The sequence below is a fragment of the Haemorhous mexicanus genome, chromosome 16 (genome assembly GCF_027477595.1).
Source record: "Haemorhous mexicanus isolate bHaeMex1 chromosome 16, bHaeMex1.pri, whole genome shotgun sequence".
NCBI lineage: Eukaryota > Metazoa > Chordata > Aves > Passeriformes > Fringillidae > Haemorhous > Haemorhous mexicanus.
The window spans coordinates 13,670,869-13,734,770 of record NC_082356.1 but is presented as its reverse complement, the minus strand read 5'-3'; the positions used below and the strand labels follow the sequence as shown (position 1 = coordinate 13,734,770).

General features: G+C 49.9%; 1 protein-coding gene across 1 annotated transcript; it reads right to left on the bottom strand.

Moving 5' to 3' along the window:
* Nucleotides 1-3,641: 3,641 nt before the first annotated feature.
* On the bottom strand, nt 3,642-34,150 carry LOC132334973 (TOG array regulator of axonemal microtubules protein 2-like). The gene is made up of 19 exons (XM_059861094.1): nt 34,076-34,150; nt 28,576-28,622; nt 25,158-25,299; nt 24,078-24,238; nt 23,380-23,423; nt 19,827-19,915; nt 18,729-18,879; nt 17,493-17,654; nt 16,659-16,791; nt 14,914-15,019; nt 13,955-14,190; nt 13,393-13,545; nt 12,118-12,235; nt 11,054-11,157; nt 9,093-9,297; nt 7,702-7,918; nt 6,544-6,630; nt 4,321-4,772; nt 3,642-3,831 (listed from the first exon to the last, which is right to left on the bottom strand). The coding sequence occupies exons 1-18, from the start codon at nt 34,148-34,150 to the stop codon at nt 4,501-4,503; spliced, it is 2,502 nt and encodes an 833-aa protein (XP_059717077.1). The 3' UTR covers nt 3,642-3,831; nt 4,321-4,500.
* Between the last annotated feature and the right edge of the window lie 29,752 nt (nt 34,151-63,902).

Genomic DNA, 63,902 nt, shown 5'->3' with positions numbered 1-63,902 from the left:
CCAGAACACCAAGTCAGAATCCAACTCCAAAGTTTCTTGGATTTTTAATGGGTTCAACTGAGGGACACAACAGAGAAAGTGTCCCCAGGCCCCAGGCAGAGCAGAGAACTGCAAGCAGTGATGACAGGTGGGGACAAAGAGAAGCCAAGTCTTGGTGCCCTGGGGCACAGCAGGGTCTGTGCCACCAAGGGCTGGGAGGAGACACCTTGTCCTGAGGCACTGGGGCCTCCTGGCACAGCCCCAGCCAGGCTGGGCACTGTCAGCCCCTTGTCCTGCCCTCAGCATCCCCCCCTAGCCCACATCCCAGTGGCCTCAAGGATCTGCTGGAAGGAGTCCCTGGGGAGCCTTGCTCAGCAACGGCCCTGGGGGCTCCTGAATGCTCCCAGGGACTGCAGGTTTTTCAAAGGACTTTGGGTTTGGCTTTTGCCTTGGAGTTACTGAGAGGTTTGTGCAATCATGGCCTAAAATTACCTGCTGTAATTAGTCCCTGGAGAGGCTTTGTCAGTAACAACACTCATTGGGGCTCATTAATGCTTCAAGGTACTTCAGTTATTTTAAGGTACTTGGTGTTTCCCTTTGGATACAGACTCTGTGAGAAGTTTGTGAGATCATGGCCCCAATTATCTGCTTTAATGAGTCCCTTGAGAGCTTTGTACTGACACTCAGTGGGGCTCATTAATGCTTTGAGACACTCAAGGTGTTTAAGGTACTTTGGATTTTCCTTCCCACACTGAGTCTCTGAGAGGTTTTTGTGCCATCCTGGCCTCCAGTCTCTCCTCCAAGGAGCCCATGAGGAGCCTGTGTTGGGTATGGACTTTAGTGGGACCAATTCATGCCTTGAGACACTTTGGGTGTTTCCTCTGACTTGGACTCCTGGAAAGGTTTGTGCAATCTCCTCCCAGGCTCTGAGGTTCAAGGACTCAGCTCCAAATGCACAGTGAGGCTCATTAGGATCAAGCAAGTCCTGACACACCATGGCTCTGCCTTGATTTCCCTCTGCTCTAGTGGAGTTCATTAGGAGGGTTTCCTTTGACAGTTATGGAGAAAGAGACAAAGAGCTTCTTGGAAATATAGATTCCTTTTTTAAAGAGTGTCTTTTATGGCTGTTCTTGTTACACAAGAGGTGATTGTATTAATCAGGGACAGATATTGATGCAGGGACTCTCCTAAGGAGGTCTGGCCTGCTCAGAGAAGCTGTGCCTTGAGGTCTGAGCCAGCGTGGACAACCTTGCTCCACATTCCCCAAGCCCATTGTGTCTCTCCTCACTCACCTGGGTCCTGCTTTGATGGAGAACTGGCTGCACACAGCCAAAGAGGAATTTTCCTTCTTTTATTTTTGAAACAATCTAAAACTCCTGAGTTTCCCCATCGCAAACAGACATCCTCCTCAAGTGTGTGCCAAGCCCAAGGTGCCACCAAGAGCTCTCCAGACCTGCCCTGGGCCAGCTGTGAGGGTGGATCATCATCCCAACAGGCAGTGGGCCATTGCAAGGGACTGTTGCCATGGTCACTGCAGTGACCCCACTGCTGGCTTTGGGTGCCATGGACACCCCATCAGTTCAGGTTTCCTTGGAAACCAGCCCAAGGAGCCATTTCTACAGCCAGGTTCCATGGCCACTTGCCTGCAGAGCTGTTGCTGCCCTCAGCTGCCATGGCAGCCCTCAGGACAAAGCGGTGCCAGGGCTGTTCCAGGTACAATTGCAGTGACACTCCTTGGTGCCACCAGGTGCCATGGCAACGGCCACGGGGACCCGTTCCTTAGTTTGGTGCCATGGCAACCAATGCCCGGACCTGTTGTGGTGATTGGTGGCCATGGAAACCTGCCATGGGCCCCTTGCTCGGGGCTGCTGTCACTGCCCAGAGCCAGAGGGGATCCCTGGCTGGGGGCTTGTGCCATGGCCACCTGCCCTGTGCCGCGCTGGCCGCTCAGGCACCAGGAACCAGCAGCCAACGCCACTGCCAGGGCCAAAGGCCAGGTCAGCCAGACAGAAAGGGGCAGTGCTGGGCACTGTTTCCATGGCAACCGTCCCTGGGGGTGACACCTGGCTCACCTGTGCTGGCAGTTGCCATGGAAAGCCCTGGCAGGGACTGAGGGCACAGACACTGGCACTGAGGCACTGCTGGGCTGGGTGCTGAGCACAGGGCTGAGCACGCAGAGATGGTTTTGTTCTTGCTGAGCTGCAGCAGAGCCAAGGCCTGTCCTGCCCCTGGTCCAGCCACGCTGGGGAGGGGCTGGGGCTGCGGGGCAGCTGGGCAGGGGACACAGCCAGGACAGGGGACCCCAACTGAGCCCGGGGATACCCCAGACCATAGGACATCATGCTCCGTGTATGAAGGGGGGGAACAAGGAGGAGGGGGGGAATTTTGGAGGGAGGGATTTTGCCTTGCCAGGGAACACTTAGGCAAGAGGGGGCCCTGTTTCACCAGTGGGCAGGGTCACTACCAAAGACACAGACACCAACTTAAGCAATTGTGTCATTTATATCATGCACAGCTGCAAAGAATTACAAAAGGATAAGCTCAGCAAAGCACATCATCGTTAGCAAAGATATACAAAAGAAGCTCAGCAATCCATCCAGTCATCACTACCAAAGATTGCCTGCAGTGATTAAAGAAAGATCCACCAGCAGTTCCCCTCAGGCTCTACCATCACCCAGATCCACACATCAGCTGGGGAAGCCAAGGACTGCAGAGCCACTCCCAGACACTGGGAATTCCTGCAGGTGCCTCCACCTCTGCAGGCAAGGAGGCTCCAAGCCCGCGGGGAGAGGACACAGCTTTTACACTGTTAAACAAACAAGCTGACATCACTGCTACTCTGGGAACATCTGGTTTCATTCTCCTCATTGCTTTCTCCCAAAGCCTGGCCAGGGCTCAAGGAGGAACCAGGGGAGTTGGCTTTGATCCTTCAGCCCCAAACAAGGCCAGATGGGGCCTGCTCTGGTTTCTAAATACAGAAAGATAAATCCATGTTTTATCAAGGAACACATACACTGATCATGTTGGTAATAATGCTTCCTTAAGGAGTGGATACAAATCTAACATTTGGTTGGAAGGTTCATCTAGAGGTGAACTTTGCCTCAGGGCCTCTTCAGGCCTTGGTACTTTGATCGGCCCTCAGACCTACAATGAACTACAACGCTCATAACAATTCTTTCAATAACACAGTTTGCATTTACATATTAGGCATAAAGACATCTCCTCTTCTGCTTCAATTAGGTGCTATTGCACATTTCAACAGGATTAGTTGCTACTTCTGTGTTGCAGTTCCCTGCAAGGCGACCTGGTTCTGGGGGATCGGCACGGTGACCCAAATACAGGGTCACTCGGTCCACTCACTGCAGACACCAATATGGTGGATAGCAAATGGCGTTTATTCAGAGGCTTCAGGGGTATTTATGGCTTTAGGCAGTTTGTGTCACTTCCTTTAGCCCTGTCCTGGGTGTGGCCAAGTAGCTAAAGTCAACTGAAAGTGAAGTCTTCCTGTCTACCCGTAACAGCCCGAGATCTTCCAGCCGCAATTCCTAACTCTCCCACATTTCATCATCAAAATAAAATAGATACGATTAAAAATATGTCATCAAAATTTAAAGATAGAATCAAAACACATTTATTAAAAACTACATGTAAAGATCAGAACATATGTACATCTGTAACTATGAAGTCTAACACATAAATCCTATTCTTCAAACACTCTTCTGATAGGTGGCAGCTGCTTCCTGAGCTTGGAGGAAAGAGAGCTCTTCTGGACGGGAGGCAAAGACTTTGTGGGTAAGGGAACATCGGAAGTATCCAGAGAAAACTTCTCGGTAAGTCTGTAACCAGTCAGATCTGCAAAATGGAGACACAAAGTTTAACACAGGCCACCATGCAAACCTAAAGTAGCTAAAGGTCCAATTTAATGGGACACATTTCCTGCAAACTTCTAAACAGCTGCACAGGGAAATTGCTCCTGCTGGCAGACACTTGAGGCAGGCCAGGGGAAAGCCCAGAGCCACGTCCACAGAGCTACCACAGGAACAGCCTGGCCTCTGGGCTGCCCTGGGACAGCAGGGAGCCCAGAGCCCTGTGCTCTCCAGGAATGGCTCAGCTGCACATGCACCCTCCTGCTCCTCTCCCTGCCCTACAGCTGAGCAGCCCTACAGCTCCACGGGGCACTGGCAGCAGCACAGCTCAGTGCAGGGGCCACATGCAGGGCACAGCTGTTCCCTGGCAATGAGCACAGCCTCTCTGGGCTGGCACAAGACCCTTCCTCCCACCAGAGATTGGCCCAGCTCCCACCTCACCTCTGTGTGAGGCTGAGCCATGATCCGCCCTCACCTTGTCCTCCATCTGGAGTTGCTTCAGGCCCCCCACGCCATGACTAGGACAGGTGATGGAGAGAGCGGGGGCAGATGCACACCCTTCCTTAGTGTTTTGTCATTTTTGGCACAGCTGAAAAGTCACATCCAGAGGTGTCCAACTCAGCAAATGGTCAGCTTTCTGGAGAACATCTCGCCTTCACCAGCCCAAAATCTTGGAGAGGTTTTCCCGCACATGTGGAGGCTTGCTGGCAGCGCATTTCTTCAGCTGGGTGCCCATCACCTTGTAGAGGGCACAGGCAAGCTTGGTGGCCACGGTGCGGACGTTGGCGCTTCGGACAGGCAGCGCCTTGTTCTCCAGGAAGGACCAGAGCACGGGCAGGGCGTCGTGCTGGACCACTTCAGGGCTGCTGGCATAAACCCACTCCACAAGCACTGCCGGGAGAGAGACACAGCTTCTTAGCCACCAACCTCAATGCAAACAAGGATCTACCTCTGCTTTTGCTTCTTGCAAGCCTCTCTGGCCAAGATCAGAGAAATAGCACACAGAGCCCCATGATCCAGAAACGGGCAAAGCAGCTGATCATCCTGGAAACAGAACCACCAACTCCTCAGCACTAATTTCTCCAACCAGAGCCTTGTGCCTGTGGCAGACTTCGTACCTTTACTAAATTATCTCACAATCTCTTTCTGCATGAACAATGAATGAAATGTCCAATTGCAATTTATGTCCATTAACAAGTTGTCAAAACCCACACTGAAGATTTGGAAATGCACCTTAGAGAGGCAAATGAGAGATTTCTAATAAAAGGTTGATTCCATTTTTGTACCTTTGATGTCAAGTGCCAAATGTCTCATCTGGCTCTTCCCTTTGCTCAGTGGCACACAGCAAAGGGCAGTATTAGAACACACCTCAAAACTCCAGCTCACCAGAGATGGCTGCTGCCTGACAGCTGGATTAGAAACATCAGTGCCTAGCAGGTGTCTTTGGCAGAATGCTTTTGGGGCTTCCAGCAAACAGCTCTTTCAAACCTGAGGGTGCCTTAGATAATTACCCAGGCTGCATTGCTGTGGCATTTGAATGCTCCACATTTTATTGCCATTTCCCCTCCCAGTGTTAATGACATTTTTTCTTATAATGTCCACAGAAATAGGGGCATAGAGAGGGGAAAATGCTACACAGGGCACTGAAATGTAACCAAAATATGAGTGTTTTCTCATATTGTCTCTGAAATCTGCTCTCTGCCCATTTTCTGACCTGAACTGTATCAAACACAGACAAAAATTTACTATCAACTGGCTCCTTGCAACAGGCCGATTTGGCTGAGAGATCAAAGCCTGAAATGCTCTGGAGACCATTCTTATTTTCTGATCAGGCAAAATGTTATCTAGTAGCCCTTGATTGTTCTGTGATGGAAGAGACTTCATTTTCTCTGTGCTGTTAATCCACCAACAGTCATCAACATTGGAACCGCTCCTGAATGTACCCAAAACCAATTCTGCTAAGCAGGAAAGGGTTATGGTACCCATTTTAAAACAGGAATTCATTTGAGTTAAAATATCGTTAAAGACAATTGGTGACTATTGAATGTGAGGAACAGCTGTCTGTTCCTCCTAAATCTCAGAGAGAACATCTGCTTTCTCTAAAGTAGTCCTAATTTATAGGTAATTCCTTTATTTGAAAAAGAGATCAAAAGAACTGCTAAACTAAATTCCCTGTTGCTGGAGATCTACTTTATTCAAATGCTCTTTAAAGGGCCTTTGACATTCCCAATCACTGAACATGCCCTTTTGAGATTCCTAATGAAGAAACAAAGTGGATTAAACCTTGCATTCAAAGATGTTGCCTTTCCAAGAGTAAAACAAGAATTCTGTGAGGACAAAACAAACTGATGCCCTGAAACAGCATTTGCCACCATTTTCCTTAAAAGATCACAGATGTCCCTCAGCTGCCCAGAGAGGAGCCAACTGGGGTATTTTTAGCCCTTCCCTTTCCTGGAGGTGGGTTCTGAGATGCCCCAGTGAGAGCTCAGCCCCCAGGCCAAGCTCTGCCCCCATCTCAGATGCTGCACAGCTCTGCAGCAGCCAGGGGAAACCTGCCAAATACACCTGCCATGGGTATTGGGCAGGAGGGACAAGCTCAGCACTCCTGATTTGGAGGAGCTACTCTGCTGTCTGTTCACAGGCATTCCCTGTAAATACTCCCTGGGAAGAGCTCTTGGCTTAGAAGGGGAGGCCATACCTGTGATACGCTCCGCGACATCCAGCAGAGCTTGGCCACTCAGCTGATTCCATTGGTAGCTGAACTCTTTCAGCAGTGATACTTTATCTACAAGTGAAACACACGTTTCAGCTCACTTGTCTGAGGGCATAGCAGAAAGGACAGTGGGGACAGAAAGGGCAGGGGCAACCCCATTTTATAAAATCAAGTCAATTTCTGCTGATTTTTGAATCCTTTTCTTCTTTCCTCCCAGCCTACTTGGCAGGGTTTTAAATTCCAAAAGAAAAGCTCTCCTTTCACATTTGTAAATTCTAACTTGTCTGCTATACCAGGAGCTATGTTCAAACATTTCACATCAGGGACCTCAAGAGTTCAGTCACATGGAAGCAGTGAAAATGTTTTGCATCCCAGAGCAAAAAGGAAGAAGCTACTTGGGACACAGAAAGGCACTGAGTCAGGTAGTTTGTGAGTTCAAAGAGCAGCTAGGGAGGAGAAAGTGGAAACTCCCCTTGAAGACCTGCCTCTTCAACACTCCATTTTTTAGACATATTTCCCCAGTGCAGAGCTGACATAAATCTGTGTGGCAAAGGAATTTAGAGCAGCCCTTGCCAATGTAGTTATTTGCTATTGCCATCTTGCCCCATGGAAAACAGCACGTGGAACAAGTCATCATTGACAGCTGCATTTATACCTGTTTGTTCTAAAGAAATGAACTTGGTAAATCATCAGTTCCCCTTTGAAAAAACAAGACAAAGGAGAAAGGTGGAAAATAGGCAGCTAATGCCTATTATGTAGAGCCATCCAGGTAGCTGCTCTGCAGAAGCTCTGATGAGCCAGTGTCTCTTAATGCCAACAGCAAAGTTATTCATTTGGGAAGTCAAACGGGGCCCAAGGAAACTCCAAAACCCCTTTGCCTCTGAACTGTTGCAAAGCTGCAGTCTGGGATCTGCTCTTCAGACAAGCAGCACAGAGCCAAGGGTGCCTGGGACTGTTGGGAAATGCTGCTGCACATTCCAGCCTCTTGGGGACTGGTGCATAAGGACTGCACCTGCACAGCTTCTGGTGGGTGTCAGCTGGAGCATTCACAGACAACAACAGCTCTCAAGGCACTCAAGGATCTCTTGTGCAGGAGAGACAGAGACGCAGTTGAGGAAAGTCCCTGCCAGGGCTCAGCCTTACCCAAATGAGCAATGGATTCATCCAGTGCTTTCACAGCTGCAGCACGAACCCTGGGATCCTTTGAGTTCAGGTTCCTTGTTATTCCCTCCACCAAACCAATGATCACCGGGTTCAGGGCATCTTTCAGGACGCCTGTGATTTCAGCCAGCACGTCCAGCGCCTTCTGCTTCACCTTCTTGTGGCTGTCAGATATTCTCCAGACAAAATAATCAAAAATCTGTAAAGAGAACAAGCAACGTGAAAGCTGGAATCCTATGCCCTTGTTTGAAGAGTGGATGTAGCAGTCACCAATGTCAAAGATGAAAGTCATCCTTTCTGTCAGGTCAGCACTTGCTTGCACAATTTCACTGTTTTCCTGTGGGCCACTCACTGGAATGGTGGTGCAACCTCATGCCGGTTGAAAGATTTTCTTCTGTTTTTAAGAGGTTTGGCTGGGGACAGAATAGTTCCTATGGTATTTCTCTCCATCTATAAATCATTATATCAATTCCATTTATTAATGCTAAAAACTACCTTTGCTTTGGATGGAAGCAAGTGTTTACAATGCCTGGTTTTCTATACAGTTGCCTCAAGTACTGAGGGCAATTATGATTTTGCCAAAACGATGGCTGGAGGAGATCTAAATTTTCTTTTGTTTGTCTCAGAACCAGTGTCTGGAGAAGTGCAGGGCTCTGATCAACTCTTCCAGGATCCAGACCATTTCTCTAACTAACAGGTGGACTTCTGAAATGTAATGTGCTGTACAGCTCTCATTAGAGCAGGTTCAGTCCCTTGAAAGCCACATTATCAGGCACCTTTTCCTGGAAAAAGGGAAAAAGCATCCACTGGGAGGAGAAGGCAGAGATTAGTCCTTAGCTGTTTTCCTCCTTTTCCAAAGAGAAAAAAAGGCCCCCCAAGAAGGGTGAGCACCATCTTTACCCATGAGGAATAGGAACAGAAATGAATGTGAGTAGCCAGAGTTGTGCCTGTGCCAGAAGAGATGGAGTATATAGAAGTATTCTTTAAAAAAATAATTGGGTTTAAACCAACCCAGCTTGATACTTCTCTTCCCCATGCAAACCCATTTTTGGTCCAGAGAAAAATTGTCATGCTTTCAGGGGCTGGATTCCCTTCACTTCACCCAACTGGGAGTAGGAGAGAACAGCAGTTACACCAGCAGAAAATTCTGCCGTCATCTGATGAACAGCATCAATAGGCACCTGCCAGACAAATACAGCTGGACTGCAATAACTTGTCCTGAAGCCTGGGCCTGAATTACATTTGTCTGGGTAAGAGGGACCAGCCTGTCCCAAACAACCAGGATGTAGTGCCAAGACACACTGATTTACCTTTACTGCTACAGGCTTAGGAAAGGAGCTAAAGGAAAGGAGCAGTGAAGATATCTTACATACTTGGACAATGTTAGTGCAGATGAGCTGGGGGCTGGTTTTGCACAGGTCTAGGAGGAGTGCCACTCCTTCCATCCGTGTCTGAAACCCCTTGGCTTCCAGGAGATGGTAAAGCTTCTGGAGCAGCTCAGTTTCTTCCACAGCTGGAGGTAACGTGACCTGGGCTTTTGCACGGTGTAGGAGGTGTTCATCAGAGGTAGATTTCACCCTGGAAAATGAAACCAAATGAGGACCTGTTGGTGATAATTATCGTAGCATGGCATCCCCATTGTGGAAATAATTAGCATTGACTCCATGATTTCAGAAGGCTGATCAATCACTTTATTATACCATACTACACTACATTATACTATACTATACAGAAACTCATCGCTGTTACAGATAGTCCAATACAGCCAGACCAGATTGGTCACTTGAATCCAAAACACCATCACCAGTGGCCAATTAAGAAATTACCCTTTGGTAAACAAATCTCCATAACACATTCCACATGTTCACAACAATAGGTGCAGCAAGTGAAGATAAGAATTGTTTCTCATTCTTTTCTCTCCTCTTCTCACAGCCCTCCCCAGGACCATGCCTCAGAAAGTTTGCCTGCTGCTCTCTGTGGAGAGAGCTGCAGCCACAGATTATATCTTCAGTTAATTGTGAGCAAAACCTCTTGAGCAGCTTTCCTAATTATGTGATTTCAAGCTGGAAAATCATGAGGCTCTGAAGAACAAGGTGGACCTCATGACAATCATTACGGGAGACAATCTGCAAGTGACATCCTCACCAGTGCTCACTCAGGAAAACCAAGGATGAGATGCATCTGATCAAGCTTCAGATGGCTGCCAAGGAACACAGGTCACATTGCTTTGTGGAGAAAGAGAGACACTACTTCCAAGTTTAAATGCGCCCTCATTTGGCACATGTGTGACTTATAATAAGGAAACTCATCACTCTGGAGAAGTGTCTCTACAACCAGGCATGACAATCTGGAAAAGTAGCTCAGCTGCATCTGAACAGATAAACAGGGCCATATGTGAAGGATTTAGAAAATCAGTAAGAGAGATATAAACAGAAGCCAGACATCCCAGAACTACACTCACATTTCATTTGCTTCCCTAGAGACTAGATCCAGAGCATAACGACCCCAGTGGGAACAATTTTCCTGAATCAACCTGTCTCTTCCATGAGCACAGGAAGATGCTAGCTGTGCTTCTGAGGCATATGGTCACTTTCCAGCCACTGCTGAGCACGACAGAGCTAAATAAATCCCCTCTGTTATCAGAGGAGAACAGGTACAAGTAGCTCTGCCACTGGCATGAAGAGACAGTGAGGATGAAATTCCTGTCTTAAATGCTGACTGTAGCACAAGACGAAATAAACCAAACATGCTGTCCATCAAGAAAATTATATTAATAACAGAAATATCAAGACAAAAAGTCCACATTGAGACACCAGTTGACTGAAGTTGTTCAGGAATTGCCTTGCTACTTAGTACTCAAACTTGATACTGTTTGAGGGTAAGAAAACCATGATTAAGCCAGGCCAAACCACATGGATGAGAACTGCATCTTTGTGGAATGGCATCTTGCTTCTAGACTGAGATTTCTCATCAAAACACCCATCTAAAAAGACTCCACTCAGATGACAAAAACACCCTAGCTGAATTTACTTGTCCCAAGTCAGGCAGCAGAAACTTGGCCCTCTCCTAGCCTCCAGAACACTGCCCTTGCACTGCACTGGTTCGTCTGAGCTGCAACCAATGGGTGTCTCTTTTTGTCTCTCCATTTTTTGGAAACCCCTCCAGAGAAGTTGTGCTCAACACAATGCAGAAGTAGACATTTTTTATCTTAGAGCATTTGTAGGGAAAGGAAACAATCTGTGGCATTGGTCATCGCTGCCAGAAAGATTTTCCTGAGAAGAGACATGTAAAGCTTGCCATGTGCTTTGTCACATCTGACAAAAGTGCTCAGTACCGTTTGCTAGAAGGCACTGTGGCCTGGGGCTTCTTTGAGCCATTGTTCCTCTCCTTCACCGGCTCCTTGACAGATGGGCGTTCAGCTTTCTGGTTTTCCATCCCCTACAAGGACACAGAGAAACCCCATCAATCTTTAGACCATTGAATAGGAAATTCCCTGTTTAAAACCCAAGTTAGAACCATGATCACTGCTACCAAGGCTTAGGGAAACATTTCCTAACTTACAGAAGGAAACAGACCAGAGATTCAGTGATGCCAACTCTTTGTTTTCAATAGCCCAAGGCAGGGTATGGGTGCTACCAGACTGAGCAGCAGTCTAAAGTCCCAAATTCATTAGTCCTGACCATAAATGGGAATAATGCAAGCTGGTAGGCAGCGAGTGTTTGTGAAGGAAGCAACAGAAAACCTGGACTCTTTGGGGGTTGGCCCATCATGTTGGAAGTCGATTTGGTTCAACGCTTACTCTCCCTGTGCCTGCACAAAGGCACACTCCCTTGTGTAATGTAAATAAAAAGAATAAAATCCCCCCTCCAACAAACAAAGTATTTTCCACTGGATGCTGCTGAATTCACCAAGCTTCTTCCAGCTCCACAGGGCTTGACAGCAGGGCAGTATTCCCAAAAGACAGACAGTAATTGTAGTAACTAGGATGCACTTCAACATCTTTTGTAAATTTGGAAATTTTCTTGGCACTACTACTTCCAGTGCCTTGTGCAAAGACTCTGTTATCTTCAGAAGCACTAGTCTCACTTAGTTGCTTTAGTGGGGGCAGAGTAGGGAGAGCATGGTGGAGTCTTACGCTTAAATGTAATTCCATTTTCTCCTCTTTCCCTTTCCTCTTTGTGACCGATATGGAAAATATTCAAAACCCCACTTTTCCCCTAATAATATCAGTTCCTTTGTGGCCTGCAGATGAACAGGCTGAGGATTAACAGCTCATTCCCAGGAGCAAAATGATTCAGCAGAAGAGAAATGAGCTAAAGACACATTGGATATGTTTGATCTCATATTAGCAGTGGCAATACTTGCACAAAGGAGACATTTCTCCTGCCAAGCACTTACTTTCTTCTTCATTCTTGTCAGGATTTCTTCCAGGTCACGGGTGGAAAGAGATCGTTCCAAAAGCAGTTTAAGTTGTTGATCTGTGAGCAACATCTTCACCATCTCCTGTCCATAATGCCTAAGGAAGGCAGGAAGGAAGGAAACAGAAGAAAAGTGAACAAACAAAGGAAGAGTGTTAACAGAAGAGGCTGATGTCTAAAACTCATCAGCTGCAATCCTTGCATGAGAAGGCATTACCTACTCAGCAAAAAGGGAGATTTACCTCCACTTGACACCACACAGTGCTGTCAGCTGAATACAAGAGGCAAGAGGAGAATGTGGGGTAACAGAAAAATACCATATCACTCTGAAACTGGGGTTGTGCTTCTGAGGCATCAAAGGATCCCAGGAAACAAGCAAAACACATCTGCTTTGTTGTCAGAGCCTGTTAGCAGTGTCCTGCTGCCACTGCACAATAATTTGCCTTTCTTTAACTGGCAGGGAAGCCAGGACAAAACACCTCATGCATCCTCTTGATTATTCTATACTATGTGTATGCACATGGGTAGCTAGTTGCTCTGGTGTTCTTGGCAGCTATTAATGGGAATTTAATCACCAAAGGAAGGGGATTTTCATGGTTTGGGGTGATTTTGCCACTAGGATACCACAGTTTTCTTCAAGAAGAAATGTGGAGCTCACTGAGCCACAGATAACAGCATTCTAGAAATCTGCAGAACAGGTTTAGAAAGACGGAATACAATGGCTAAAGACCTCTGGAATATTTCTAGGAAAGTCTGAAGTTAATGAGAAATGGATGTTTGGGATCCTTCAGTGATGAACATTAGCCAACACTTTGGCTTTGTGTTGTGCATCTAAGGCCAATCAAAACTGTTGGACTGGCTCATCTGAGCTCTTTTGATCTCAGGAAAGAATCCTTCAAGCCACAGGAAGTTGGCAAGGCTCCTTCTCGCTGGCCAACCTCAGGTAACCCAGTACAGCCATTTGCCCAGGCAACCCAGAGCAGCGCTCACAGCACCAAGGCTGACAGAGCCCAAGAAGCATTTGGACACTGCTCTCAGGCACATGGAGTGACCCTTGGGCTGTCCTGCACAGGAGCTGGACTCGATGACCCTGATGGGTCCCTTCCAACTCAGCATATTCCATGATTTTATGACCCTTATTCACACCATGAGGTCACTTCATATTTCCTTTAGTTTCCACTCTTTTGTGGTTTCACCTTTACAGCCAGACACAAAACGGTTTTCCTGTTTGAGGAGGTGAAATGAAGATCATTACCTTGTGTCCTTGTGACAGTCCTGAGCAAGCTTCCCTGCCACGTGTGCCAGCCTCTCAGCCCTGGGTGTGCCTGCGAGCTTCGTGACTCCAATTCTCTCCATCAGGGACAGGAGGAGTTCGGCCGCACACTTCCGCACCTGGGCGTGGCAGCTCCTGGGAAGGAGAGAGCAAACCCTGGGGCACAGGGAGAAGGAGCAGCAGCAGCACAGGCCTTGGCCAGAGCCTGCTCCCTTTTCTTGCTGGGGGAAGAAGCATTTGGACAATCTCAGGCACTTGGTGTGACCCTTGGGCTGTTCTGTGCAAGGCCAGGAGCTGGACTCAGTGGTCCTGATGGGCCCCTTCCAACTCCCCATATTTTACAGGTCTGTGATTCTGAGCACTAATGGGCTGCAGGAGGGCAGAAATAGGTGGCAAGAGGAAAGAAATGAGGTTGGTCGGAGAATCACAGAGTTCACAGAAGATGCAAGATACAGGACCCTTCCCTCCCACCATTCCCATTCTCTGTCTCATCCCTTCTCCCTCCCACACACTAGAAGGTGAAGAATATCACTTAAAGACCTACTTGACTCCCATGTCCATGAGGGCAGTCATTGCTCGTGCAGGAGTCACATTCTCCACCATGATCCCCAGGGTCTGACTGGCTGCTTTCTGAACAAAGTCTGGGGAGTTGGACACCATCTGGAGAAGGACCCGAGCAACCTCATCCACCTCAGAGTCCATGTCCTTCTTCAAGGTCACAAAGAGCTCTCCCAGAGTGACAATTGCAGAGTAGGACACCTTGGAACGGAGGTTGGTCACCTGGGGAAGTCGTGAGGGGAAACATAAGAATCACCTTGAAAAGAAAACCAGTTGCCTTCAACAGAAGTCCCAGGAAATGACAACATGTCCCACTGTGTACAGAGGATCATAAAAGTACAAGAGGAGCAGGAGAGCACAAGCACAGAAAGGCACTTACTCTGGCACCAATTTCTGGCCTCAGACCTGTTTACTGCAGGACTAAAAAAAATATTTCTCTAAAGTGTTCTAATTAACCCTTCTAAAATGTCCAGAGCTTTGATTTTAGGCCCTTTCACTAGAAAACTAAAGCAAGGGCTGCTTTCAAATCATAAATGCACAAGTCCGAAAGATAAAAGTGTCAGGTGCTCCTGTTCCAGAAAGCAACACCAGCAGTTGAAACACTCAGCCAGGAAACAGACAACACAGACTCATTTGCAGTGTTGAGTTACAGCTTGGGCAGAGATTGGGACTCTGGCAAATAATGTCATTAGTGTCTCAGATTCTGCACTTGCACTTTACTTTATAAAGGCACCACACTCACAGACGAGTGCCAGATACCCGACCTACCAGTAAATACAGCTACATGTACCCACAGATCCCACAGGTAGCTGACAGACATTAGAAATATCAGGTCTAAAACAGAAATGAAGGCAGTCCCTGAGCACACATGGAGATGAACAAGCACATACCTACTCTACACACTGTGTATGAAGTATGGGGGACAATTCAGAACAGTGTTCTCACCTCGCTGGTAACTGCCAAGCAAACCTCATGAAGTCTACAAAGCAGGACCTCTGAATGGGACCCAGCCAGGTGTTTGATGCTGAAGAGTCCCTTCTCCTTCAGCTCCCTGAAAGGCAGAAGATTGATATTTCTCTCCACTGAGGCAGCACCCTCTGAAATGACCAGGCTGGCAGCTCAGTCAAGCAATGGGAGGTGCTTTTCAAGGAGTACTTAATGAAACCAAGGAAGGCGTTGCCCCAGGATGCTGTGGCTGTCAAAAGCATTCACAAATGCAAGAGGCAAAGAGAAGGGTTTCGGAGTGGCCATTTAGGAAGACAGCTTTCTGAAATCTGTGGCACAGGAGGCCCCTCTGTCACTGCTTCCTAGAAGCTGTGAGGCCAGGCCATGCTGCTGTTTCTTGTCACCTCTCTGTACCTGTCCCTGAGACACAGTGCCACTGGGCTGTTACTGGGACATTTTCCTTCTCTGTCAGCCCCAGCAGGCAGTTCAGCAGGGAGAGTCTGCACTGGCACTCTGGAGCTGAGTTTCCACTCTATGATCGAGGCCTCTCTGTCAGCCACTCCACTCCACCTCACACATTCCCCAAAAAAGCAGCAGGATGTCCCAGGAGATTGCATCCCTGGGCAAGAACTGTTGAAACTCTGGCTTTTCCCAAAACCCCCTACCTAAAATAACCCCCACAACAGCAACATGTTATTTAAAAGGTGCAAACAACTCTGTCTCTGAGCTCTTGCTTGGAGCAGGCCCTCAGCTACAGGAAGGTGTGTGAGGCATCAGGGCTGCAGCACAGGGCTGGTGACTGATCCCAGGGGCACCCCTGAGTGTCATCCAGACCCCCCACACCTGCAGAAGCTCTCTGCACCTCACAGGGCACCAAAGAGAAATGGGGAAGAGAAAGCAGAAGAGGAAGGGCAAAGCAAAGGAGATGCATCGTGGCCGATTTTTCATGCTTATCCCTGTGAGAATGAAGCATCCACCAGTGAGTGGATGCTAACCCAGACATCAAAAAGAAAACCAATGTCACCTAACATTTGTAGGGTTATCTGCTCGTGGCCTCCTTCTGCCTGTGTAGAATTTTGGGACACATGGTGAATGTTGACAAAACATCTCAGGCCCATATGAAGCAGTGAGGAGGAAAAAGTTGAATTCCAAAAGTGCAAGATTTTTAGAGGATTTTCTTTCTTTTTCCTTCTCTTCTGCCGTGAGCCCTTCAGGAGTAATGACAGGCTGAGGGACTTGAAAGCACAACTCAGTCCATTTCTCAAAAACAGGAGCTCCCTGGAGCTGCCTCTGGGACTCCCATGCAGGAGGTCACAGGGAGACCCTGTCACCTGCCATTGCTGTCAGCAGTGGGAGCAGAGAGGAATCTTACTCAGTCCCAACTGGGCCAGGGCCCAAGGCACCCAAATCTCTACACTCAAAACTGCTGCCATCCTGCTTCTGCCTTCACCCAGCAAATCATCTCCTTCCAGACCTTTGTCTCTTCCCTCAACATTTCCTGTGCAGCTCCATGGAGCAGCAGGCAAAGCCAGGAAACAGCACGGACCTGCTGCAGCTGGAGCACTGCTGCAGAGCAAGGCCAAGAAAAGGCTGCTCTCCAGTCTCCATCCTCTCCCTGCTCTGCAGTGGTTTCTCCAGTGCCCTTTGGCCCTCTGGGCTCTCAGGGCTAAGAGGCACAAGCAAGACACGCCTCTGACCTACCTTAATGCCAAAGAGGGACACAGAGTGAACAGGGCCTTTCTTACCAGTCATCGCTGCCCAGCAAGGAGAGTGCCTCCTGCAAGGACTGCTGTGGGTCTGAGGAGGCTCTGTCCTTCTGCCCGTGCCCACGGAGCGGCTCCTCTCGGCGCTTGGCAGCAGTGGCCATCAGCGAGGTCACTGTAAGGAGAGGGTCAGCCATGGGCGCTGCAGCCCCGGGCAAGGCACCCGCCATGGCGCGGCCTGCAGCCCCATCTCCCAGCCAGGGCTCCGTCTGGGACAAACTGGCACTGGCTCAGAGGCTTCCCTGCTGTCTGGCTCCTGGGGCTCCTTGCTTGCTCCCAGCCTGCCCCAGCTGGGCCCAGCTCCAGGCTAAACCTGACAATTGCGAGGAGCCATCGGGCACTTCTGGGAGCAGCAGCACGACTGCACCAAGCCACTGACTGCCCTGCAGAGACAACTCTTGCTGGATAGCAGAACAGCTGGCTGCAGAACTGGACAGCAGCACAGGCAGAGGGCCCAGATGGTGAGTGAACAACTGATCGTGGTGGTTCCTGTAAGGTGCACAGTGAGCACACCCTGGCAGACTGCCCTGCAGCTCATCCCTGCAGTCCCAGCTGCCTCCTGGCACCAGTGCTGTAGTTTGGACTCTCAGGATGGGCAAAAGCCAGAGCTTAGGCCTTTCCCACTACTTTATTCAGTTCAACTTTCCAATGGATCTCCAAGAACCAACTGCTCCAGTACTACCAAGCTGGAGTAACTCAAAAGTAGATGTGCTGTTCATTCTCAGGACAGACTACAGAGCCAAGATCCCACTGTGCTGGCTGAGGCAGGAGGCAGTTTGTGCTCGTTGTGCAAGGAAAAACCCAGAGCAGGCTTACCTGAGGAGCTGCATGGGAAGCTGCCATCCCCATGCATGATGGGTGTACTGGGCAGTAAGGGCACCTTGTCCTGCTTCCTCACAACCTTCTTCTTCAAGGCATTACCAGGGTGTTTTCTCTGCACTCTAGAAGCTGTGCCATCAACAGGTGGTAGGCTAAAGGCTGCAGGGACCAAAGCGGAGCTTGTAAGTGGAGAGTGCTGGACAGGGTGATGATGGAAAGGGCTAGAAAACTTGCCAGAGCCGGGTAACATCTCTTTGTTATCCCAAAGAACTTCAAGTACAATAATGGCACACTAACATGAGACAGTGATCACAGAATCACAGAATCCTAGAAGAGTTTGGGTTGGAAGGCACCTTTAAGCACCATCTAGTCCAACCCCTGTGAGCAGGGACATCTTCATCCTGATCAGATTCCTCAGAGCCCCATGTAAACTGGCCTTGAACACCTTTGAGGATAAACCAACAACAGTTTCTCTGGGCAAATCCTACCAACTTTTCATCCCCTTCATTATAAAAAAAAACCCCATGTATATCTAATCTAAATTTACCCTATTCTAGATTCAAACCAAACTGCAGTGATGCTTCTCTGAAGAAACAAGGAAAGCCAGTATTGCTTTGCTTCTGTTTTCCTGTTCCGGAGACTGGCAGGGGCATTTCCCAAAGGAAAGTGCAGATAACCTTGTGTGATGCCCTCGGGCTGAGGGCTCCCTCCTAAGGGCCCTGCTGCTGTCCTTGGGCAGCGCTCACAGCCCTGCAGGCAGAGCCCCTCAGCCAGGATTCAGCTGGGAACGCTGCTTGCTGCTGGGGCTACAACAGAAGCCCTGGCTGGGGCTTCAGCACAGCTCTACAGTGCCAGCTCCTCAGCAGGGAGTGGCAGGAGAAGGAGCTGAATTTTGTTTTTTCCAGGTTGCACCCTGGTTGAAAAGCATTCTTTTGGACTCCCCTTCCCTGGAGGCTGCTCTCCAGGAGAGAGTCTGTGTACTTTGCAAGACAGAATTTTCTACTCTGAAAAACTTTAGAGCTGAAGGGGGGAAGCTGATATTCTGTTGCTGACTCAGGGAGGCCATGGGCAAGACACTTCATGCCTCTGTATTTTTCTTTGGGAAACAGAATTAAATCCCAAGCAAGCTTCCACTCAGATGCAAGTGGAACAGCTCCCCAGTCTGATTGCAACACTGTGCAAAAAGCAAGCAAGTGGCCAAACAGGACCACCACAAGTGTAGCCACCACTTACTTGCTTCAGCTGCATCCCCAGGCTCGACTGCCTCAGGAATAAGCTGCAAGGATGTTTTCCTTTCTCTCCTTTTCTTCATCTCTCTCTCCAAAAACTCTGCATCCTTCTGCCCTAAGTTCTTTTGAGCCAACATACACAATGCAGCATGGATCTAGGTGCAATGGAAACACATCACAGACTGTAAGCAGAGACACACAAACCAGACACAACATATCATCAGGAGCACAGAGCCCACAGAGTGCCATAGGCTTCAAAGCAGCTCCATCCACATTCCAATAGTTTCAGAGGAATGTCTCCCATCCTCACCTTGGCAATTACACACAGGGAGGTGGAACACTTCAGTGCCACAACCTTCCACTGCTGCAACTGCAAGCTATGTCAGGAAGCCCTGCTTGAAGCATGAAAGTCATAGGAGTGCTCCAAGACAGAGGAAGAGCTGACATGCCAGTGAGCAGGCAGTTCAGTTCCTACAGGCCATGGCAGGAGTATAAAAACCATGTGCAATACCCAGCAAGGAGGGCTAATGAGCAGTTGCCTAACACTCATGGCCAGGAATTGCAGCTGTTTCTCACTTCCTGGATTCTGATGGACTCTGAAGGACTTGGTCTCTGAGACCAGGAGACCAAAAGGAGGAGACTTGTGAAAACAAGTTGCAGAAACAGTGATGTTAATGAGCAGAAAACTTGAGAATGAGAGGGCTGTGAAATACAGCCACAAAGGTCACCAGGAAAAGTCCAACTCTCCCATTTTCTTTTGCAGCCTTGCTTACACCCAACATTAGAATCTTTGCTTCTCTGCCTCTGAGGGTGCACTTCGCCCACGTGCACAGATGTGTAGCTTGCTCTGTCATTCAGAACTTCTCTAAAACAGCCTTTGCACATAAAGAATGCTTCTGGAATGACCTTAGCACCATCTCCAAACCACAGACCTTGCCACCACTGGAAATAGCCAAGCAATTGCTCTGTAGCTGTCCAATATATTCCCAAGGGAATCCCCATCCCCCAAGAGTGGAAGATGATGATTTTCAGTGACATTTTGGGCCAAGCACTAAACAGCCACTGGAAAGGAAGTCTGCTCATCCCTATCCTTATCCCTTACCTTTCCAAAGCCATCCCTCAGGTCTTTGTCCCTTGTAAGACCAGGACTGGTGGGATGATCCATCTCCTTGGCCTGGCACAGTGGGAGGCCTGGGAATGGAAGCAAAGGTTTGTGTAAATCTCTGGCAGACTTCAAGCCCCCAAAAACACAATGCTGACAAGGCAAGACAGATTTCAGATTGCAGAGCTCTCCTAAGACACAGAGATTGTGATTGAGAGCAGCAAGGTACAATGCCTAGACCCTCTCCCAAGGGATGGGCTACTGGCAGCAGACAGGACATGACTCTGTTGGCCAGCAGAATGAAACCTTCTGCATGATGAAGGCCTCAGCCCCTGCATGCTGGAGAGCCTCTGTGTCTGATAGAGAAGGGCAGAGATGGAGATTGCTCTCGACAGAGATTCTTATCTGCCCTTATTCATGCTGATTGTAGTAAACATCTTCTTTTGGTTCCTAGAAGTCCCAGGTTCTAATACCTGTATGCATTGAGATCAACATTTTCTTCTCTTTGTTGGAATATTTTAGAGGACATTCAAAGAAAAGCTTAGCATTGCAGGACTGCAAGAGTGTTACCAAATGTGAAGTGTGTTCTTGACATTAGATATTTCATTTTCCCCAAGGATTTTCATTCCAAACTTTATGAGATTGGGCCACATTTGGGGCAGCCTGACTAAAGGCTGATTTTCTAGTTGCAATTTTATAGAATGGCTTCACAGAGGATAAATTAAGTGGCAATGCAGTAGAAAAAAAGCAATGTCTTAAATCAGGATTTTTTTGCCCCTGCAGAATGGTCAGCATAATAATAAAAAAGGAAACTTAGATAGTGGCTCTGTGAAAAGACGGCCTTGGAAGGTAAAAGCATTTGGGATGTTGGCAGGGAAACTACAGATCCCAAGGTAACCTCCTTGGGACCATTGCTGTCAGTCAGGCCTGCAAAATGGACACACAAAATGTAACAGTGACGGTGATGCAATCTAAAGCATCTGAAGCTCCATATTTCTTGGGACACATTTCCTGGAAATGTCTAAATACCTGCACAGGGAAACATGCTCCTGCTGCCAGCCCCTTGAAGCAGGCCAGGAGAAAACCCTGACCCGCTTCCAAAGAGCTACCACAGGAACAGCCTGGCCTCTGGGCTGCCCTGGGACAGCAGGGAGCCCAGAGCCCTGTGCTCTCCAGGAATGGCTCAGCTGCACATGCACCCTCCTGCTCCTCTCCCTGCCCCACAGCCATGCAGCCCTACAGCTCCACGGGGCACTGGCAGCAGCACAGCTCAGTGCAGGGGGCACATGCAGGGCACAGCTGTTCCCTGGCAATGAGCACAGCCTCTCTGGGCTGGCACAAGACCCTTCCTCCCACCAGAGATTGGCCCAGCTCCCACCTCACCTCTGTGTGAGGCTGATCCATGCTCCTGAGGCTCCTGGGCCAAGGCCCCCTGAGCTGGCCAGGAGCCCAGACCTCCATTCCCAAGGCCGGAGTCCGGCACATGAGTCTCCAAACCAAACAGGTCAGCCAGTTTCCTTGGGAACAGAGGCATCCCAGGTCCTATCTTGCACCAAGGGCTCTTTCCCTTCTTCCTCTGGGTTTTTGCTGTAGGCTCAGAAGAAGCTGACATTCAGGCACAAGAGAAGAAGTGAGTTAATGGAACTCACGCCTTTACTATCAACCCATCTAATGGGTGAGGAATTCAAAGTGTATTTTAGTTACTGAAAAGATTGCTTGGTTTTTTATTTTTCATGAAATGAGCATTCGTTTAATTTCTCTGAATAATATGGAGCTGGCAAGCCAAGAGAGAAGGGTTCTTCTACTTCTTGTGGTGCCCGTTGCCTTCCCACTACTACAGGATCCCTTTCCTTCCAAACAGTTGGGAATTCACAGTACTCTCTAGAATCTGACACTGTCAAGGAAATAATTGTTTTCAAAAGTAGTTTTCAAGGCCTTTGTTCCTGTAGTTCCCACTCAAATCTAGGTCGGGTTTTGCATTTTTGGGATTTTTATATTACTCTTTACAACAAAAGAAGTGCTGGGACACAAACAATGGCACCACGTTTTAGATGCAAAAGAAGCTTTGCTTTCTCCACTAGATGTGCCCAGTATACTGCGAGCCTGTATTTGTAGGGAAAAAAGTGCTCATCCCAAAGTTCCACTTTTGCTCTACTTACCTCTTCCAGGGGTTTATTCCCTGCTTTCTTTTCAGCAGAGACACCCAAACCCAAAAAAATACAACCTATCTCAAAACATTTCTGATCTTTGCTAATACTGACAATTCAAAATATCCCTAATGGAAATAGCAGAGGGTAAGTAATTTTGAAATACTCTCCAACATGGTAGTTAGAATTAACAGAACTAGCTCTTTACATGGCTGCACAGAGAAAAAAATCATATGGTGGCCAAGCAGGATGAGTGTCTTAAACCTGGATTCCTTCACCCTGTAGAATGCTGGAGTCAGTAATAAAGGTGAGACAGGGAAGGTTTAATGAGATAGGTAATTTCTAGTCCAGAACTGATCCAGCAAAAATGTCACCACACTTACTGAGCAGTACTACTTCCTAGCTGCATGAAGCCTTCCAGATGCATATCAGCAAGTAAGGAGTCATTCCAAAGGGGCCATATCCAGGATTTGGCAGAACTAACCCTGATCCCCAAAGGGACTAGGGGATCTGATCCCTTGTTCTGTATCAGCAGAATTATTTCTTCAAGTCTCATCTCTCCTATCATTACACACCCAGAGATGCCAGAGGACAACATCAGTGGCATTGAGGCTTTCAACTGGAAAGCATTGGCTGACCCAGATGCACCAGACACAGCGCTTTGTCTGGCACAATTCCACTTGTCAGGGATCAGGCAAGGCAGGGACAGGGACAAGGCAGAAGGCATCTCCTCCCCCAGCCTCAGCCTGCAACACGGACACAGGCAGAGAGAGCCAGGGAAGAGATTTGTCATGGTGAACCTGCCATGGGTGGCTTTGGGCTTGGGCTGTCACAGGATGACAAATTCACACCCTGCCTAGGCTGCATCCATTTGGAAGTCTCCTTCTCCTTCACTGGAAAATTCAAAAGTACTTTCTATCATAGGAGGTTTCCATATTTCTGCCTGTGCAAAACCAGGCATGGTCCATGAATTTCCTTCAGATCTCAAAGGGTTCAGCTCACAAACAGCCCAAAGGAAAGGTTTTCTCCTTCAAAAGCAGGAGGAAGGAGTGGGAACATCTCTCATTTATTGCTAAATGCCTGCTTTTTCTATTCTCATTTTGTCACTTAAAAAGCTGCAGGGAGATAAAAAGAATGAGAAGGATGGAGAGAAAGGTATCCTCTTCCAGCTCTGCATTTTAAGGGCCCCAGGTACCACTCAACACTTCACACTGGAGGAATTTTCAGTGCACCACCGGAGAACACTCCCAGTGACTGGGCTCTGGGAAAGTCCACAGAGCCAATCAAGAAATAGAAATGAATTTAAAGAAATCCTAAAAATAATGGGTTTTAACCAAGCTTTCCAAATGTCACCTCTGAGTCAAGAACGCAATGGTCATTCTAGGACAGACGTGCCCTCTACCTACCTGCATCTTCATAATTCTCTTTGCTTCTGCTGCTGGATCTTGGCCTTGAGAAAATGGAGGACAAAAGAACATGTGAAGAGGTAGAAAGAGAAGGGAGGGAATGGGTGTACCATGAAAGGAGGCAAAACTTTTAAACATGGTTACTCTGATGAAAGAGGAAATGCAACACACAGACCCAACAGGCGGCAAAGCTGATTGATTGTCCCTAAGCTTTCAGTTGCTGGAGTCACACAGAGCTGGCCAAACTCTGGCTTAAACACAGCAGTCATTCTTCAACTTGCATCAGAACTCCCCAGTTCTGCTGCCTCTCCTTTTGGAGCCAAGTGGCTCCTACAGCCTCTCTGTAGCAGCAAGAGCTGCTGAGCTGAGGAATGAGTCTGTATGGAGGGCAGCTACTTTTGTACTGCTGACAAACCTTGACTTTGCCTGCTTGTGCCTTACACTGGTGACAGCCTCATGCTACATGTGGTCAGAGCACTGCTGTCTCCTTAGAATATTACACCTCCTTGTTTTTACAAGAAGACAGATTTAATAAAAAGCCCTTGGGTATGACATAGTCCTGCATCATTAGATGGGTAAAATGGTGAATACACAGGGGTTTTCCTAAATACAGTGGACAGCTGACTGTGCAAAATAACCACACGAGATTGGAGGAGTGAGGTGAACAGTACACTGGAGTAACAGACACTTTGGCTTACCTCATCTCCCGAGACTCCTGGAAATCCACCTGGGGAGAGCTTGTCAGGGACCCTGCAGCACTGCCCACAGGGGGACTGCCTGTGTTGCGTATGGGCGGGATCACAGGCAGTCCCAATGACCCCTTCTTCTTATCCCCACCAGTAGAATGCAGTAAGGAAGCCTGGAAAGAGTAAAACACAGTAATCAGATCAAGCATGCAGCCTTGCCTCCAATCACGCCTAAAGACATTTAGATATGCCCTCAAATGGGACTTGGCAGGAAGAGCCAAACTGATGGTGCAGCTTGGCCCAGGATGGTGAATGAAAGTGTGGGAGGTGAGGGAGAGACCTTGTCCCACATTTGACACCTCTCCCCTCATGCTCACTTTTCTCTAAGTGTGGCTGCATTCCCTGCTTGCATCCACCTGTTGGACATCAAGATGCTCTGGTGTGCCACTGCCTCCACTGGCCTTTTGGATGGCATGGGAATGGCTTTAGATCACTGTTCTCTCCCTGCCCATAAGGTACCTAACAGCCAGTGCTGATCTTCAGCCATGTCCCCACACAGCCATTCTGCAGGATGACAAAACCTGCTTTTCTCAGGCCCCTCATTTCTTCTGCTGCTGCCCTTCCCTCCTACACTTCCCCAGCAGCCTTTGAGCCCAGAGGCTGCTGAGCTCTCAGGATGCTGGCTACTCTCCAGCTCCAACACTTCCATCATCTCAGGCTCTCTGGCATTTAGGAAGTTCAGCAGAGCTCCTTGCCCTGCTGCTCTCTGCAAGCTCTCTGCCTGCCCAAGTTCCTCCAGGGCCCCCATGCCATGGCCAGGAATGGGGCTGGAGGCAGCAGGGGCAGATGCATGCCCTTTCTTCATATCCCATCATTTCTGGCCCAGCTAAAGAGCTAAATCAGGATCTGTGCAAACTTCAGTGAGAGGGTCAGTTCCTGTCTGGGAAAAGGTCTCAGAGCTCTGCCAACAGCACAGAAACTGAACATTTTTCACACTGAACTTAGCTTGGTCTCCTTACCTTGCATCCTTTTCCCTCTGAACTCAGCTCCTGTTGTTTTCTACTCTCCTCATCCCAGCCAGTGCCATTTTACCCATTTTCCTTCTCTCCGCTGCATGTCAGGCTTGGCTTGGTAGAAGGAGAGCTCTTTGGGATGGGAGGCAATGGCTTGGAGGGAAGGAGCATAGAGGGACTTGCCAGGGAATACCTCTTGGCAAGAGGGTAGCCAGTCAGGTCTGCAAAGTGGAGACACAAAGTGTAACATAGGCCACATTGCAAACCTAAAGCATCTGAAGCTCCATATTTCTTGGGACACGTTCCCTGCGACCTTCTAAACAGCTGCACAGGGAAACATGCTCCTGCTGGCAGACACTTGAAGCAGGCCAGGAGAAAACCCTCATCCACTTCCACAGAGCTACCACAGGAACAGCCTGGCCTCTGGGCTGCCCTGGGACAGCAGGGAGCCCAGAGCCCTGAGCTCTCCAGGAATGGCTCAGCTGCACATGCACCCTCCTGCTCCTCTCCCTGCCCCACAGCTGAGCAGCCCTACAGCTCCACGGGGCACTGGCAGCAGCACAGCTCATTGCAGGGGCCACATGCAGGGCACAGCTGTTCCCTGGCAATGAGCACAGCCTCTCTGGGCTGCCACAAGACCCTTCCTCCCACCAGAGAGTGGCCCAGCTCCCACCTCACCTCTGTGTGAGGCTGAGCCGTGCTCACAAGGGAAGAATTGAGTTATGTAAACTCCCACATTTATCATCAACACATCTAATAGGTGCGGCACTTGAGAAGAATAGTTATTAATTATTTGGAAAATTTCTTTTTTTTCTTTTTCATGAAACTAGCCTGCACTTAATTCCTCAGAACAATATTGAGTTAGCATGTCTGAATGGATAGGTGGAAGGCTCCAATGATAAGAGGGAGAAAAGAGATTCCTTCTTGAGGCTGGCCTTCTGCAAATCCACAGGAAAGACCCACACAGCTGTGACTGTTAGTTCTGAAAACAACAAAGACCTCTCAGCCACCAGCTAGGCCCTATTGGTGCTTCTATAGCACCGTAATACCATCCTCAATGTTGGACCCAGTCCGCAATCAGAGGAAGAATGGGAAATTTATCTGTAGTGAGACCAGACATTGATGGCAAAGGAAGCAAGAGGACTTGCATCTCATGCCCATGTCCAATTTGGGGTCATCTGTTGCCACAGTCCCTGTCCTGGCTGACAGATTGAGTGATTTGGCCACTGTCAAAAAGGAGAAAGCAGGATAAACTAATGGGACAATGTTTTGATGCCATGGATGTCCTTGCAGGATCATCTGTAGCTGTCAGCCACCTACTCTGACACAGAGCCAGCACTGACCACCACGGACCAGTTTTCCCTGAAATCTGGAGTGATTTTTTTCCATTTGTCATTGGGCTTTTAGCTCTTTTCTATCCTCACCTTTTCCTTCAGTCATCTTTTCTTTTCTGGTAAAATCCATGTTTGAACCCGTGCTTCTGCCTGGCAGAAGTGTCTGGGTTGAGTTTGGGAATGCTCTCAGTGTAGACAGCGACAGGAGCTCGGTCCCAGCCTTTGAACAAGGTCGGGTGACTCCAATCGCCAGCGGTCGGCGCAGACAGGCAGAGCCAGACGCGTCTGCTGCCGCTGTGGCCGTGTCAACCTCAACCTTCACCACCCCAGTGTGGGGCTGCCCCTTTGTGACACGCTCGCCCATGGTTCTCTCGTTTCCATGGCTGCAAAACCCCACCCCAACTCCATCCCTTTCCATGCCCTTCCCAAGGGTAGCTAGCCCTAAACCCAGCCAGGCCAGGCCTGAGCGTTTCACACTGTCTAGGAAGGAGACCCTTTCCAAAGCTACTTTTCAAGGCCTTTATTTCTGTGATTCCCACTCAGTTCTGGGTTGCAGCTTGTTGGTGTGGGATTTTGTTTATTTCTCTTCACATCAAACCAAGTACTGGGATACAAACAATGGCACCAGGTGGTGGAAGTAAAAGCAGCTTTGCACTCCCCAGCAGATGAGCCCAGAATTCAGTTGGCCAATAGCTGTAGGGAACAAATTAGCCATCCAAACGTTCCTCTTTTGCTCTACTTCATTGTTGCATGGGGTTCTTTCCTGCTTTCTCTATTGTACAGACACCCTAACCCAACATAAACATGATCTGCCTCAAAACATTTCTGATCTTGGTTAATACTTTCGATTCAAATTTTTCTTAATGGAAAGAGTGGAGGGCAGGTCATTCTGAAATAATCTCTAAGAGTGTTGTTAGAAGTAAGAGAAGTGATTTTTTACATGGTTTAACAGAAGATAAAACCATGGGGCATCCAAGCAGAAAGAGTGGAACACCTGTCTTAAAAATGGATTTCTTTCCCTCTGTAAAATGTCCCAATCAGTAATAAAAGAGAGGCAGGTGAAGATTGATGAGATAGATCATTCCTAGTCCAGAATTAATCCGGAAAAAGGTTTTACTTCTTCAATGAGCAATACTTCTCCTAAACTGCATGAAGCATTGCAGCTGCAGTTTAGCAATGAAGGAGTCATTCCAAAGGGGACCTACCCAGGATTTGGCAGAACTAACCCTAAGCCAAGGGACCAGGGGATCTGATCCCTTTTTCTCTGCATCAGCAGAATTATTTCTACAAGTCTCATCTCTCCTATCATTACACACCCAGAGATGCCAGAGGACAACATCAGTGGCATTGAGGCTTTCAACTGGAAAGCATTGGCTGACCCAGATGCACCAGACACAGCGCTTTGTCTGGCACAATTCCACTTGTCAGGGATCAGGCAAGGCAGGGACAGGGACAAGGCAGAAGGCATCTCCTCCCCCAGCCTCAGCCTGCAACACGGACACAGGCAGAGAGAGCCAGGGAAGAGATTTGTCATGGTGAACCTGCCATGGGTGGCTTTGGGCTTGGGCTGTCACAGGATGACAAATTCACACCCTGCCTAGGCTGCATCCATTTGGAAGTCTCCTTCTCCTTCACTGGAAAATTCAAAAGTACTTTCTATCATAGGAGGTTTCCATATTTCTGCCTGTGCAAAACCAGGCATGGTCCATGAATTTCCTTCAGATCTCAAAGGGTTCAGCTCACAAACAGCCCAAAGGAAAGGTTTTCTCCTTCAAAAGCAGGAGGAAGGAGTGGGAACATCTCTCATTTCCTGCTAAATGCCTTCATTTTCTATTCTCATTTTGACACTTAAAGACTACAGGGAGATAAAAGTCATGTTCACAATTGAGAGGAATGTTTCCTTGCCCTGCACAGCATTTCCAGGACCCCTAAGTACCAGTCCAGCTCCTGCCACCCAACACTTTACACTGGAGGAATTTTCACTGCACCACCAGAGCACATTCCCAAGGACTGGGCCCTTGGAGAGTCTACTGAGCCCGTTAAGGAAGTGAAATCAATTCAAAGAAATTTTTAAAGAAATGTGTTTTAACCAAGCTTTCCAAATATCACCTCTGAGTCAACATTCCAATGGTCATTTTTAGGAATGATATGCCCTGTACCTACCTGTGTGTTCCGAAGTCTTCTCTTGCCTTCTGCTGCAGGATCCTGACCTGGAGAAAATGGAGGACAAAAGAACATGTGAAGAGGTAGAAAGAGAAAGGAGGGTATGGGTGCACCATGAAAGGAGGCAAACCTTCTTAGCATGGTCACTCTGACGAAGGAGGAAATGCAACACACAAACCCAACGGGATGCAAAGCTGATTGATTGTCCCTAAGCTTTCAGTTGCTGGAGTCACACAGAGCTGGCCAAGCTCTGGCTTAAACACAGCAGTCATTCTTCAACTTGCATCAGAACTCCCCAGTTCTGCTGCCTCTCTTTTTGGAGCCAAGTGGCTCCTACAGCCTCTCTATAGCAGCAAGAGCTGCTGAGCTGAGGAATGAGTCTGTATGGAGGGCAGCTACTTTTGTACTGCTGACAAACCTTGACTTTGCCTGCTTGTGCCTTACACTGGTGACAGCCTCATGCTACATGTGGTCAGAGCACTGCTGTCTCCTGAGAATGATATTACACCTCCTGGCTCTTTTCAGAAAACAAAGGCTTTTTCCAACTCAGCTGCTAGGGAAGGATACTCAGATTGCACTTTCAAAGCCCTACAAGTTTTTCAATTGGAATGATATTTCTGTGACTCCCTCTTTATGGTTATCACTCGGATAAGCTCCACAGCTACATTTTCTCTTGCATGTCCAAGCCAATATTTTTCCATCAGATACAGTCCAATGCCTCTTCTCTACCACCTTGTCCTCTTTGATCTTAAGCCCAGATCTAAACAACATACATCGACTCGATTTTACATTGATATCCCAAAACTTATCAGGGATCTCATTTCACAGTGGAGGCCCAGGCACAGCAAAATTACACCTGATGTTTACAGAAGCAGGACCTGAATTTTCAGACACCTCTTCAGTAGCCAATATTTGCCCATGCATATTCTCCTGGCTGCAGAATTTAACAGGCAAAGACCACAGCTTTCAAAGTTCTGCAGGATCCAGACCCATGCAGCACAGTTCCCAAATGACCCTACAACAATTACAGAGGGATTCAATGGCCAAGTCCAGCAGAGGACCCTTCTGGGGGTGCTTTGAAGCCCTGCCTCCTCTTCCCCACCACCACTGCTGCTCTTGGGGCATTGCTGTTGGGTTTGACATTGGATGGGCCAAATGGTGAATACACAGAGGTGTGCCTGAATATATGGGAGAACTGTGGAAAACCAACACACAGAATGGGAAAAGTGAGGTGAACAGCACACTGCAGCAGCAGACAACTTAGCTTACCTCATCTCCCAGGACTCCTGGAAATCCACCTGGGGAGAGCTTTGGACAGGCCCCGCAGCACTGCCAACAGGGAGACTTCCCACCTTGGGTATTGGGGGGATCAAAGGCAGTCCAAATGACCCCTTCTTCATTTCCCCACCAGTGGTATATGGCAAGGATGCCTGGAAAGAGAAGAAAAAGCATCCAGCTTTGCCCCCATTCCTACCTCGAGACTTTTAGCTACGCCCTCAAATGGGACCGGGCAGGAAAAGACAAGGCAAGCTGATGGTGCTGCTTGGCCCAGGATGAGGAATGCAAAGGGAACTGGTGAGGGAGAGACCATGTCCCACATTTGACACCTCTCCCCTCATGCTCACGCCTCTGCAAGTGTGCCTGTATTCCAAGCGGGCATCCCCATGTTGGACATCAAGATGTTTTTGGGTGCCACTGCCTCCACTGGCCTTTTGGATGGCATGGGAGTGGCTTTAGATCACTGTTCTCTCCCTGCCCATAAGGTACCTAACAGCCAGTGCTGATCTCCAGCCATGTCCCCACACAGCCATTCTGCAGGATGACAAAACCTGCTTTTCTCAGGCCCCTCATTTCTTCTGCTGCTGCCCTTCCCTCCTACACTTCCCCAGCAGCCTTTGAGCCCAGAGGCTGCTGAGCTCTCAGGATGCTGGCTGCTCTCCAGCTCCCACACTTCCATCATCTCAGGCTCCCTGGCATTTAGGAAGTTCAGCAGAGCTCCCTGCCCTGCTGCTCTCTGCAAGCTCTCTGCCTGCCCAAGTTCCTCCAGGACCCCCATGCCATGGCCAGGAATGGGGCTGGAGGCAGCAGGGGCAGATGCATGCCCTTTCTTCATATCCCATCATTTCTGGCCCAGCTAAAGAGCTAAATCAGGATCTGTGCAAACTTCAGTGAGAGGGTCAGTTCCTGTCTGGGAAAAGGTCTCAGAGCTCTGCCAACAGCACATAAACTGAACATTTTTCACACTGGACTTAGCTTGGTCTCCTTACCTTGCATCCTTTTCCCTCTGAACTCAGCTCCTGTTGTTTTCTTCTCTCCTCATCCCAGCCAGTGCCATTTTTCCCAGTCTCCAGCTCTCCACTGCACAACTTACTAGGCTTTGAAGAAGGAGAGCTCTTTGGGATGGGAGGCAACGGCTTGGAGGGAAGGAGCATAGAGGGAATTGCCAGGGAAAACCTCTTGGCAAGAGGGTAGCCAGTCAGGCCTGCAAAGTGGAGACACAAAGTGTAACATAGGCCACATTGCAAACCTAAAGCATCTGAAGCTCCATATTTCTTGGGACACGTTTCCTGCGACCTTGTAAACAGCTGCACAGGGAAACATGCTCCTGCTGGCAGACACTTGAAGCAGGCCAGGAGAAAACCCTCATCCACTTCCACAGAGCTACCACAGGAACAGCCTGGCCTCTGGGCTGCCCTGGGACGGCAGGGAGCCCAGAGCCCTGTGCTCTCCAGGAATGGCTCAGCTGCACATGCACCCTCCTGCTCCTCTCCCTGCCCCACAGCCATGCAGCCCTACAGCTCCACGGGGCACTGGCAGCAGCACAGCTCATTGCAGGGGCCACATGCAGGGCACAGCTGTTCCCTGGCAATGAGCACAGCCTCTCTGGGCTGCCACAAGACCCTTCCTCCCACCAGAGAGCGGCCCAGCTCCCACCTCACCTCTGTGTGATGCTGAGCCGTGCTCACAAGGGAAGAATTGAGTTATGTAAACTCCCACATTTATCATCAACACATCTAATAGGTGCGGCACTTGAGAAGAATAGTTATTAATTATTTGGAAAATTTCTTTTTTTTCTTTTTCATGAAACTAGCCTGCATTTAATTCCTCAGAACAATATTGAGTTAGCAAGTCTGAATGGATAGGTGGAAGGCTCCAATGATAAGAGGGAGAAAAGAGATTCCTTCTTGAGGCTGGCCTTCTGTGAATCCACAGGAAAGACCCACACAGCTGTGACTGTTAGTTCTGAAAACAACAAAGACCTCTCAGCCACCAGCTAGGCCCTATTGGTGCTTCTATAGCACCGTAATACCATCCTCAATGTTGGACCCAGTCCGCAATCAGAGGAAGAATGGGAAATTTATCTGTAGTGAGACCAGACATTGATGGCAAAGGAAGCAAGAGGACTTGCATCTCATGCCCATGTCCAATTTGGGGTCATCTGTGGCCACAGTCCCTGTCCTGGCTGACAGATTGAGTGATTTGGCCACTGTCAAAAAGGAGAAAGCAGGATAAACTAATGGGACAATGTTTTGATGCCATGGATGTCCTTGCAGGATCATCTGTAGCTGTCAGCCACCTACTCTGACACAGAGCCAGCACTGACCACCACGGACCAGTTTTCCCTGAAATCTGGAGTGATTTTTTCCCATTTTGCTCTGGCCTCCTTTCTATCCTCACCTTTTCCTTCAGTCATCTTTTCTTTTCTGGTAAAATCCGTGTTTGAACCCGTGCTTCTGCCTGGCAGAAGTGTCTGGGTTGAGTTTGGGAATGCTCTCAGTGTAGACAGCGACAGGAGCTCGGTCCCAGCCTTTGAACAAGGTCGGGTGACTCCAATCGCCAGCGGTCGGCGCAGACAGGCAGAGCCAGACGCGTCTGCTGCCGCTGTGGCCGTGTCAACCTCAACCTTCACCACCCCAGTGTGGGGCTGCCCCTTTGTGACACGCTCACCCATGGTTCTCTCGTTTCCATGGCTGCAAAACCCCACCCCAACTCCATCCCTTTCCATGCCCTTCCCAAGGGTAGCTAGCCCTAAACCCTGCCAGGCCAGGCCTGAGCGTTTCACACTGTCTAGGAAGGAGACCCTTTCCAAAGCTACTTTTCAAGGCCTTTATTTCTGTGATTCCCACTCAGTTCTGGGTTGTAGCTTGTTGGTGTGGGATTTTGTTTATCTCTCTTCACATCAAATAAAGTGGTGGGATACCAACAATGAAACCAGGTGGTGGAAGTAAAAGCAGCTTTGCATTCCCCAGTAGATGACCCCAGAATTCAGCTGGCCAATAGCTGTAGAAAACAAATTGATCATCCAAACATTCCACTTTTGCTGTGCTTCGTTTTTCCAGGGCTTTATTCCCTGCTTTCTTTATTGCACAGACACCTAAACCCATAAACTTGATCTGCCTCAAAACATTTCTGATCTTGGCAGTTCCTGACAATTTATCAATTTATTAATGGAAATCGCACAATAGGCAAGTTATTCTAAAATACTCTCCAACAGAGACTTAAAACTAATCATGCTTTATTTGGCAGAACTAAGCCTGACCCATGGGTCCCGTGGGTCTGATCCTTTTTTCTGCATCTGCAAATTCATTTCTTCAAGTCTCATCTCTTCTATCTATTCAAAGAGGCTTTGTACTCTGCATTAGATGCCCCCAGTATTCAGTGGGCCAATATGATCAGTATATCTGTAGGGTGTAAATTTGCCATGCAGAGTTCTCCTTTGCTGTTCAAGGGGTTTATTCCCACTTTCTTTCCTGCAGAGACATCCAAACCCAAGATTGCATCACATGCCTCAAAACAATTCCCATTTGGACTGTCCCCGAGAATTCAAAACTATCCTCAGAGCATTTCCCTGTCCCCAGGGAAAGGCTCCAAGGCTGGACTCTTACCTGCACAGAATGAAGAAGAGCTGCTGCCCGTGCCAGCGGCTTCGGGGTGTCGTGATCAGCACTTTGAATGCAGCTTTTGTACACACTCTGCCTCTCTGAGTCCAGCAGCATTCCTGGGCATTGGCAGTGCTGCAGGCCAACATCCTCCAGGCACAGCTGCAGGAAGGAGATTGCAACAAGTCCTGGCTGAAGGAGTCTCCAGGCTGCAGCAGTCCTTCACCTGCTGCAGAATCATCTTGCGCTGCCTTGGGGGGAGCAAAGGGGGTGACGGGCTCTTTGCAGATGAGAGTCTCCTCCATGTGCTGCTGCTCACTGGGCTGATACAGCTGCTGGTGCCGTCCCCACAGCTGTACCAGGAGCCTGGCTGGAAAAATAACACTGCCAGTGCCAGCCACCCATCCCTGCCATGGCCCTGCCCACAGGGCGTCCTGCCCACCAAACGGCTCCAGTCAGGTGATGTCAGAAACCATCAAAATACATTCAAACAATGCATTTTCCACATTCTGTCAAAATCATAGCCCTACAGTCTACATTCTGTTGGCAGAATGGGGGAAGCCCCAGCAGCTGCTCTCCCCATGGCTGGATGGCCATGGCAGCAGAGGCAAGTCTCTCACCGTGCCCACTGCTGTGGGACCCAGTGCTTTGGACATGTTCCCCGTGAACTCAGGCTGCTGCTGCAGCAGCATCATGCCTTCACACATTTGACAACAAAGAGTTGGACTAGCACACAGGACTGCCCCAAGAGCTACAAAAATAAAAAAGGGGGTGTGGGGGGGGGCAAGTGAGTTAAAATAGTTGGCTCCTTGTTAATACAAGCCTACCTGGATTTAAGCAGGGACACTGGGCTAATCCTACTGCAGACTAGTTTGTAAGCCTTGTCTCTAGCAATTCCCACCAATCTGCAAGCATTTTTCAGTAGAAAGGGGTGTAGATAAGATTTTACAGCACATTCATGAGCAAGTCTGAGCCAGAACTCAAAGTACAAGACAAATACTCCCAAATTGGCCGCCCATAAGGAAAGGAAGAAGAAAAGCAGATGAAAAAAGTGCCATTGTGGCTGAATTGCCTGCATTTATCCCATGGTCAAAGCTTTCTGTACAAAAGCACCTCAATTCAAACACATAGCTTAACAGCAAGGAATTCAAGTGCTCTGAGAGCATTTAAAGTCTGATTCAAGGAAAGGTAGATGCTAAATTCCTTAAAAACACAAATGTGGGTCTATTTGGGACTGCATCCTTCAAAAGCAGGAATGGAGGTTTAGAATTGCAGAACTGTTTCCATTGGAAAAAACCTTTAAGATCATAGAGTCCTCCCAATAACCTGAGACCACTGACACTGCCAAGGCCACCACCAAAGCATATCCTGGGAAATGTCATGGGATGGGACAACCTTCATGTCTCCTTTGTCTCCCCAGGAGCCCCTTGGAAAGAGAAATGCCCACATGGGCTTTATCTGACACCTTCCCAGCCAGCCTTTCCCTCACTCCTGGGTCTCATTTGCTCCACAGCCTTCACTAGCTCGCTCAACTCAGAGGAGCTCTCAGAGTGGAAACTGCTGCCACTGTCAGGGCCGTGGCTCCTCCCCGCCGCTGACCCTGCACCTGCAGTGCTGCGTCCGCCTCTGCCGGGCTCCCCGGCACAGATGGCAAGGACATGGACACGCTGCAGCAGGGCCCAGGAGGGACACCACGGTGATGTGAGGGCTGCAGCTCCTCTCCTGCAAGGAATGGCTGACACAGCTCAGCTTCTTCAGCCTGGGAAAGAGACTTAGACTTGGCCAAGCTGTGGCCTTCCAGTACCTAAGGGCAACCTACAAGAAAGCTGGACAGGGACTTTGTACGAGGGCAGGCAGGGACAGGACACGGGAGAATGGATCCAAATGGAAAGAGAGTAGGTTTAGGTAGGGATTCAGAAAAAAGACCCTCCTGGAACAGTTTGCCCAGAGAAGGTGTGGATTTCGAGAAGAGGAAATCAGGGGAAGAGTGAGAGGGAGAGAGAGATCCGCAGTCAGCCTTGGATCCAGCTCCATGTCAGCTGCTCTGAGCTCTGGAGCCCTGGGATGTGTCATCGTTTTCATATCCAAAAGCTCATTCAGTAACAGGCTCCCCCTCCCTTCATCATCCCCAGACTTCAGCTGTCTCATTCCAGACACCACTCCACCTCCCCAGTCCAAACCCCAACCCATCCCACCCCTACTGGACATCAAGATCCCTTCCCAAGACCTATTTCCCCCATTTCACACCACCCAAACCCCATCCCACCCATCCAGCCCCACCCCATGCCTATCTCACCCCTCCTGATTTGCAGACACTGTACCCAATCCCCTTCCAACCCCATTCCACCCTGAGGGGCTGTGGAATCAAGGAATTTTGGGGTGGGATTGAGTAGTTTCCAGTGGCATTCAGCAGTTTTGAGGTGAAAGATTGAACCCTCTCATCTCTTTGAGTGCCAAGAAATGGAGACAACTACATCAAATACCCCCAAATCCCCCCAAGTATCTCCCTGAATCCCAGATTCCCCTGAAACATTAATAAAAGTAGGGGCTTAGATGCCTTCAATGAATTTGTTTTTTCCCCCAACTTTGCCTGTTGTAAGGGATGAAGATCAATCAAAAGAAAATTAGGGCTGAAACAAAAGGATAACTAGCCAAGTGTCTTCCCAACTCAGATCACTGGGAACGTGGGTCTGAAGGGCTCTGACCAACGTGGGTCCTCCAATGGGGGATGGAGTTGGAGCAGTGCACGAAGCTCTTTCTGCACCTGGGGCATTCGCAGGGCTTCCCTTACCTGTGCCTCCGTTGGTGATTACTGAAGTTAGAGCTGTCTGAGAAGCTTTTCCCACACTGGGCACACTCACAGGGCCTCTCCCCAGTGTGGATGCATTGGTGGATGACAAGGGTGGAGTTGTGCTTGAAGCCATTCCTGCAGCTGGGGCAGAAATGGCTTCACTCCTCTCCCTGTGAATCCTCTGGTGCAGGAGAAGAGTGGAGCTGTCTCTTCTGACACTCATGACACTGGTAGGGCCTTTCCCCAGTGTGGATCATCTGGTGGCAGATCAGGGTGTTGCTCTGCCTGAAGCTCTTCCCATACTCCAAGCACTTGCAGTGCTTCTCCCCATCTTGAAGCTGCTCCAGAGATCAACAGCTCTGAGCTCTGGCTGAAGCTCTGTCCACCCTCCTGGCACAGGGCGGCTCTTTCCTCCTCAGGGCACCCTAAGCTGGGTTTGCAGAACCTCCTCGTGTGGGATCTCTGGGGATTTTCCTCCCTTTTTAATTCCTCTGCTGTGGAGTTGCTCAAAATAGCCTCTTCCAGGAGATTATACCGTGGGGATTTGTCCTCCCTGGTCTCCATCCTCAGCTCCTTTTCTGGGGGAGAAAGGACAAGGAGAGGATGGCATTTGCCTCCATGCCACAGGGAAGGAGATCCTCCCACTGTGTCCCTGGCAGGACAGCATCGGCAGCAGGATTGTCCTGCAGCCAGGGGCCATGCTGGGCTGGGAGATGGAGCAGAAGAGAGGAGGAAAGGGGCAGTGACTTCCTCCTCACCTTCCTGGGTGTCCCAGGACATCTTCCTCTTTCTCACAGCCTCCTTCTCCATCCAGCCAAGGTTTGGGAAAGAGAAATCTTGGTTTGGGGAAAAATACACTGTATGAGCACATTGGGTTCAGGGGTGAAATAAACAGGGCAGGAGATATTTCTCCATTTTAATGCCTTCATTAAAAGTGATCAGCTCAGGATGAGGGTGTTGACAGGTCCATGGTTGCCTGCAGCTGCTCGCAGGAGTGACTCAGAGGAGCAGGAATGTGCAGCGCTATCCCCTGGGGGGCAGAGCTGGGAGTCCCATCCTCGCAAGGGCAATGGGGGTACACCCTGCGTTCAGATTGGTTTGCTGGTCCAGGAGTCCCGGCCCCAACTGACGTCTTTGTAACCGGGGCGAGGGACAACCAAGGTTTTCAGCGTCTCTGCCGGCTTCAGACCTCACCCCCGATGTCTAAACACTACTTTGATCTCTTAACTCTGTCTTGGCTCGTTGCTTTTAGGGTATTTTCTGGGATTTGGTGGGGGTCCCGTCCCGTTGCATTCTGGGTTTTTGAGACTATATTTGCATGTCTCCTGAGCTCTCCTCCCTTCCCACCATCTGGGGTGGGGAGGGGGGGAAGTCATCCTCTTGGCAGCAGGTGAGGGTGGTACTGAAAGAAGAATTCTCCATAATAGAGGCTTAAGGACGTGATCCTTAACAGGTTCTTACAACATTCAGCTAACAAAAGAATTCTCCTGGCCAGCGATCAGTTCCCAGCTTAACTTTAAACTTTGCAACCCTTTTTTTAAAAAAATGGGTAACTCTTTTTTACTCATAATAGGGGTTCCTACTGGCAAAGTCCATCCCTAGAAGTCACCAGGAATCTGGTGCCTGTATAAACCTCCAAAACACCAAGATTCAGTCCCTAAAATACACAAATGTCCAAGATGCAGCAAAACCACCACCCAACCCTGAGTTTCCCCTCTCTGGTCTCTCCACTCTGGGCTCATGGAGGCCCCCCTGTCTGGGTTGGTACGGATCAAGTTTGTATTGGTGTTCCTCCTCTCTGGGCTGCTGGGGCTCCTGACAATCCCACAGGTTCCCCTTCTCTGGGCCCACCACTTTGGCATCCCAGGCATCCCAGGGCTCAGCACTGTTCGTGGTCCCTGTTTCAGGGCCCTGGGGTATCCAAGGGTCCCCCTGTCCATGCTTCCAACATGTCCAGGGCTCTGGAGCACCTCCAGCTATCATATTGCCCGTTTCTGCTCCCCCATTGCCGGTTTCCCTGCCAGCCCTGCCGGTCCCGGGTGATCCCCACGTGGCTCTGGGCTGACAGTGCAGCCCCTGGCCCGGGCAGAGGCAGCCCCAGCACGGGGGGACTCTGCATCCTCTGCTGCCTCGGCAGCCGCGCCCAGCTCCGGGCACAGAGTTCCGGCAGCCCCCGCCACCCCCTACCCAGGGAGCCCGAGGACCCTCGCAGCCAGGGCTGGCTCTGAGCGAGGCGGCCCCTGAGCCTGGCTGCGTGGCCAGGGGGGCACGGCGAGCCCGGGGCCTCTGTGCCAAGGCTTCCCCCGCTCTCCCTCAGCCTTTGCCCGGCCCGGCCCCCTGAGCCCCGCCAGGCTCCACACGGCCACGGCCGGGCCAAGCCGCTCCCCTCGGAGCCTGCTGCAGACACGGCCGGGCCGGCCCGGCCACACGGACCCGCCTGCACCGGGGGCTCACGGGCTGCCGAGCGGTTCCCAGGCCTCCCGGGCCTCGGCCCCGAGCACAGAGCTCTGCCCGGGGGCTCCCAGCCCGAGGGGCGGCTCCGGGCCCACCCGGCCGCTCCGGCTCCCACAGCCCACCCGGGGCTGCCAACAAAACATCCCAACAACAAAGCCACAAACCAACCACTGCCACCCTGTCCTGCTGCTCCTTCCCCGGGACCCCAGCCCCGCGGCAATGCCCCGGGACAAAAAGCTGCTCCAGCCGAGCCCCTTGGAACCCCCACCTGCGGCCCGTCCCTGGCACACCGATCCCGGCAGCTGCCCCGCTCTCGCAGATGCACCTCTGGAGCAGGGAGGCTCTGCGGGATCCCCGGGCTGGGCCTCCTCCCAGCCTGTGCCTGCCCCGCACCTTCAGCCCGGCCTCTCTCGCTGCTCCCGGCTCCTGCACAGTCCCCGCTCTCCATTCTGGGGCTCCTAGAACACCCAGTGTCCTGGTTTAGGGCAAATTTGGGAGAGAATCCACAAAATGGGGCCCCTCCAGAAAGCAAACCCACATGGCCCCTCCCCCCAACTGGTTTGGGAAGAATTCCTCGGAGAGAAGTGGAAAGAACCTGTTTATTTGACAAGCACAGCACCCCGCAACACACAAAATGAACAATACCGGATAACACCACTCTTTCACCACTCTGAAAAAAGATGACAAATTCAGAAAGTCTCTCCTGGGGGTGGTCGCTCTGTTATCAGTCCCTCCGGCGCTGGGGCAGCTGCTGCAGCCACAAGATGCAAAATCTCTCTCTCGGTGTTTCCCAGGTCCCAGTCCGGAGTAGCTTTGGGTAGGTCCAAACAGGAAAGGGGAAACAGTCCAGGAAGGAATTGGGGCTGTTTAGCTAAATTAACTAATGAAAAGAGGAAAGAAGCAAGAGCAAGCAGAAGCAAAGCAGAAGCAAAGCAGAAGCACAGCAGAAGCAAGAGCAGGGCAAAAAGCAAAAAAACAGCACTATGTACTGTAGGAAAGACATTCTGTGCTGTTTTTGTGAGCTAGCAAAGGCCTCCAAAAGATAAGGAAGCCCTCTATCTCTCCTGAAGGAAGACACCAAGGTTGTCACCATGGAGACAGGATGAAGGAGAGAAAGTTAGGAGATACGGACTCTGGCTAGCTCACAGAGTGTCGTGGCTCCCCAATAACCTACTGGGAACTTTGTTTCTCTTATATGACCAAGGGACATTGAAAGTGTATGCTGGATGGGTGTAAGTGTCTTGAAAAGTATAAAAGCAATGTTGCAAATAATAAATCTCTCTCTTGCACCCTTTGTGATGGGGTCGTGTATTTCTGTATTGTGTCGTGCTCTATTGTGACATGTTCTGTACTATCAGTATGTTCCGCCGAGTGGCTGATAAGTGGCCCAAAACAAAACTTTCACTCTGCAGAGCCAGTCTTAAAGGCACAGAACATAATATCCAGCATAAATTACACACACACGAATGGGGATACCCGCATCCTAACGTCACCCTAGGACATTCCACCCCTTATCCCCATATCATCGAACACTTTCCTCCTATCTCATGTCTATATGGTTTAGTGTACAGACAATGGCAATAACATAGCAAACAGTGATATTTGCATATCATTCTCACCCCAGAATCAGATCTCCCTGAGGTACACATCGTGTCGTTCCATCTCTTTGCATTATCCACCATGTGCAACCTGGTCCCTGAGCAAAGAGAACCCCACGGATGGGTTTGTCTGTACTCGAGGCAGAATTGATCCACACGGTCCTCCCTAACAGACCTCTGACATGTACCTCTGGAACTTTATCTCCATCTATTATATTCAGGGACTCAGACTGGGCGGGACCTGCTTGGTTGGTGGAACCTCGGGTGTTAACTAACAAGGTGGCCTTTGCTAAGTGCTGCTCCCAATTTCTGAAAGATCCCCCACCCAAGGCTTTTAACTGGGTCTTTAGTAGCCCATTATACCTCTCTACTTTGCCTGCAGCTGGTGCATGGTAGGGGATATGGTACACCCACTCAGTGCCATGTTCCCTAGCCCAGGTGTTGATAAGGCTGTTCTTGAAATGAGTCCCATTATCTGACTCAATCCGCTCAGGGGTTCCACATCTCCACAGGACTTGCTTTTCAAGGCCTAGGATGGTGTTTTGGGCAGTAGCATGAGACACAGGGTAGGTTTCCAGCCATTCAGTGGTGACTTCTACCACTGTGAGCACATAGTGCTTGCCTTGGCGTGTCTGGGGCAGTGTGATGTAGTCGATCTGCCAGGCCTCCCCATACCTGTACTTGGACCACCGCCCACCATACCACAGGGGCTTCACTCGCTTGGCTTACTTGATGGCAGCACACGTCTCACAGTCATGGATAACCTGAGAAATACTGTCCATGGTTAGATCCACCCCTTGGTCTCGTGCCCACTTATAGGTGGCATCCCTGCCCTGATGGCCTGAGGCATCATGGGCCCACCAAGCTAGGAATAACTCTCCCTTGTGTTCCCAATCTAGGTCTGTCTTTGACACCTCTATCTTTGCAGCCTGGTCTACCTGCTCATTGTGTTGGTGCTCCTCATTGGCTCTGCTCTTGAGGACATGGGCATCTACATGGCGGACCTTCACAAGTAGCTTCCCTACCCTAGCAGCAATTTCTTTCCACTCATCAGCAGCCCAAATTGGTTTTCCCCTATGCTGCCAATTGGCCTCTCTCCACCTCTCCAGCCATCCCCACAGAGCATTAGCTACCATCCATGAATCAGTGTAAAGGTAGAGCCTTGGCCATTTCTCTCTCTCAGCAATGTTCAGGGCCAGCTGAACAGCTTTGAGTTCAGCGAGTTGGCTCGATCCACCTTCTCCTTTGGTAGCTTGAGTAACCTGTTGTGTGGGGCTCCATACGGCTGCTTTCCACTTCCGGTTCATCCCTATGATGAGACAGGAACCGTCCGTGAAAAGAGCATAGCGTGTTTCCTCTGGGGGCAGTTGGTTATATGGAGGAGCCTCTTCAGCCCGTGTCACTGGTTCTTGTTCTTCATCTGTGACACCGAAATTCTCACCTTCGGGCCAATTTGTAATAACCTCCAGAATCCCAGGGCAATTCAGTTTACCTATACGGGTGCGCTGAGTGATAAGGGCAATCCACTTGCTCCATGTGGCACTGGTGGCATGGTGAGTGGAAGGAGCCTTGCCTTTGAACATCCACCCCAGCACCGGTAGTCGGGGTGCCAGGAGGAGTTGTGCTTCCCTGCCAATCACCTCTGAGGTGGCTTGGACTCCTTCATAGGCAGCCAAGATTTCCTTCTCTGTTGGGGTGTAGTTGGCTTCAGAGCCTCTGTAGCTTCGACTCCAAAATCCCAGTGGTCGACCTCGAGTCTCCCCAGGCACCTTCTGCCAAAGGCTCCAGGACAAGCCATGGTTCCTGTCTGCAGAGTAGAGCATGTTCCTCACATCTGGTCCTGTCCTGACCAGGCCAAGGGCTACTGCATGAGTGATTTCCTGCTTGATCTCGGAAAAATCTTGTTGCTCAGGGCCCCAGTGGAAATTGTTCTTCTTGCGGGTGACCAGGTAAAGAGGGCTCACGATCTGACTGTATTCAGGAATGTGCATTCTCCAAAAGCCTATGGCACCTAGGAAAGCTTGTGTCTCCTTCTTATTGGTCGGTGGAGACATAGCTGTGATCTTGTTAATGACATCGGTAGGAATCTGACGCCATCCATCTTGCCACTTCACTCCTAGGAACTGAATCTCATGAGCTGGTCCCTTTACCTTGCTCCTTTTAATGGCAAAACCAGCTCCCAGGAGGATTTGGATGATTTTTTGTCCTTTCTCAAACACTTCTGTGGCTGTGTTCCCCCACACAATGATGTCATCAATATACTGGAGGTGTTCTGGAGCCTCACCCTTTTCCAGTGCAGTCTGGATCAGTCCATGGCAGATGGTGGGACTGTGCTTCCACCCCTGGGGCAGTCGGTTCCAGGTATACTGCACTCCCCTCCAGGTGAAAGCAAACTGAGGCCTGCATTCTGCTGCCAAAGGAATGGAGAAAAATGCATTGGCAATGTCAATAGTGGCGTACCACTTCGCTGCCTTGGACTCTAGCTCATACTGGAGTTCCAGCATGTCTGGCACGGCAGCGCTCAGTGGTGGAGTCACTTCATTCAATGCCCGGTAGTCCACCGTCCAATCTCCATTCTCCTTCAGATTTACGCACAGGCCAAATGGGGCTGTTGAAGGGTGAGTGGGTCTTGCTGACCACCCCTTGGCTCTCCAGCTCTCGGATCATCTTATGGATGGGGATCACAGCTTCTCGAGTGGTTCTATACTGCCGTCGATGCACTGTGGAAGTGGAAATTGGCACCTGTTGCTCTTCTCCCTTCAGAAGTCATACTGCAGATGGATTCTTGGACAGTCCAGGCAAAGTGTTCAATTGCTGGATGCCCTCTGTCACTACAGCTGCTATCCCAAATGCCCACCTGAGTCCTTTTGGGTCCTTGAAATACCCACTTCAAAGGTAATCTATGCCCAAAATACACGGGGCCTCTGGGCCAGTCACGATAGGATGTTTCTTCCACTCATTTCCCATCAGGCTTGCATCAGCTTCCACCAAAGTGAAATCCTGGGATCCCCCTGTCACGCCGGCAATAGAAACAGACTCTGCCCCCACATGTCTCGATGGGATTAATGTACATTGTGCACCAGTATCAAACAAAGCTTTATATTCCTGTGGTTCCGATGTGCCAGGCCAAGGAATCCACAGAGACCAGAAAACACGATTTTCCCTAGCCTCTACCTGGCTAGAGGCAGGGCCCCTCTAAGCCTGGTCATGCTTCTTTGCCTGGGCATATGCCTTGGATGTTCCTTCAAGGGGATCGGACATGTCATCATCATCATTGTATCTGGCAGTTCGGCTACGGGCAACTGGAGCTGCTTCCCTTTTGGTGGAGCTCCCTCTCTGAGCCCTGTCTTCCTTCAGTTCATGCACCTGTTGTACCAGAGCAGCAGTAGGTTTTCCATCCCATCTCCTCATGTTCTCTCCACTATCACGCAGGAAGAACCACAGCTCAGCTCGTGGGGTGTACCTTCTCTCTCCATTTGGGGAACGTCTGTATTGGGCACTAGGACCTCTGATCTGTACTGCTGAGATTTGGAGAAGGTCTTCCTTAATCTCCTCTCTGAGCTTCTTGTGATTCTCCTCTATCTTATCCTCTAACTTCTGCAGACGTGTTTCCACTGCTGCGATTCTGGCATGTGTTGGGCCATGCACAGCATCTGCATATGCTCGGAGCTTCTTTGCCATATCCAGCACAGTCTCATCCCTCTCATCCCGCTTCATTAGGGCTAAGGCAGAAGCATATTCATGTGGACTGAGTCATACAAGTTTCCGCCACATCACAGACGTGCATGGTACCAAGTCTGGGTTCCTAGTTGTTACGTCATCTGAGAAGACAATCTCTGCCACTGCCATTTCCCTCAAGCGTTGGATCCCTTGCTCTATGGTCTTCCACTGGGTCTGCTGCGTATAAAGATCATCTGCACACAGGTATCTTTGTGCAACACTGTCCAAGACCCATGCCCAGAGGCTGTGAGGATTAACCCCCCTTATCATTCCTTGGTCGATGGCAGGATCATGTGACAGGGATCCCAAATGCCTGGCTTCAGTGCCATCCAGAATTGTGGCCTCACCTGCAGCATCCCAGAGATGGACTAACCAACTAATTATGGATTCATCAGGTCGCCGGGTGTAATCCTTCCTTAGGCCACGGAGGTCCTTCAGGGAAAAGGACTCCATATTGGCTTCTGATCTGGCACCTGCTGCTTTGACTTCTGATTTTACATCAGGAGGTGCTGAGGGTCCTTCTCCTGCATCATCATCATCATCATCATCATCATCATCATCCACTGGTCGATTGGTCTTGCCTGTGCATTTTCCACTTCTAGTGCTGGTAGCAACAGCCATTGGTTTAGCTGCTGTCTTTGAGCCTGGGGTGCTGGCTGCAGCCTGAGTGACAGGGATAGCTGCTGATTTATCTCCCTGCCCCCCTGCCTCTGTCTGCTGCCCAACTGTGTTTAGCAATGCATGATAAGCATATGCCAAGGCCCAACTCACTGCAATGATCTTTTTCTCCTTAGGGTCATCCTGGTACTTCTCTTTCAGATATTTCCCCACCTCAGCTGGGTTCTGAATTTGTTCATGGGGAAAGTTCCAGACTATAGGGTCAGAGAATTCCTTCAGGATTTGGCCCATATTCTCCCATTTCCCACACCACTTAGGATTTTCCACACCTGGGTCTATTCCTGAGTCAGGGATCTCACCAGCCTGTCTAGAAATCTCAGCCCTCATTCTAGAGATGCAGCAGACTATGTAGAGGAAGCTTACCAGATTGAGTACCAGAAAGATGGTCTCTTTAACATTCAGGGGAAACTGAACATTCTCCAATAGTGATGTAACAGATTCAGAAGAGAAGAAGGAAAGCAAAGGCTGAAAAGCCTCACCCCCTGCTCCTCCTCTAACCAACTGGATGCAGAACCATAACCATGAACCATTCACACCTGGAGCAGACCCCAACATGTTTATAAACTTCTTACAAGCTATTACCACCAAGCCCAGCAGGATAGCTATTCTGGTCACTGCCCCTCTGCTGTAAAAGCTACATATTAGGGACAATAGAAGAGCTATTTCTGGATAAGAAAATAAACCGAGGGACAATAGAGGTATAAAGATCTCAAAAAACCCTAGGGACCAGAAATGCAGGCAAGCCTTCACCCCAATAGACATTATAAATTCAAAAAGCATGTCTATTAACTGCTTATACTAACACATAATAATGGTAACCAAAATGCACTCAAAACAAGGTTTTTCCAGTCTCTCTCGAGCCCCACGTTCTGGGCACCAAAATTTGTCCTGGTTTAGGGCAAATTTGGGAGAGAATCCCCAGAAAGGGCTTCTCCAAAATACAAACCCACATGGCCCCTCCCCCAACCGGTTCGGGAAGAATTCCTCGGAGAGAAGTGGAAAGAACCTGTTTATTTGACAAGCACAGCACCCCCCAGCACACACAATGAACAATACCGGATGACACCACTCTCCCACTGCTCTGACAAAGATGACAAATTCAGAAAAGTCTCTCCTGGGGGTTTGCTCTGTTATCAGTCCCTCCGGCGCTGAGGCAGCTGCTGCGGTCACAAGGTGTAAACTCTCTCTCTCCGTGTTCCAAATCCCAGTCCAGAGCAGTCCGCAGGTCCAACGGGGTGGGGGGAACAGTCCAGAAAGGAATTTGGACTGTTTAGCTAAATTAACTAATGGGGGGGGGGGGGGGGGGGGGGCGGGGAAAGCAAGAGCAAGCAAAGCAGAAGCGAAGCAGAAGCAAGAGCAAAAGCAAAAAGCAGGGGCAAGAAGCAAAAAAACAGCAACATGCACTGGTGCTATCTGGATGTCCTGCCGAGTGGCTGATAAGAGGCAAAAACAAAATCTTCACCCCACCAGTCTTAAAGGCACAGAACATAATATCCAGCGTAAATTACACACACACAAATGGGGATAACAGGATAACAGTCGCCCTAGGACACTTTGGAAACATCTGTTTTAAATGCCATCTCTCTGAGCACAAAAGAGGAGGTCAGAAGACTTCTGGGAACCTTGAGCTTTCTGTAAAAGAAAGGAAAGCTGGCATTTGAAGAGTGGATGCAAGGATTGAAACTTATCTTAAGACATATGGAAATGGTGGTGCCGAATTCCCTGGATGGCAGCAAACATCTGAGCCTGGGCCATTGTGGCACTGCCTGTAAATCAGTGAACAGGAAGGACAGGCAATGCAGGCTGTGCCAGGGAGCCTGAAGTTTGACAAAACAGTTGCTTTCAACTCTCAGGCTGCTTCCCCTAAAGAGGAGGGTTTCTCTCCACCAGAAGAACCAGTTGTTTAACTGTCAGCCTGGTCTTAACTAGAGATTTCTTGCAAATCTTTTACCTTTGGGCCAATAATTTGTAGTTTGAAAGGTTCTGTTACCTTAATCCTTTTCAATTTGGAGGTGAACATGTATATTTCTTTTTCCCCAAAAGCCCAGCATTTCAGCTGGAGAGGGCTAGGTGTCCCTAAAGAAATAACTTGAGCAGGGTTGAGCTGTTGAAGGTTTTTTAGGTTTCCCTGTTGTGGTTTGGTTTGGGTTTTTTTAAATCTTTCTTGCTTGCTTCCCGGCACAGAGAGCACAATTACGGAGCTCAGGACGGCTGGCAGAAACCTCCCCAAGCCCAAGGGTGACAGAGCTTGGCAGGATCCCAGCACCACAGCCTGTGTATGGATGGATGGGGAATGTGACCTGAGTCGCCTGGGAGTGTTGGAAAATGTCAACCAAGCCCCCAGCAGTGTCAGGGGAACATTCCTGATAATGTGGAGCTGCAGAGTTTCTGGCCTTGGGCTCTGGGGGGGCTGTGCTGGCTGGGCACTGGCTGGGTCTGCCCCTGGGTGCCTCAGATCTCACCTTTTTGCTTGCCTTCTCTGTCTTTTCCTCTCCCACTGTGCTTTTGGCATCCCCACAAGGTGTTCATGCCTGTCCTCTGGAGTTGCTCAGTGCAAGCAGTTGCAGCTGCTGCAGCAGCTCAGTGTCATCCCTGGGCTGCCTTTAGAGCAGAGCTGCTCCAGCCTGGATTGGGAAGGGCTGGATTAAACCATTTCTCAGTTCAAGATGCCAGCACCCAGCCAGGGGCTGCATCCTGACCAGGAGCTGCTGGTGCAGGTGTCCCTCCCTCCCACTGCAAGTCCCTGTTCATAGTTCTCTTATTTTCCAGAGATGAGCTTCACCCACCAAAATTCAAACCCCAACCACCAAATGGGGAGAAAACCAGTTTGGATTGCCCAGCAACTCGATGGAGGCACTTCAGGATTGGAAAAGAGGAGGCAGCCAGAGCCCTGAGAGAAGTAGTGCAGGATCTTGCCCAGTCTTCAGGAGCAGAGGTAGATTTTCTTGTCCACCCAGTGCTTGTGTTGCCTCCCCAGCCTGCCAGCACCAAGTCATGCTCGTGCTGACCTCCCTTTTTGCTGCCCTGCTGTCTGTGCCCTGGCAGTGGGCTGGGCAGCAGGGCCAGTGGCTGGACATGGGGTGAGTGGGAGGGAGAAAGAGGAGAGTTTTCCTTGGAGAAGCTGACTCAGATCCTAAAGGCCTGTGCTGAGTGTGGGATGTTTTGCCTTGTTTCCTTCCCAATGTGAGATGAGGCTTTTATCTGCATCATCATGCTCAGAGCTCCAGCTTCCTTCCCAGAGCAAGCTGGGATGAGTCCTGATCTCCATGGAGCCTCTTCCCAAGCCAGCCAGACTCCCTGTGTGCAGGGCTCTGCTTTCACCCCAGAGCTGCTATTGCACTGCTGGCCCTGAAGCTCTCTTACAAAGGGAGACTTTGCAGAGTGGCTGCCTCTTCCTCCCAGCATAGAAAATGGCTTGTTTTTCAGGTGCCAGCACAAACTCCTGAAAACCCTCCCCTCCCACGAGGCTTGGAGGGATTCAGGTGCTCCCTGGACGTAGCGCACACTCCCCTGGAAGGCAAGAGGGAATCTGTCTCACTTGCCCATTGTCAGTGTGGCCAGCAGGGCTGGAGCTCCCAGTGCCACTGGGGGCCCTCAGCATTGGCCACAGAGGGGCCTCCCCTCCCTCCAGGCCCAGCACAAAGTGCTGCTGAAGCAGCTGCTTGTTGGAGAGGCCGTGCAGGACACGTTGTGGGGCTGCCCAAGGACGCTGTGCAGCGCCTGTGGAGGGCACTGCTCCCCCTGGAACTCCTCAGGTGGTCCACAGGAAATTTTTGCAGGAGCTTTTGTTGTAGTACCTTGAGAAAGCAGCGTTTAAATCAGAGAGAGAGGGGAAGAGCCTCAGGAGTCAGATGAGCTGGGCTGGACTCCTTCGCTCAGCTCCAAGAGCTCTCACTCTGAGTCTCCTCCTTTTCTAAAAGCAGGAAGTTTTTAAACTTTTTCAAGGCAAGTTGTGCATCAGAGAGAATTTCTGCTGCCAGGAGACATCCCAGTTCCCTTTCATGTAATGTACTAATTAATGCATTGACCCGTGAGCATGGGAGAAGATTTTCCCATGGTCCCTGCACTGGTCAGTGGCATGGATGCAGGATGAGGTGAGGGTGATTCTTGCAGTGTTTGGGGAATAGGCCCCTCCAGGTCCAGCTGCACTTTGCTCCAAGATGCTCTTCTGCATCCATTTCCATGCTCAACACCTCGATCTCTCCTGTCTTCCATGCAGGCCTTCAGTGTCCTGCCACTCTCAGGTGTGCTGCAGCCAGGACAGAGCCAGCAGGTCTCCTCCACCTTCTCTGGCCACCTCAGCAGCACCTCCAATGTCACCGAGCTGTGCCACGTGGAGGGAGGCCCCACCTGTGAGGTGCTGGTGACTGGGGAGGCCTCAGGTGTCAGCTCCTCCCTGAGCCCACAGGGGATCAACTGTGGCTCTCAGGCACCTCTCAGGGAGAGGTGAGTGAGCCTTGCATGGGTTACTGCTCTGCCATGGGTTCTCGTCCCTGCAGGGCTTCCCTGCTCCAAGGACTCTGAGCTCAGAGGTGCTGCATAGCAAAGGCCAGAAGCAACACAGGGATGGCCACTCTGAGCTCCCTGGCTCCCAAGAGAGGAAGGACCTTCTTCTGTTGAGACAGAACATCTTCTTCTCTATTGGAGTGCTGAGCCCTCCTGGCTTAGCTGCTGCCTGCAGGGAGCTGGGCTCTGGGCTTGCCTTGGCACTGCCTCCGGAGGTGTCTTGAAGTCCATGGTGTTGAGTGAGCATCTTCTTCCTCATCTCCCTTCTTCAGCAGAACAGGTGGATTGTGGGATGGGCAGGCGTGGGGAACAGACCAAACCTTGCTTTGGGTCCTGCTCCTGCCCCAGATGAAGTCCTTGCAATGCTGATCTGCCAGGTTCTCCTTGTGGTGGGACAGCACCCAGAAAAGCTCATGTCCTCGAGGCTCCCCTTCAGCTGCAGCAGTAGGCAAGCACAGGAGAAGCTCAGCTCCAGCAAGGCAGCCCAGCTCAGGACACACAGGCCAAGTGTGGAGCTGGGAGTGGAGGCTGCTCAAAGCAAGCCTGTGCCTCAGGACTTCTTCAGGCCAGGCTGAAGTTGGTTTCATGGGGAGGAGATGGACAAGGCTGCTTCCAATGGTTTCTGTGGCAGCCGGCCCTGGTGTGCTTGGTCACAGCTGGGTTCCAGCAGGAAATCTGGCTGACAAGAGCCTGTCTGGCAGGAGAGGAGTTCCTGCAGCCTTTGCTTTCTGACTGACAGGATTGTTCTCATTAAGGAGCAGGCTAGGAGTCCTTAAAACCGAAGATGAGGGACAGAGACACTCTAACTAATTAAAGTCAGACAGTGGTGTGTTTATTAACACCGGCGGGCAGCACCAGAGCCGTCCCTAAAAGGCGTGACCGCACTGCCCAAGGTTCTCTGCCCTCTCTTTATTTCCCAAGATCTTACATACAATACATCTGCACAGCCCCAGCCCCTCCCACCCCTGCTCTGTATTCAAATGAGGTCATTGGTCCTTCACACCTGTGCAGTTCTTCTCTTGAATTGGGTCGGTGGTCTCGAATTGGGTCCGTGGTCTTAAGGGATGAAGTCAGGAATGTCTTCATCAGGTCTCTGTGACCCTCTGTCATGATCCAAGGTCCCCTGCTTAGTGACTGATGGACATCAAGCCCAGGTGCTAAACCATTGTTCTACTGGTTTCAATTTGTTCTTTGAACAGTTCACTTACTCCCCTTCCTTCTAGAAAGAAGCTCCTAATGGTAAACAATAGAACAATCAGCTCCAGCTTAAGCATCTCATAATCATTAACCTATGGTCTGCCTATCTACCTTACATCCTAATCCATGGGAGTTGCTTCTAACCCTCAGCTGAAATCTTAACCGTTTAAAATCATGCTTCAGCTGTGCCCAGGGAGAAGGGGCTGAATGAGCTGAGTAAGAATGGTAGGAGAGAGAAGCAGATGTGAGCAATCTGTGCTCTGCTCTAACCTGGGAAGCCAAGAGACAAAGAGCGTTTTCAGCACCAGCACAGAGAGCTGGTGGATCAGCCTTTGGCACTGGGCTGGAGGGCTCTGGCTGAGCCTTGAGAGGGAGCTTGCACAGTCAAGAGCTGATGATGGCAAAGCTCAGGTTTGGCTGGTCCTGGAGGTCCCCTTCCACCAATGCCCTCACTTGGGATGCTCCCAACCTCTGTGGGTTGAGGAGAATTCACGGAAATGGCCTCAGGGTCAAGGAGTGAAGTGCAGGGCCAGCCAGGACTGGTGAGCCCAAGTTTCTGGTGGGACTCTCAGCCATGTTTTCTGTTTTGTCTGCAGAAGGGAGCTGAAAAAGCCAGCTCAAAAGCGTCAGGAGGAGGTAAAAGCAGTAAAGGAGGAAGAGAGGCAGAAGGAGGAGGAGAGGTGGAAGAAGGGAAAGAAGGGAGTCTCTGAGGGGAAGCAACCTCCAAAACCAGAGAAGGGGAAAAGCAAACCCCCAGAGAAGACGGAAGCCAAAATCCCAAAAGAGAAAAACAGATCTCCTGAGAAGAAAGAAAAGAAAGCTGCAGAGAAGAAAGAAACGAAGGCCCCAGAGAAGAAGGTCACCAAAGAATCAGAGAGGAAGAAAACCAAAATCCCAGAAAAGAAGGAAGCCAAAGCCCAAAAGAAGGGGGAAGCAAAAGCCCAAAAGAAGGGCCGGAAGTGAAATCGCAGAGAACCCATCTGGGATGGAGAGGAATTCCTAATTCATTATTTACACAACCCAACTTACACAGTTTGACAGACCTCAGTGCAAGTTTAGTTAGTTCATAGATTTCATAGCAGTTATTCTAATATTGGTTAATAAAATTGATTTTACTTGTGCATCAAATCTCTCTATTGTATTGTTTACCTGTTCTCTTCACTGATTCTCACGGCACAAATCCCTTGTTGTTGCAGGTGCATTTGTTTCTCACCCTCAGAATAGATTGCTCACAAAATCTCATTCTCAAAATAGCTTCACTTGGGAACTTGTAACTGCTTAGCTGCACTCAGAGGAGATGACAGGCCAGCTGTTAATAGAGCAGAACAAGGCCTGATTTCATAAGGCCTTTCTTTTATCATTATTCTACCTGTCTATGGCATCTCCCCCTTTTTGTTCATTTAAAAAAGGCTCCTCTGCTCTGATGTTGAAACTGCTCACTCTTGTGAAGGTATTATCTCATCAAGGTTATCACTGGTTATCTACTAGATATGGGATAAGGTAGATAAAAGAGCAATTACAATCAACAAAACTCACCAAATTCTATCAAGTCATTGACGCAGGGTTTGGCAGCATGAGAAAACAGAAGAATATTGTCCAATGTCTCTTGGGGAAATGGAAAGAAATGACCATTGTTTCCAATTAGTTGAGAAGTGTGAGAAAGTCCATTAGCTGGAAATGTTGATCTTTGCCATCCCTGAATGCCCTCCTGGGAGCTGGAACAGGGAATACCTGGAGAAGGTCAGTAGGAGCACTGTACCATGAGGGTGCCCTGAGGCTTTTGTTGGCAAAGTGCCTCTGTCAGTTTCCAGACCCAGCCATGTCTTGGCAGTCCTCCTCCTGCTCCTGCTCTGGCCACAGAGGCTGCAAGGTGATGAGGTTATTTCTCTTTGCCCTGGGCCTCATTTTTTCAGAGCTGATCAGTGTCTGATGGAATGAACAGGTGACTGCTTTGAGCTGCTGATGATAAAACACAGGCACATCTTCTCCTGAAGGTAATGAATCAATTGGGCTTCACTGTGGTGCACTCAGTTGGGATTTAGATGTGATGATCTTTTTTCCAAATTTCTCATGTAAATACTGCATCATTCAGAATGATTAGTGTTCCAAATTTCTCATGTACATTTTGCATTATTTGAATGTTCTTAAGGCGTTCATTCCTCTTCTTTTTTGTTTTTTGAGAATGAGATGCATGTCTTTTGTTATGAGTATGAAGCAACATCATAGTAAAATAATTCATGCAGTGGACAAGAAACTTAAAGCAATTAGGAGTAATTTTGATAAAACTATCAGAAATATTTCAAATAGCAGATTTGGGAATTGGGGAGTTTGATCCTAAAATTTGGGTTTGGATTCATAAATTAAGGGTTTAGGGAAGTTTGACACCTTAGGGTTTGAGGGAGGGTTTGACCCAAGATCCTGGGATTTGGGGGTGTTTGACACCCCAGGATTTGGGGTCCACGGTTTTGACCCCAGAATTTGGAGACTGGGGGGTTTGACCCCAAACTTTGGGAATTGGGAATGCTTGACACCCCAGGGTTTGGGATTTGGGGGTTTTTGTCCCCAGGATTTGGGGATCAGGGGATTTGACCCCAAACTTTGGGATCAGGGCAGTTGGACACCCCAGATGTTTCACACCCCAGGATTTGGGATCAGGGGATTTTGACGCAAAAGTTTAGGAATTAAGGGGATTGACCCCAGGATTTGGTGGGATTTAACCCCAAATGGGGTTTAACTCCCAAATGGGGGGATCGGGGGATTGGATCGGGGGATTGACACCCCAGAGTTTGGGATCAGGGGGGCTTTGAACCCAAAGTTTGGGGACTGGAGGGTTTGACCCCAAACTTTGGGGATGAGGAGGGTTGGACACCCCAGATATTTCAAACCCCAGGAGGTCGGGATTGGGGGTTTTAACCCCAAACGTTGGGGGTTGGGGGTGTTTGACACGTCAGAATTTCGGATTTGGGGATTTTTGACCCCAGAGGGAATGGGGGGTGTTGGACACCCTGAATGTTTCAAACCCCAGGATTTGGGGTCGGGGGTCAGTTGACCCCAGGATTTAGAGTGTTTGATCCCAATGTTGGCGTCCCCCCTCCCCGGGTTTGGAGTCAGGGTAGAGATCGGAGCCATTCCCTGGAAATGGCGGCAGGATAGGGATTGGGAACAGGAACACGAACAGGAATAGGATCGGGAATGGGATTGCGAGCAGGAATAGGAATGGGACCGGGATTGGGATTAGGAATGGCATCGTGAACAGGATCGGGATCAGGAATGGGATTGGGATCGGGAATGGGAACGGCATCGGGATCGGGAACCGGAACAGGAATGGGGAAGGACCCTTACCCAATTCCAGACCCCAATCCCAGGGAGAGACCCCGCCCCAGTCCCGGAATGGACCCATCCCCCCAATCCCAGACCCCTCCCCAGTCCCAGCCCCTCCCCAGCCGCTGAACGGACCCTCCCTCAATCCCAGTCCGCCCCAATCCGGACCGGAGCCATCCCCAGAGCCTCCCCCACTCCCGGCCCAGACCCTTCAATCCCTTTTTGGGGCAGCTCCTGCCACTTCCAGCCCATTCCTGGGAGTTCCAAAGGGCCCCGGGGACCCTCCCTATTTTGGGGGTGTTGGGGTGGCCCCAGGGCTGCCCCGAGGGGGGATCGAAAGCCCCAAACCCGAGGGGCTCCTGGGGGTGCCCAGTTCTTCCTGTCCTCACCCCAAAACAGATCCTGACAGATCAGAGCTTTTGTCGCTGATGACTCATCAGTGTCCAGGAGCGGAATTTGGGGAGGGGGGAGGTGACCCCGGGGATGGGGATGGGGCGTGCGGGGGCAGCTGGGGCCGTACTGGTGGCACTGGTGGTGCTGGGAGCGCCCCCGGCAGCGGGGGGAGCGGGGGGCGCGGTGAGAAGGGGGGCGGGGACTCCAAATTCAACCAAAGGTGGGTCGGGACCCCCAAAGGGAGCAGGAGGGGCCTGGAACCCCCAAAACCAAGAACGGGGGAGGGGATTGGGGATTGGAGGAACGATGGGGACGGGGCAGGAGAGTGAGGGAAAGAGGGGGATGGGACCCCCAAATTGAGCTGGGAGGGATCTGTGGACTGGGGGAATGCTGGGACAGGGGAGGAGAGGGGAGGGAAAGGTGGAGTGGGACAAACTGGGCCAGAAAATCAAACTCTGCAGTCAGGCAGAGCAGGGATTTGTTTATCCACAGCTGGGAGCAAGGGGGATCTCTCTGGCAAAACCCCACTCGATCTCCTTTAGCCTTCAGTTCCATTTTAAAAGTCCCAATTACAACACTTCATTAGCATACTCACATTTGCATAAAGCTGTGTCACGGTTTCACAGCCGTGTGTGGCTTCAGCGCCTGCGTCAGTTCCTCCTGTGGTGCTCGGAAGTCTTCTGGTGGTCTTTTGATGAAGGCTTCTTTAGTCCTCCTCACGTTGGAACTTTTTCCCTGGATCATCAGCCCATGCCTGGTGCTCCTTGTTCTTCAGTCTAACCTGGTTTTAGCTGATTTTGCTCTTTGCAAGTTCTGTTAAAACTTGCTTTCCTGCTCTTGGTGCGTTTGTTGTGTCGCTTGCTCTGCTCTCTGGCTTTCTCTGCTGTCTCGCTGGCTTTGCCTGCACATCTCGCTCCAGTGCTGCTCGTGGTGAACCTTTCCTTGCACAGCCCTGAGGATTCCCCCCAGCCCGGGCTCCCAGCAGCTCCACGCCCGGCCAGGAGGAGCAGCAGGGCCGGGGCTGACAGGGCGTCCCCCCAGATGTGGCCCCCGCTGGTGACACAGCCGGGCACTTGAGAGGCTGCCTCAGGCTTTATTGTCCCCCAGCATCCCAGGAGGGAGCAGAAAATCCTCCTGCAGACGCTGATTCCAGAGGCCCCCAGCGCTTCCTTGTCTCCAGGAGCTTCTGTCAAGTCCCAGTGGAACCTTGGTGCCACATTGTTCCACAGCCTCACAGAGCTCTCCTGGCTTCCATGAGGTCCCTCTGTGTCCCACTGCAGCCTTGGCTCCATCAGGGTCTCCTGGCTCCATGAGGGTCTCCTGGCTCCATGAGGGTCTCCTGGTAACCATGATGCTCCACTCTGTCCCAAGGGGCATCCGCGGCTCAGCTTTGGAGCCCTGTGAGATCCAAAGATTCCCCCCAAAAAACACCAGGACAGGGACCCCTAGGATATTTGGGCTGAGCTCCCGCTCCCCAGGCACCTGCATGGAGCCCAAGAGACCACTTGGCATGGCACCTGCATGGAGCCCTAGGGACAGTTTGTTCCAGGACATTCCGTGGAATGTCCTGGAACAACTGTCCCTTGTCAGACAGCAGGGTGCCACTGGGACACAGCCACTGCCCATGGAACCAGGTGTCCATGGTGACAGAGCCAGGCCTCATGGAACACTGGAGAAAATTGTTACCCCATGGAATCCCATGGAACCAGGTGTCTGTGGTGACAGAGCCAGGCCTCATGGAACCTAATGGAACACAGGAGAACATTGTTACCTGTTGGAACCTTGCCAGCTGAGAATTTTAGATTTTCTGAGCTGACAGACACTGACCCCTGAGAGAACACGGCATTTGACCTGAGGCTGTGGTGAAGGCTTCCAAAATGGAATGATGGAACTGGGATTATGGGTGTGGAGTTTGAATAGAAGGGTGTAATATCACATGGTGAAAAATTCAGGGTTTACCGTTTTAGAATATAGTAATATATATCAAGCAAGATGGAGGTTTTAGGGCAGAGGATGATCCTTTTTCTTTGCCATCTCCTTCACCTTCTTCTTCCTCACGTTCTTCTTTTCCTCCTCCTTCTCCTTCTTCACCTTCTTGTTCATATTCTTCTTCTCCTCCTTCTCCTTCTCCTACCCCTTTTACTCATCCTCTCTCTTCCTCTTCCTCCTCCTCGGGTTTGGGTGGTATTCTGTAATTGGATAAAAAAGTCGGTGTTGTCAGGCACGGGAGGTTGGTTATTGGGTTAAAAGGAAAAATAATTTAGGGGTCATTAGTTATTTGGACAGTTTATCCTTAAAAGACCTTGCAGAGAGAGAGATGGGGCTCCACTTTTCCCTTGTTAGCAAAGTGCTGCAGAACTCACAGCTTGTGAGACTGTTACATGGACAAGAGCTAATGAACACCTGAGTCCAAACAAGAAACACTGTCTTGTGATTTAATCCCGACCTTGGCAGAGAAGAAGCAAAAGAATTGACTGTTCCCCCATGGAATCTCATGGAACCAGGTGTCCACTGTTTCACAGTGCAGCCTCAGAGAGGGTGAGACCATTGTGCCACAATGGAATATCCTGAAACCAAGGCTCCATTGTGACAAACCTGGGCTTTATGAAACCAAGGACACGGCTGGGATGCAATGGAATCTCAAGGAACCCAGGGCCAACTGTCAACACATCAGCTTCTCAGGAAACCAAGGAAAACACTGTGACACAGAGAAGGGCCTCATGGGACCCAGGAGACCATGGTGACACTGTGGAATCTCATGGAACCAAGTCTGAATTGTTACAGGACCCAGGAGACCATGGTGACACCGTGGAATCTCATGGAACCAAGTCTGAATTGTTACAGGACCCAGGAGACCATGGTGACACCGTGGAATCTCATGGAACCAAGTGTCCAGAGTTTCATGGCTCAGCCTCATGGAGCACTGGAGACCATTGTGTCCCAGTGGGAACACAGGGAACAAAGGCTCCACTGTGACCCAGCAGGGCCTCATGGAATGCAAGAGATCATCCTGATGGAATGGGAACTCATGGAACCAAGGGCCCACTCTTTGGCTGCGTGGCCCCATGGAATGCTGGAGACCATTGTGGCACCATGGAATGAATGGCACAAAGGCTCCACTGTGACCCAGCAGGGCCTCATGGAACCAAGGACACCGCTGGGATACAATGGAATCTCATGGAACCAAGGTCCAGTTGTGACAGAGCTGGGCCTCATGGAACCAAGGACACCCCGTGATGCAATGGAATCTCTAGGATCCAAGGATCAATTGCCAACACACCAGGTTCTCATGAAACCAAGCAGAACATTGTGACACAGGGCAATCTCATGGAAGCAAGGCTCTGCTTTGATCAAGTGGGGCCTCATGGGACACAGGTGCCACTGGGACATTGTCAGGCACAGGAGGAACAAGACACCACTGTGGCAGACCAAGGCCTCATGGGACCCAGGAGAGCTCTGTGACACAATGGAACCTGATGGAGCCAAGGGCCCATTGGGACACAGCAGGGTCTCATGGAACCCCTGTGCCACTGGGACATTGCCAAGGCTCCTGCAAGCAAGGTTCCACTGGGACAAAGGCAGGCCCCATGGCACCCAGGAGACCACTGTGGGACAATGGAATCTCATGGAACCAGGTGTCCATGGTGACAGAGCCAGGCCTGATGGAACACTGGAGAACATTGTTACCCAAGGGAATCTCATGGAACCAGGTGTCCATGGTGACAGAGCCAGGCCTGATGGAACACTAGGGACTATTGTTATCCAAGGGAATCCCATGGAACCAGGTGTCCATGGTGACAGAGCCAGGCCTGATGGAACCTAATGGAACACAGGAGAACATTGCTAGCCCATGGAATCTCATGGAACCAGGTGTCCATGGTGACAGAGCCAGGCCTGATGGAACCGAATGGAACAGAGGAGAACATTGTTATCCAAGGGAATCTCATGGAACCAGGTGTCCATGGTGACAGAGCCAGGCCTAATGGAACACTAGGGAATATTGTTATCCAAGGGAATCCAATGGAACCAGGTGTCCATGGTGACAGAGCCAGGCCTGATGGAACCTAATTGAACACAGGTGAACATTGTTACCTTTTGGAACCCTGGCTTCGAGAATTTTAGACTCTGTGCTGACAGACACTCACCCCAGAGAGAACACTGCATTTGACCTTGGACTCTGGAGGAGGCTTCCAAAATGGAATGATGGAACTGGGATTATGGGTGTGGAGTTTGAATAGAAGGGTGTAATATCACATGGTGAAAAATTCAGGGTTTACCGTTTTAGAATATAGTAATATATATAAAGCAAGATGGAGGTTTTAGGGCAGAGGATGATCCTTTTTCTTTGCCTTCTTCACCTTCTTCTTCTTCTTCTTCTTCCTCACGTTCTTCTTTTCCTTCTCCTTCTTCACCGTCTTGTTCATCTTATTCATCTCCTTCTTCTTCTCCTCCTTCTCCTTCTCCTCTTTCTACTCTTCCTCGTCCTCATCCTCCCTCTTCCACCTCGGGTTTGGGTGGTATTCTGTAATTGGATAAAAAAGTCGGTGTTGTCAGGCACGGGTGGTTGGTTATTGGGTTAAAAGGAAAAATAATTGAGGTGTCATTTCTTATTTGGACAGTTTGTCCTTAAAAGACCTTGCAGAGAGAGAGATGGGGCTCCATTTTTCCCTTGTTAGCAAAGTGCTGCAGAGCTCACAGCTTGTGAGACTGTTACATGGACAAGAGCTAATGAACACCTGAGTCCAAACAAGAAACACTGTCTTGTGATTTAATCCCAACCTTGGCAGAGAAGAAGCAAAAGAATTGACTGTTCCCCCATGGAATCTCATGGAACCAGGTGTCCACTGTTTCACAGTGCAGCCTCAGAGAGGGTGAGACCATTGTGCCACAATGGAATATCCTGAAACCAAGGCTCCATTGTGACAAACCTGGGCTTTATGAAACCAAGGACACCGCTGGGATGCAATGGAATTCCAAGGAACCCAGGGCCAACTGTCAACACATCAGCTTCTCAGGAAACCAAGGAAAACACTGTGACACAGAGAAGGGCCTCATGGGACCCAGGAGACCATGGTGACACTGTGGAATCTCATGGAACCAAGTCTGAATTGTTACAGGACCCAGGAGACCATGGTGACACTGTGGAATCTCATGGAACCAAGTCTGAATTGTGACAGGACCCAGGAGACCATGGTGACACTAGAGAATCTCATGGAACCAAGTCTGAATTGTTACAGGACCCAGGAGACCATGGTGACACCGTGGAATCTCATGGAACCAAGTCTGAATTGTTACAGGACCCAGGGGACCATGGTGACACCGTGGAATCTCATGGAACCAAGTGTCCAGAGTTTCATGGCTCAGCCTCATGGAGCGCTGGAGACCATTGTGTCCCAGTGGGAACACAGGGAACAAAGGCTCCACTGTGACACAGCAGGGCCTCATGGAATGCAAGAGATCATCCTGATGGAATGGGAACTCATGGAACCAAGGGCCCACTCTTTGGCTGCGTGGCCCCATGGAATGCTGGAGACCATTGTGGCACCGTGGAATGAATGGCACAAAGGCTCCACTGTGACCCAGCAGGGCCTCATGAAACCAAGGACATCGCTGGGATACAATGGAATCTCATGGAACCAAGGTCCAGTTGTGACAGAGCTGGGCCTCATGGAACCAAGGACACCCCGTGATGCAATGGAATCTCTAGGATCCAAGGATCAATTGCCAACACACCAGGTTCTCATGAAACCAAGCAGAACATTGTGACACAGGGCAATCTCATGGAAGCAAGGCTCTGCTTTGATCAAGTGGGGCCTCATGGGACACAGGTGCCACTGGGACATTGTCAGGCCCAGTAGGAACAAGACACCACTGTGGCAGACCAAGGCCTCATGGGACCCAGGAGAGCTCTGTGACACAATGGAAGCTGATGGAGCCAAGGGCCCATTGGGACACAGCGGGGTCTCATGGAAGCCCTGTGCCACTGGGACAGTGCCAAGGCTCCTGCAAGCAAGGTTCCACTGGGACAAAGGCAGGCCCCATGGCACCCAGGAGACCACTGTGGGACAATGGAATCTCATGGAACCAGGTGTCCATGGTGACAGAGCCAGGCCTGATGGAACACTGGAGAACATTGTTACCCAATGGAATCTCATGGAACCAGGTGTCCATGGTGACAGAGCCAGGCCTCATGGAACACTAGGAACTATTGTTATCCAAGGGAATCTCATGGAACCAGGTGTCCATGGTGACAGAGCCAGGCCTGATGGAACCCAATTGAACACATGTGAACATTGTTACCTTTTGGAACCCTGGCTGCGAGAATTTTAGACTCTGTGCTGACAGACACTCACCCCAGAGAGAACACTGCATTTGACCTTGGACTCTGGAGGAGGCTTCCAAAATGGAATGATGGAACTGGGATTATGGGTGTGGAGTTTGAATAGAAGGGTGTAATATCACATGGTGAAAAATTCAGGGTTTACCGTTTTAGAATATAGTAATATATATCAAGCAAGATGGAGGTTTTAGGGCAGAGGATGATCCTTTTTCTTTGCCTTCTTCACCTTCTTCTTCTTCTTCTTCTTCCTCACGTTCTTCTTTTCCTTCTCCTTCTTCACCGTCTTGTTCATCTTATTCATCTCCTTCTTCTTCTCCTCCTTCTCCTTCTCCTCTTTCTACTCTTCCTCGTCCTCATCCTCCCTCTTCCTCCTCGGGTTTGGGTGGTATTCTGTAATTGGATAAAAAAGTCGGTGTTGTCAGGCACGGGTGGTTGGTTATTTGGTTAAAAGGAAAAATAATTGAGGTGTCATTTCTTATTTGGACAGTTTGTCCTTAAAAGACCTTGCAGAGAGAGAGATGGGGCTCCATTTTTCCCTTGTTAGCAAAGTGCTGCAGAACTCACAGCTTGTGAGACTGTTACATGGACAAGAGCTAATGAACACCTGAGTCCAAACAAGAAACACTGTCTTGTGATTTAATCCCGACCTTGGCAGAGAAGAAGCAAAAGAATTGACTGTTCCCCCATGGAATCTCATGGAACCAGGTGTCCACTGTTTCACAGTGCAGCCTCAGAGAGGGTGAGACCATTGTGCCACAATGGAATATCCTGAAACCAAGGCTCCATTGTGACAAACCTGGGCTTTATGAAACCAAGGACACCGCTGGGATGCAATGGAATTCCAAGGAACCCAGGGCCAACTGTCAACACATCAGCTTCTCAGGAAACCAAGGAAAACACTGTGACACAGAGAAGGGCCTCATGGGACCCAGGAGACCATGGTGACACTGTGGAATCTCATGGAACCAAGTCTGAATTGTTACAGGACCCAGGAGACCATGGTGACACCGTGGAATCTCATGGAACCAAGTCTGAATTGTTACAGGACCCAGGAGACCATGGTGACACCGTGGAATCTCATGGAACCAAGTCTGAATTGTTACAGGACCCAGGGGACCATGGTGACACCGTGGAATCTCATGGAACCAAGTGTCCAGAGTTTCATGGCTCAGCCTCATGGAGCACTGGAGACCATTGTGTCCCAGTGGGAACACAGGGAACAAAGGCTCCACTGTGACACAGCAGGGCCTCATGGAATGCAAGAGATCATCCTGATGGAATGGGAACTCATGGAACCAAGGGCCCACTCTTTTGCTGCGTGGCCCCATGGAATGCTGGAGACCATTGTGGCACCGTGGAATGAATGGCACAAAGGCTCCACTGTGACCCAGCAGGGCCTCATGAAACCAAGGACATCGCTGGGATACAATGGAATCTCATGGAACCAAGGTCCAGTTGTGACAGAGCTGGGCCTCATGGAACCAAGGACACCCCGTGATGCAATGGAATCTCTAGGATCCAAGGATCAATTGCCAACACACCAGGTTCTCACGAAACCAAGCAGAACATTGTGACACAGGGCAATCTCATGGAAGCAAGGCTCTGCTTTGATCAAGTGGGGCCTCATGGGACACAGGTGCCACTGGGACATTGTCAGGCCCAGTAGGAACAAGACACCCCTGTGGCAGACCAAGGCCTCATGGGACCCAGGAGAGCTCTGTGACACAATGGAACCTGATGGAGCCAAGGGCCCATTGGGACACAGCAGGGTCTCATGGAACCCCTGTGCCACTGGGACAGTGCCAAGGCTCCTGCAAGCAAGGTTCCACTGGGACAAAGGCAGGCCCCATGGCACCCAGGAGACCACTGTGGGACAATGGAATCTCATGGAACCAGGTGTCCATGGTGACAGAGCCAGGCCTGATGGAACACTGGAGAACATTGTTACCCAATGGAATCTCATGGAACCAGGTGTCCATGGTGACAGAGCCAGGCCTCATGGAACACTAGGAACTATTGTTATCCAAGGGAATCTCATGGAACCAGGTGTCCATGGTGACAGAGCCAGGCCTGATGGAACACTAGGGACTATTGTTATCCAAGGGAATCCCATGGAACCAGGTGTCCATGGTGACAGAGCCAGGCCTGATGGAACCTAATTGAACACAGGTGAACATTGTTATCCAAGGGAATCTCATGGAACCAGGTGTCCATGGTGACAGAGCCAGGCCTGATGGAACCCAATTGAACACATGTGAACATTGTTACCTTTTGGAACCCTGGCTGCGAGAATTTTAGACTCTGTGCTGACAGACACTCACCCCAGAGAGAACACTGCATTTGACCTTGGACTCTGGAGGAGGCTTCCAAAATGGAATGATGGAACTGGGATTATGGGTGTGGAGTTTGAATAGAAGGGTGTAATATCACATGGTGAAAAATTCAGGGTTTACCGTTTTAGAATATAGTAATATATATCAAGCAAGATGGAGGTTTTAGGGCAGAGGATGATCCTTTTTCTTTGCCTTCTTCACCTTCTTCTTCTTCTTCTTCTTCCTCACGTTCTTCTTTTCCTTCTCCTTCTTCACCGTCTTGTTCATCTTATTCATCTCCTTCTTCTTCTCCTCCTTCTCCTTCTCCTCTTTCAACTCTTCCTCGTCCTCATCCTCCCTCTTCCTCCTCGGGTTTGGGTGGTATTCTGTAATTGGATAAAAAAGTCGGTGTTGTCAGGCACGGGTGGTTGGTTATTGGGTTAAAAGGAAAAATAATTGAGGTGTCATTTGTTATTTGGACAGTTTGTCCTTAAAAGACCTTGCAGAGAGAGAGATGGGGCTCCATTTTTCCCTTGTTAGCAAAGTGCTGCAGAACTCACAGCTTGTGAGACTGTTACATGGACAAGAGCTAATGAACACCTGAGTCCAAACAAGAAACACTGTCTTGTGATTTAATCCCAACCTTGGCAGAGAAGAAGCAAAAGAATTGACTGTTTCCCCCATGGAATCTCATGGAACCAGGTGTCCACTGTTTCACAGTGCAGCCTCAGAGAGGGTGAGACCATTGTGCCACAATGGAATATCCTGAAACCAAGGCTCCATTGTGACAAACCTGGGCTTTATGAAACCAAGGACACCGCTGGGATGCAATGGAATCTCAAGGAACCCAGGGCCAACTGTCAACACATCAGCTTCTCAGGAAACCAAGGAAAACACTGTGACACAGAGAAGGGCCTCATGGGACCCAGTAGACCATGGTGACACTGTGGAATCTCATGGAACCAAGTCTGAATTGTTACAGGACCCAGGAGACCATGGTGACACCGTGGAATCTCATGGAACCAAGTCTGAATTGTTACAGGACCCAGGAGACCATGGTGACACTGTGGAATCTCATGGAACCAAGTCTGAATTGTTACAGGACCCAGGAGACCATGGTGACACCGTGGAATCTCA

Bases quoted from the DNA above. Each gene is read 5' to 3' on its own strand.
- LOC132334973 (XM_059861094.1), bottom strand. From the start codon at position 34,150: ATGATGCTGCTGCAGCAGCAGCCTGAGTTCACGGGGAACATGTCCAAA. The intron at 23,424-24,077 runs GTAAGCCAAAGT...CATTTTCTCAAG, and splicing joins CAGGAGTCTCGGGAGATGAG to GCCAAGATCCAGCAGCAGAA. The intron at 12,236-13,392 runs GTAATGATCTTC...TGCCTTCCTTAG, and splicing joins GACTGTCACAAGGACACAAG to GCATTATGGACAGGAGATGG.